The sequence below is a fragment of the Mustelus asterias genome, chromosome 12 (genome assembly GCF_964213995.1).
Source record: "Mustelus asterias chromosome 12, sMusAst1.hap1.1, whole genome shotgun sequence".
Classification (NCBI taxonomy): Eukaryota; Metazoa; Chordata; class Chondrichthyes; order Carcharhiniformes; family Triakidae; genus Mustelus; species Mustelus asterias.
Genome location: NC_135812.1, coordinates 28,877,014 through 28,949,102, shown reverse-complemented (window position 1 = coordinate 28,949,102; position 72,089 = coordinate 28,877,014). Strand labels below are relative to the sequence as shown.

General features: G+C 43.0%; 1 protein-coding gene across 1 annotated transcript; it reads left to right on the top strand.

Annotated features, from left to right (window-relative positions):
* The first annotated feature begins 19,902 nt into the window (after nucleotides 1-19,902).
* vkorc1l1 (vitamin K epoxide reductase complex, subunit 1L1) lies at nucleotides 19,903-70,416 on the top strand. Its single transcript, XM_078224969.1, has 3 exons — nucleotides 19,903-20,142; nucleotides 56,758-56,867; nucleotides 66,134-70,416. Exons 1-3 carry the CDS (start codon nucleotides 19,952-19,954, stop codon nucleotides 66,358-66,360), a joined length of 528 nt encoding a protein of 175 aa, XP_078081095.1. The 5' UTR covers nucleotides 19,903-19,951; the 3' UTR covers nucleotides 66,361-70,416.
* Nucleotides 70,417-72,089: the final 1,673 nt, after the last annotated feature.

Genomic DNA, 72,089 nt, shown 5'->3' with positions numbered 1-72,089 from the left:
AGGGCAACACAAACTTTATTCCCTGTCCAAAATAAAAAAAACCCACAGGCCTGGGGGAAGACAGCTGCTAGCCAACTGCTTCCCCTGGCCAGTGTGCGCTTTACAATTTATAGGGTTTTGAACTTCGCGCCAAACGTATGGTAATGGGCTCATTCAAGCAGTTGCTGATAGCATGAATGGGACCCATGTGGGTTATTGTCATTCACGACAAGTTATGTGATCAGCACCTACTAAAACAAATAACACAAAGCAGTGACACAATCGTGAAGTATTGAAAAGCCATTATAGATAGGTGGAATTGATCTGTGGCTAATGATGAAGTGATCCTATTTCCCCTGGGCTGATCTCTTTCTGGAGGGTTCCCTTTGTGATTTGAACTTCTTGCATAATCTAATCAGTTGAGCTATTGTCTATGTTTTCCCTGCCTGGAGTCTAAAGTGATTAAGACTGTCTGAAGTGATTAGGGGATGCAAGGAGCCTCTCCATGAGTCATTGCATTGCTGTGAGCTGCTGACAACATTTCCCATCATTCATTACCGGGCAACATAAATTTGATATAAACGTGTAAAAGGTCCGTGATATTAAGCATAAAAGTCGTCTTAAGCATAAAAGTCGTCCCCTTCATTGCCAATATTCATTGTAATTTTTCTAATCTTTGATAGTTATATTTTGATAATCATTAAGTTCTGATAAATTGAGAATGAAACAAATTATACATTAGAACTTCCTTTGTTTCTTGGGAACTACAAAGAAGAACTAACTTTGAGATATGTCTAACTTTGAGATATTTGCTTGAAGATAAGTGTATTGCAATGTTTGGATCATGATCCTCAATAAAGTTTATTTATTAGTCACAAGTAAGGCTTACATTAACACTGTAATGAAGTTACTGTGAAATTCCCCTCATCGCCACAGTCCGGAACATGTTCGGGTCAATGCACCAACACGTCTTTCAGAATATGGGAGGAAACCAAAGCACCTGGAGGAAATCCACACAGACACGGGGAGGATGTGCAGACTCCACACAGACAGTGACCCAAGCCGGGAATCGAACCCGGGTCCCTGGCGTTGTGAAGCAGCAATGCGAACCACTGTGCCACCGTGCCGTGCAAAGTGATTGGGGTCATATAATCTGAACTTCCTGCAGGAGGGTCACTGAAGCAAGAAGACATGTCAACAAAGCCAGAACATTATTTTTTGGCTCGAACGTCATTGGAAAGAGGACGTGGCCGAGTGGGCTTTCTACCTACATAAGCCAATTGACCACCCATGACCACTTTGGCAAATATTCCCAGGTCAGAAACATTATACATTTTTTTTCTCCAGATTCCTGAGAGGGTGAGATATGTTTAAGGAGCCAGACATTCTCCAAGAGTAAAATGAGTGTTGTGTGAAAACTGTGGGAACTCTAATTGATCATCCTACATTGGTATTAGGAGCAACTAGCAATGCTGGCGCCTGTTGTGCAAAGCCATAATGCAACACTCAGCGTTGGACAGGTGGTAATGGTGGAAAGCACAACATATTATGTCATTTAAACAGACCTGCTCCTTGTTGGGCCAATGCTTCCAGACACAAACCTTCCCAATTTTCTGCCCCCAAGTATCTCGTTACCTGCACTAAACCAATGGGAATCAAGTTGACAACTGCTTTGGTAGTCATCACCGAAAAAATTGGATGCAATTCTCTCCCGTTTTCACACTCCTTCGGCATTAGAATGTTTTTGGTTAGATTGTCCCCATAGAGTCATAGGCCGGAATTCTCCAGTCGTTTACGCCCCACTGCCGCTGCCAGACAGGATGGAGAATTTGGCGCTCAGTCAAATCTCCATTCACTGCAGCGGAGAATCCCGCTGACGTGAGCGGCTGGAGAATCCCACTTTTACAGCATGGAGGGAGGCTCTTTGGCCCATCATGTCCATGCTAGCCACTAAGCACCAATCTATTCTAATCCCATTTTCCAGCACTTGGCCATAGCCTTGTGTGCTATATCATTTCAAGTGCTCATCTAAACACTCCTTAAATGTTGTGAAGGTTCTCAGTAGATTTTTAAAAAACAATTCCAAACTGTCAGTTCATAGCCTCTAGAGGGAGCAGCTGTATAGGTTTATGGTCATGTCTGAATTATTAATACCAATTTCAAGAAAATGTGCAACCTTAACATATTTTGAGGTTAGGACTCAATTAAAAGTTGTTGTCAACTAATTTTGAGGAAGAAAGCTTGCTTTCCTTAAACAATCTGGCTTTTATTTGGCTCCCAATCTCACACAAAAATGGATCCCTTAGCGACCCACTCAAATCACATGGGCAGCAACTTAAGGAGCGGGTCCACCGGTACCTACCCACGGCAACTATTGTTGGATAATAAATGCCAACTTTGCCAGTGATGTACCACATCCTGAGAATGAAAGGGTTAAAGCCTGGTTAGAGGTGGCAGGGTCCTCGAAGAGTATTTCCAAATCGCTTTTCAGAATAATGCAGCATCCTCCATGAACCTTCAAACATGCAGATTAAAATATTACCGAGACAAAGCACACCCTGATCTCTCCTTAAATGATAATGTTCATCATTAAAATGGGAAAGACTAAGAGAGGCTATTTTGTCCATCCATCCTTTTCATAAAACAGAAAGTGGAGTTTCATTTCAAACTCACAAGGTGTTAAGATTATATACAATTCGAAAGCTTTTATGGTTTAATACAGGGCAGGAATTTGCCTCTGTCAAACTTGTGAGAACTACTTTTCCAACTTGTCTGAAATTTAAGCGGATAACCAGCACAACAGATTAGATATAAGACTATTAGTTTAATGATGTAATATCTGATTTCAGTCAAGGCATTCAGAGGCAGCAAAATTGGTGTCATTGCCATGGAGACACAGACTAGGTAGAGTTCCTACACTTTCTTCAACAACTTCTCCTGCCTAGGGCTCTGCAGTGTCATTGCCAAACAATTCCATGCCCATTCCTTCCCTTATTCAAATTCCTACACTCTAACATAGAATCCCTACAGTGCAGAAGGAGGCCATTAGGCCCGTCAAGCCTGCACAGACAACAATCCCACCCAGGCCCTATCCCCGTAACCCCATGGATTTACCCTGCAAATCCCCTTGTCACATTAAGGAGCAATTTACCATGGTCAATCAACCTAACCCGCACATCTTTGTAATGTGGGAGGAAACCGGAGCACCCGGAGGAAACCCACGCAGACATGAGGAGAATATGCAAACTTCACACAGTCACCTGAGGCCAGAATTGAACCTGGGCCCTTGGTGCTGTGAGGCAGCAGTGCTAATCACTATGTGGCCTCTAGTTTCTGTTTCACCCATACTGGTGAGATCAATCTATGGAGTCACCACTATTCTATGTGATGCTAACTACGTTGGGTTATCATTTTTTAAATTTGCTTTGATTATCCCGCAGGTTTTGATATGGTCGCTGTCTACCATTCCTCACCCGTACTTCAGTGCCACTGGTTCAATGTTCCTATCAGTTCCAATACAGCCAATTCATCTCGAGTAGTGACTTCACCTCTCTCTGACTGCGTGGTGATCTTCGGATTGCCACAAAGTTCTAACTTGCCCCTTTCTCTTTGCCATCTTTTTATCTCGCTTCTTGGTGACATTGGTTGGAGTTCTCCGATGCCACCGCTGCCAGAGAAAGGACAATTTGGCACTCAGCCAAATCTCCATTCACAGCAACGGGATCGGAGACTCCCAGTCGTGGACGAGGTCAGAGAATCCCGGCCACTTTCTGCAAGTTAACTTCCCTTTTTATCCTAATGATACTCAGCGATACTTCCCCACCACCAACAATTCCACATTGGAATTTCCACAGCACGACCAAAATTCTCACTCATCTATCACTCCCACCACTGCTGTCCCCTTTTGATTTCTGCCTGCCAGTGCATCACTTTCAGAATCATCGTCCATAGGTTTCTCTATGCCTTTGCTACACATTTCTTTACCAACATGACCAACAGTTGTTGTCTAAAGAAAAATCATCTGAAATATTTGAATTCAATGTTGAGTTCGGGAAATTGTCAAGTGCCCCACTGAAAGATTAGGTGTCGTTCCTCGAACTTAACTAAAACACTGTAAGAGGCCAAGGACAAAGAGGCCAGAGGGGGAGGGACTGCAGAATCAAAATAACAGATGATGGGAAGTTCAGGATCACCCTTGCCATCAGAACAGAGGTGTCCAGCAAAGTGATCTAAGCAGTATTTTAAAAGTTTATTTATTGTTACAAGTAGATTGACATTAACACTGCAATGAAGTTACTGTGAAAATCCCCTAGTTGCCACATTCCGGTGCCTGTTCGGGTACACCGAGGGAGAATTTAACATCGCCAATGCACCTAACCAGCACGTCTTTCGGACTGTGGGAGGAAACCAGAGCACCCGGAGGAAACCCACGCAGACACGGGGGGAACATGCAGACTCTGCACAGACAGTGACCCAAACTGGGAATCGAACCCGTGTCCCTGGCGCTGTGAGGCAGCAGTGCTAACCACAGTGGCATCATGCTGCTCATTGGTCTTCCCCTTGTGAGCATCGAAAGCAGTAGCTTAAATTGAAAGAGGTGCAAGTAAGTTGCTGTTTCACCTTAAAAGAGTGTTTGGGGCAGTTGGATGGTGGAACGGGGGGAGGTAAAAGGGCATGTTTTACACCTTTGCATTTGCATGGGAAGATGCCGTGGGGGAGAAATATTGGGAGGTGATGGAGGAGTGGGTCAGGCTCTCGTGGAGGGAAAGCACCCTTGGAATTCTGAAAGGAGAGGGGAAGACAGGTTGGGTGGTGGTAACATGCTGGAGTTGGTGGGAGGAGGATCCATTGAAAGCTAGAAGCCTGGGAGGTAATGACAAGGAGGAACCCATCGTAGTTCTGGGAGAAAAGGGAAGGAGCGAAAGCAGATATGTGATCACTAGTTTTGGGGAAGTCGGCTGTTGGGGGGCGGTGTGAAAAAAAGGATCCAGAGTCTTGTCTTTAATTCAAACTCATGCTACATTGTGGGCTTTTAATCAGAATGTACCAGAGCTGTTCATCTGATGACCTATTCCATTAGGACCCCTGTGTTACCTGGACAGAACTGACAACACACGGAATAAAAAGAAAAAGTTCTCTTTCTTTCTGAACTATCATAATTCACTGAAACATGTGAGAACAGCCAAGTTTCCAATCCCCCTCCTCCAGTGTAGGGGGCAACCATTTGTATCATGCCTTGAGATGCACAAGGTCTGCTTTATTTGCATTTCTGCATGTAATGTAACTGTTACATTAACCAGCAGGCAAGCACCAGAAATAGTTCCACTGGCATTGTGCCTAAGAAGAGTACAAAGGAATAAATTAGTCAAAAGAAACCAGGATAAATTGTCAAACATGTTGGTATATATGGGCAGAGCATATCATCTCAATTTTCATGAATGAAGCCATTTCTCTGAAACTGGAAATGGCTTGAATTAAGATACTTAGTGAGGTTTGGCAGGATAATCCAAAATTCAACAATAACTAATGAATTATTTTTAATTGCTATTATAGTCAAAGTAAATCAGTCACTTTTCCCCAATAATGTAAATTTGGCAATGCTACCTGGCAAATGCTTAAAATAGCAACTGCTGGGGCTGAGTAGATGTTGCTAAATGACTTGCAAACTGAGTGTTTCTGTTTTCATTGGGAGGCAGACAACTGGGACATCCCAAATTGTTTTAAAACTGATTGTTGTGTGGGTGTGGGATCCTTTGTATGGTTTGCTTTAGTTAAAATGCTGCATTTTAAGGTATTTCTGCCTATATAACTAATTATACTAAGATTTACAGCTAACTTGACCACATTTTAGACTCAGCAGGAATTCTGGGATTAGCTTTGAAATTGGCTGCATACTTTGAAAGTACAATGCAATCAAAGTTTTTTTTATTATTTACAAGCTTTCATGGTCACAGCTGCAAATTGTTTATGGAAGTTACAGACTATGTGTGCCAATAATTTCATAACACAGATAACCGAATAGTTATAATGTTTTATACAGCTATCTGTTATTCAGTTGTGTTGAATCTTGTACAAGTTTAAGTTCAAGTCTGTATCGGGATCAGCTTTTTGGGCTCCCCTCTCTCTCTCGCTTCTCTTTCTCTCTTCTTTCTCCAGCAAATCAGTCTCTTTTGTTTCTGTTATACTAATGATTCTACTTCGGACCAGTTGTGCCTGCGTCTATTCTAAGAAGGGAAAAGACCTTGCAGTAGGGTAAACATTTCAGCAAACTGTTAATGTCAGATGGGCCTACGGAGGTAATGTTCACTGGCCATGCCTGTTTCTTCTTCCTTAAATGATCATTGGGCAATGGCAAATTGGGGGGCGCAGTGGGGCAGCTCATTCCCAAGGACCACCTGATGTAATTTGGAGGTGGGACAATGAATGGGTGAAGAGCCTATCTTCCCTGAAGCAGGTAGAAGATTGCTAAAACAACCTGATGAAGGATCATACAGACTCCAAACGTTAGCTCTATTCTCTCCTCACAGATGCTGTCGGATCTGCTGAGATTTTCCAGCATTTTCTGTTTCAGATTTCAGCATCCGCAGTATTTTGCTTCTATCTTAGAGGATTGCTAAATATGCAAATCGGGTTCCTACACAATATCCAGGTTCAGATAGACAGAATGTGTGTCTTTGTCCATTTTATTTATTCATTTAATCCATTAAAACTCCTGCACTTAGTGTGTGCCAAAACATTTCAAAGGCATCACGCCTGACAGTATCACATCTTCAAAGATCCCAGTATTTACAGGGAGATGGGTTTGGATAGGGTGCTGCCAGGGGAACCCATCAGCAGCGAGAAGACCCAGAGAAAAGCAGACTGTCTGCGAATTTAATGGCAGGACCTCAGTTTGAAATGACTGTACAAAGGGGCCTAGCTAGCTGCCAGAAAGGACAGCCTGCTGTAGGAGGCAGCAGCCAGGACTGCTAAGGATGGTCCAGTTCAATCAGAAAGATGGGGCGTTGGTGGTAGGGGTAGGTAGTGCTTGTGCTGTGTCAGTGTGGAGGGAAGAGAGATCATAGCAGGGAAGAGATAGCAGTCATGGGAGGCTTTAGTCAATCATGGGCAGCGGTTTTGCAGGAGGGGCCCACAGCAAACACCCCAGCTCCTCCTAACCCACAAGCAGTGCTGGAAAAACATGTGCTGGACCTGCCAGCTGTCGCCTTCCTTCTTCTGGCACGTTTCCCAATTCTGAGGAACCGGTTTGCCCAGCCTTCTGCAATTACATTTTAATGGTTCCCAAAATTCACAGCTCTTATAGATAGAATAGAATCCCCACAGTGCAGAAGAAGGCCATTTGGCCCATCAAGTCTGCACCGACTCTCTGACAGAGTTTCTTACCCAGGCCCTATCCCCGTAACCCCACACATTTACTGCAGCTAATTCCCCCCCCAACCTATACATCTTAGAACACTAAGGGGTGGTTTAGCATGACCAATCCACCTAACCTGCATATCTTTGGACTGTGGGAGGAAATCGGAGCACCCGGAGGAAACCCACACAGACACGGGGGAGAATGTGCAAACTCCACACAGACAGTCACCCAAGGCTGGAATTGAACCCAGGACCCTGGCGCTGTGTGGCAGCAGTGTTAACTGCGCCCCCCCTCCACCCTGGCAATTGTGGCCATGGTGAAAGCAGAGTGGGCGTGTTTCACAACCAGGACATGTGTCACAACCGGATGGGGTTGCATTTCACCCTTTTAATAATTTAACCACATCCACCAGTTTTAACCCCACAAACCAAGTGAAGACATTCTGTGATCTGCGCGTCCTGTTTCGCTGCAAACTAGGTTATCCGCAAGCTTTGAACTAGTCCAAGAAATGTGATGCTTTCAGTTAAAACTGTCCCCACTCCCAAACTCACCCAGCCAAAAGTCACAGGCTCTAAAGTCATGATTGGTTTAAACAGTCACATTGGCAATGAGAATATTTTTTGTTAAACTTGAATCCGCAGAAAGCTGAACAATCTGATCAAGTTGTTATTTGCTGAGTCTTTATGAAACTGAAAAAAAGTGTGATTTATAACATAAGAACAGCACAAAAACTGATATAATTCACAAAACAGCTCGTTCAGCTGCTACTTACATTGTTTCAATTGTATCACAAAATCCCAGCAACTGCATGTATTCAGCCAGAGTTTGAAAACAAGTTTCAGTTTTCCTCTGACCTTCAATTGTTCTGTTGGACGTCACTGCCCATTTTTCCTTTGTCTCTTTTCATTATAAATTCAATATTTGCACTGATTTGGGATTATTTTTCCAGTTGGATTTGGTCCTTTAAGTATTGTTTTTGTGCGATTTGAAGTTCTTTTCTTCTGTAGACAAGCCCGTGGTGTCTGCCTTTTCTTTAGAAGTATAATAATGATTAGACTCAGATGTCAAAAGTGTAATGGTGCTTTTATTCCCAGTTCAGTCAGTGGTAAATCCTTCACTGCTTGGCTTTTGTTTGTGAAAGCATCACATTTCTTGGACTAGTTCAAAGCTTGCGGATAACCTAGTTTGCAGCGAAACAGGACGCGCAGATCACAGAATGTCTTCATCTTAAATCTGTGCCACTAGGCTGGTGTCATTAGAAGTTCTATCATAATGTGCACTGCTGTCTCACAGCACCAGGGACCTGGGTTCAATTCCGGCCGCGGGTGACTGTCTGTGTGAAGTCGCACGTCCTCCCCGTGTCCGCATGGGTTATTTATTTATTAATTAGTATTAAAAGTCAGTTTACATTAGCACTGCAATTAAGTTACTGTGAAAATCCCCTCGTCGCCACACCTGTTCGGGTACACTGAGGGAGAATTTAGCACGGCCAATGCACGTAACCAGCACGTCTTTTGGACAGTGGGAGGAAACCCGAGTAGCCGGAGGAAACCCACGCAGACACAGGGAGAACGTGCAAACTCCGCACAGACAGTGTGGGAATCGAACACAGATCCCTGGTGCTGTGAGGCAGCAGTGCTAACCACTGTGCTACTGTGCTGCCCAGTTTCCTCTGGGTGTCCTGGTTTCCTCCCACATTCCTAAGATGTGCGGGTTAGGTTGATTGGCAACGCTAAATTGCCCCTTGGTGTCGGGGGGGATTAGCAGGGTAAATATATGGGGTTACCGGGATAGGGCCTGGGTGGGATTGTTGTTGGTGCAGACTCAATGGGCCGAATGGCCTCCTTCTGCACTGTAGGGATTCTATGATTCTATGTAACTTCACTAAAATGAAAGACATTCGAAGTGAATTAGATTAACGCTACTGGCCTGGTGGGCGTACTCAGTAAATCAGTGACTAGCTGAGTCATACAGATGAGTAATATCCAAATTTCAATCTTCAGGTTATACTGACGGAAAATAGGTCACAGTTCCTATTCCTGACTGTTACCCTATAATCCTGGGTAGAAATGTGTGTGAATGAGAACAAAGAGACTGATAAAATTGACACACTTATTCTACTGTTGGCACCCGCACAATGTAAAACGGCATCTCATTGCACTGTAATCAAGGTGAAATGATCTGGCAGTTCTTTCAAAATATGTAGGAACCATAGCTTAACATATCGCCAAGGTTTAAAGGAATGAGCAAGTTAACAAGATGATATTAATAAGGAAATAAAAATCTTTCCCTTTGCAACAACAACTTGTACTCGTCTAACACCTTTAATGTATTACAACATCCCAAATTGCTTCACAGGGCGTTATAAAGCGCCATTTTGACACCAAACCACTTAAGGGGCTATTTAGGTCAGATGACTTGCTCAAAGAGGTAGGTATTAAAGAGCATCTTCAAGGGAAAACAAGGATAGAGAGATGGAGAGCTTCAGGGAAGGAATTCCAGAAGTGTTTTGGGATGATTTGAGGTGCAGGGAGGTTGAGTGGAGCAGGGAGTGAGTGGGATTGGGATGGGGGCATTGGTGACAGGACAGCCAAGGTGTCTTTGCTGGCATTCTTGATCCGCCCGGTCCACAAGTAAACTTGGCCTGGATCTCTGCTGTTGCCAGCTTTCTCTGACAGGTCCAAAACGGTATGGCCCTTTTGTCACGCCTCTGGTTGTAGTGACCACCATTCAAATTAAATCCTGGTTCTCTGAGGCTGGAGGCCCGAACTCAACAAATAAATATGGAGAGGGGGGGGGGGGTGGCAGGACTGCACAAGAAACAGAATGAAAACTGCATCCCCTCCCCCACACATCCCCACAGCCATTGTAACTTGCCACTGCCAGACAGGGAGACGGGTTAAAATTGTCCCTATAATTTGTTCTACATAAAAAAAGTATTTTGACTTGACAGCAGCATCTTGTTAGCATATAATAGCAGTGTGAAAATACTAGCTTCTCCTGCTGATCAGATTTTTGAGATACTCTATCCTTCCAGTGTAATCTGAGATAAACTGGGCATTTCTCAGGACTGGAGGTGGTGGCCTTTGGACCATTCATCAGTTTGTGTGATATACAGCAAGCAATGATCTGATCAGGGTAGCCAATATCTTGCAGAATGCCTTTGGTGCACCCAATGCCAGCATCAAGCTTGCACAGTAAGCAAGTGGCTCAGGCCATTACCAGATTGCCGATAAGTAAAGCCTTATAGCACACAGAACTGTAGGAATCCCAACACGTATATTAACCAGTGAAGGCAGGATTGTGGTAGACAGTAGCAGAGGACCCATTAGCAGATTTCTCAGCTCATACATTGAAGGAAGTACCCAGCCAGACCGACATTACAAAAATCAAACAATGGTGTCCAACATTAGGTATGATTCCATGATTGGACAACACTGGCTAAACAATCCTGATTGTACTAAAAATTACACTGACAGCCAATTTAAGATTATCAGTTGAGCGTGCTGTGTGGCGTGTTGTGTGTTGTGTTATACATGCTATAAGCTCCACATATTCACACACAGCGCCCTGTCCTTTACAGATACAAAGTGTATGTCCATGCATTGCACCTTTTTTAACTAAACAAAATGTTTGCAAATAGGACAAGGTCTAGGACATGGCTTGGCTCACTATCTGTGCTGGTTCTGCATGTTCTCTCTGTGTCTGCGTGGGTTTCCTCCGGCTGCTCTGGTTTCCTCCCACAGCCCGAAAGATGTGCTAGTTAGATGTATTGGCCGTGCTAAATTCTCCTTCAGTGTATCCAAACAGGCGCTGGAGTGTGGCAACTAGGGGATTTTCACAGTAACTTCATTGCAGTGTTAATGTAAGCCTACTTGTGACAGTAATAATTAAACTTTAAAAAACAAAGTTGTAAACTAAGCTCAGGACATTGAGGCAAATTGCAGCATTCTGTCCTGATTGAGATCAGCCAGTCCTGGGATCAACATAATCTCGTATATGAGTAAGCCACTGGTTAAACTCTCAAAGACATTGTGTGGAGTTTTCTAAGTAAAAGTATGGGGCAAAAATCTGGGCTCCTTACGTTCAAAAGTACTTGAGAAGATACAAAGGAGGATATCACTAATATGTAAAATTCTGGTTTAGAAATAAAATTGCACAAACTTTAATTGTTTTCATAGGAGGTAGCTTTCAGCCGGGTCATGGGGCAGATTTATTTTAAACATTGAAAGGAATGAATAACATCGATTGAAGCAGGTTATATCGTGGTAAGCAAACTACGAAACACGATACAAAATTAACAAACCTCAACTCCTGTCACTTGAGACCAGAAAGAATTACTTTCACCAAGTAATAGGGATATGCAAGAATTTCCTCAAAGACAATTAAAACTTTGTGGACTAATTCCTTTAAAAGCAATATGGATGATACCCCAAACAGAGCTGAGTGCCAGAAAGATAGATGGTTAGATTATGAAATAATGTAGTTGCAGTAAAGCTGGGATTTCTGGAATGCATCCAAATGAGATTGAGTAATGGTGATCTGCTGCGCAGGGACATGACTTTAGAGGGTCAGGACAGCTATTGCGCCCATCCGTTCTTCAGTTTAAGGTCATCTAACTCGGTTTTAGATTAACGATTAAACTGGACCTTCTACTATTGTTTCATACTTCCTCATTTTAGTGTTTTGAGGAAGAAACATCAGCTTGAGGTGTTTTTTCCATGGAGAAAAAAAGAAGAAACAAAATATGTGGTTGACTCATCTTGGGTCGCTGTCATGTGCTACATGGAGGAGGCTGGTCAGACAATGCAGTCAGCTTGATGGCAGGTTCTCTGCTCAGCAGTTTCAGCTGCAGATTTTACACTGTCTGGAAAAAACTGTGGGAAGAGAGAGAGAATGAATTTTAAAGTAATGTTTTGTTTCTCCTTTATTCACGCAGAAAGTGGTGGGTGCCTGGAACGCCTGGAGGTGGTGGAAGCAGGCATGTTAGCAACGTTTAAGAGGCATCTTCATGAGTGCATGAATAGGGAGGAAATAGAGGAACACAGACTGAGTAAGGGCAGAAGGTTTTCTTTTAGTTTAGTTAGGGCATCATGATCTGTACAGGCTTGCAGGGGCAGAAGGGACGGTTCCAGAACTGTACTTTTCTTTGTTCTTTATTTTCTTTGTTTTGGTAACTCAATCTTGGGCTGGACTTTGGCTACCAAAGGAGTAGCTTACCTTGGGAAATTTCTGGACTTGCCAGACCTGCCCCGGTACACACAACGTTTTGTTCAACGGGGTGGGGGGGGAGGGGGAGGGGGTGGTTGTGTACATGTGGCTGGATGCAGGAAGGGGTCAGGCCCGCCAATCTCATGAGCAGAATGACAGTGGCCACAGAGGCAGGCAGGAGCTGAGCTGGAGTGGAGAGAAGGCTCGCCCGGTTCGCTGGAACATTGCCCCAGTTGTAATGGAAGCCTTCTAGCCTTCACCCCTCATACCACTTAACTGCCTCACCCCCTCCACCAATCCATCATGGTCCCTTATACTTTCCATGCCAATTTAGTGCCAACTCAATGGTCCCAAAGCACACCCACCCCACATACTCTCTGTGCCAACTCAATGTCAACTCATGGCCCTTCTGTGCCCATTCAGACAGTATGCACTATATATATATATATATATATATATAAAACGAGTGGTCCAGATAATATAATTCACAAGTGTGGAACTGTGAGACAAAACAAAACCCATTCATGAACCTTAAATTATAAAAAACCTGTTATTCCCAAAATTCTGTAACAGTGTCAATCAGATAGACTATTAAAGTATTGATAGTAACGGCTTCAAATACTTTGAACCTCTTAAGCTTGTCTAAATGAATGTTGAGATGTTGACAAAAGAGATCACAGAAAGAACAACTTATTATAGAATCATAAAATCCTACAGTGCTGAAGGAGACCATTCGGCCCATTGAGTATGCACCGACTATAATCCCATCCAGGCCTTATCTCCATAACCCCATGCATTTACCCTAGCTAGTCCCCCTAACATTAAGGGGCAATTTAGCATGGCCAATCCACCTAACCCGCACATCTTTGGACTGTAGGAGGAAACCGGAGCACCCAGAGGAAACCCAGACAGACATGGGGAGAATGTGCAAACTCCACACAGACAGCGATCCAAGCCAGGAATCGAACCCAGATCCCTGGCGCTGCAAGGCAGCAGTGCTAACCACTGTGCCACCATGTTGCCCAGTAACCAGTTATATAACCACTTATTGGTCTTGAAGACGGGAACAGGTTAATGAACTTTGTAATACTTAGAGATTTGTAAAAGGCATTGTAGAACTTGTTTTCGGGTCTGTAGAACTTGTTTTCATGTATCCAAAAACAGATAAGAGAAGCAGCTGTCCCTGCTATTGTACACAAGCTTATGATTTTCCCAACTACTTGTGTTCAGGAATGTGGCTAACCCAGCTAGTATAAGCTAGTATCCATTTTATGTTCTTTTATATTATGTACTTCTGTTTAACACAGTGGAGCTTACATGTATGCCTTCTGTGATCATATAATAATAGATTCATTTATATTCATTATATATTATTGATCCCTACCGATATAAATTGTTAAATTGTTATATAGGCCCCTGTACTTCAGTTAACTTGTTTGTGCAAATTTATAATCTTGTATGCTGGATAAACAAACCACAGATGTCCACCACATAGAGGCGACAGAACAGACAGCCTTGAGATGGCTACGATTACTTGGACTACGGGAAGAATGGAACCACCGAGGCAGCAATAATCATGAGAAAATGCGGACGTGACCAGGGGCGAAAATATATGTATAAATATTTGTTCTTAACCTGTATTCGGCGAGAAGCCTGGAGACCGTATTAGGAATCGGACTTCTCCCACAAGCTTGTGAAAATAAACCACTGTACTTTGACTCACGACTAGTCTCAGAGGTATTATTTACCTACAACAGTCTGGGCTCACCACTTTCAATGGCAAGGTGGGTAGGGGGGGGTGTTAAAATTTGAGCTGTTATCCTGATGGCAGTATTACCTTTGATTTTTGTCTTCCCTTATTTAATTTAATAAAATCATTTCAGTTTAATTAGGATTGCTTATTTGATTGTCTATGTACTGAGCATGTTAAATTTTAATTTACCAATGAGGAATATTACCTTTAGATAAATTTATACTCCTTAATACTTTTGGTGGTTAGTTGAGGCACATGTTCATGATGTGTCTTGTGTGATAAGATTCTCTTTAACCTCACCACACAATTTCATATTCGGGTGAATATGCAAAAACTTCAAAACAGTTAACAAAGGAAATGAAAATACACCATGCAATCACATGTGCTATTTCTTGACTGGCATATCCATGGATTTATAAGTCTGGATACTGTTAGTCTAGAACTTCATTTGTCTTTTTCATTCCTGTCAATGGGTGAATTATCAATTAATATTTATTACCAAATGCCAGATTATACTGGTGTGGTGAACCATAGATGGTTACCACTATGGGTACTGAACCATAGATGGTTATCACTATGGGTACTTGTACATATGTTACTCTTGTTACTGTTGGGGTTAGATTGGGGTGTTCCACCTGTTAGCATTGTTCTGTGGTACACTCCGGTTGGCTCCGCCTTCCTATAGGAGTATAAAGGTCACTGCACTTCCTAGTGACCCTTTAGTCTGGGATTGTATTGTTAAGCAGTATGCTCTATTCTTGTTGCGAATAAAAGCCTTTATTCCCGGGTACGATCTAGCCTCTCGAGTGGATTAATCGTGCATCAACTGGGTACAAAGGCAAGAATGTGTACAGATATGTCAAGCCACCAGCTAATTACTAGTTAGTTTCACGCGCTTTATTGCACTTATCACTTTAATTGGAAGTAGCGTGAGTTAAAAGATGAGACTGGTATCTTTTGATAGATGATTAGATACAAAGTGTGCAAAATTTTGATATTTTCCAAAGAATAACACTGAATCTTAAAAGTTCCGATATTCAAACCTTCCCCATTTCTACCATCAGAACAGGAAGTTCAAATGGAAATATAAGCACCAACAATTTTTTTTTCGACAATGGGTTTTGAGTCTAATTCTAAAATGTGCGTCAGATAAGAAAAACTAATGGTTTCTAAAATAAAAGTTGATTTAGAATCGTAGAATCCAACAGTGCAGAAAGAGGCCATTCGGCCTATGAAGTCTGCACCAAGCACAATCCCAATCAGGCCCTATCCCCATAACCCCATGCATTTACCCTAGCTAGTCCCCCTGACACTAAGGGCAATTTAGCATGGCCAATCCACCTAACCTGCACATTTTTGGACTGTGGGAGGAAACCAGAGCACTTGGAGGAAACCCACGCAGACATGGGGAGAATGTGCAAATCCCACACAGACAGTGACCCAAACTGGGAATCAAACCCAGGTCCTGGCGCTGTGAAGCAGCAGTGCTAACCACTGTGCCACCATACCGCCACATATTTAGTGTGTAATTATATTTTGTGTGTAATTATGGAGGGATTAGCTATTAGGCTTATTAAGGTGTTCAATGAATTTTCACCATCAGCAAGTTATGATTCTGCCCATTGCCTTGATGCTATGTCCAATTTGGAAAGCAGCAAAAGGTGGCACCCAATATAGAAGGTCAGGGTCAAAGGTAAATGTACACTACTCAATTATGACATCATATTGCCTTTGACTCTCAGTGGTCGGATTCTGACAAGAATTTGGCAGTTCTGGTGAGAAAACCGGCGTGGATCTCCCCATCTCCATTGGCCTGTTTTCTCTCCAGATATTATTGCTTTAACTGCAAAAAAAAGAGTGGGCGTGGTTTGCCCCATCACTGTGGCGGGGCGGGGATTCTTAAAGCTAGGAACCGGCTCCACTGAGATCAGGGCATCCTTTAACTGACATAAATATAACTCTCCCCCCCACCCCCCTTCCACCACGCTGGTATCTTATCCTTACTTGCACCCCCCCCCCCATCCTGGACATCCCCCCCCTCCAATCATCCCTGGCATCCCCTCCTCCCCCCACCCCCAATCGTCCCCGGCATCCCAATCCCTCTCTGTGTCTGCCCCCCACCCCCACCAAAACTTGATGAGTCCCCACACATGAGGTTCCCCCTACGGCTTGCCCCTGGCACTACTCACTGGCACAGTTAGGTACTTCCATGTTGGCACCGTTAGCCTGTGCCAGGGATGGTGAAGCTGATTGCGTTGCCGGCGAGGGGCGACAAAAATCAGATATCGTGATCTTGGCAGCAAGGTTGCTGGATCTTGAGCTCCCGCCGGTAATCTTGTGGGCAGAGGGCAGAGGGCACGGGTTCAAGATCCTACCATATATTAAGCTGACCTTTCTCTACACCCTATCTGTGATTGCAACACTATATCCTGCACCCTCTCCTTTCCTTCTCCCCCATGTACTCTATAAATGATATGTTTTGTCTGTATAGCACGCAAGAAACAAAAAGTATTTCACTGTATCCCGATACATGTGACAATAATAAATCAAATTCATGTAAGATAGGAGTTAACAAAGAAGGAAAGTTGGGTGAGAGGCTGTTCTGTTGCAAAAAAGAAAGAGGAAAACACTATCAGGTGCTGGGTGAGTATGTCTTTCTGTGTGTGTGTGCGCATGTGTGTGTGCTAGGATTGAGTGAATCCATTGCAGGATGAAGCGTTCCCTCTGTGTGCATGTTGAATGTGAAAGGTTCTCTCTCTTTGTGTTGGGGTTGTGTGTGGAGGGTTCTGTGTGTGTGTGTGTGTGTGTGTTGGGGTTGTGTATGGAGGGCTGGCATTCAATGGAGCTATGAGCCCATTCCAGAGCAGCCCATTCCAGACCAACCTCTTCCATTGCAGGGTAAAGGATTCCCTCTCTGTGTATGAGTTGGGGTTGAGTTTGAAAGGTTCTCTTTCTCTCTCTTTGTGTTGGGGTTGTGTGTGGATGTTCTGCGTTTGTGTTGCGGTTGTGTATGGAGGGCTGGCACTCAGTGGGGCTAAGACCCCATTCCGGAGCAGCCCATTCCAGACCAAACACTTTCATTGCGCGGTGAACAGTTCTCTCTCTCTCTGTGGTGGGGTTAAGTGTGGAGGGTTCTCTCTCTGTGTTGGAGTTGGGTGTGCAGGGTTCTTTGTGTTCGGGTTGAGGGTAAATAGTTCTCTCTCTGTGTGTTGGGGTTGAGTGTGGAGGGTCGGCACTCAGTGCGTCTCAGAGTTCATTCCAGAGCAGCCCATTCCAGTCCAGCCTCTCTCATTGCAGGGTGAAGGGTTCCCTTCCTCTGTGTTAGGGTTGACTCTGTGTGTTGGGTATGAAGGGCTGGCACTCTCAGTGTTTGTTGGGATTGGGTGTGGTGGGCTGGCACTCAGTGTATTGGATTTGAAGGGCTGGCACTCTGTGTGTTGGGTATGAAGGGCTGGCACTCAGTGTATTGGGTATGCAGGGCTGGCACTCTGTGTGTTGGGTATGAAGGGCTGGCACTCTGTGTGTTGCGTATGAAGGGCTGGCACTCTGTGTATTGGGTATGAAGGGCTGGCTCTCTGTGTGTTGGGTATGAAGGGCTGGCACTCTGCGTGTTGGGTATGAAGGGCTGGCACTCTGTGTGTTGGGTATGCAGGGGCTGGCACTCAATGTATTGGGTATGCAGGGCTGGCACTCAATGTGGGTTGGGTTTGCAGGGCTGGCACTCAGTGTGGGTTGGGATTGGGTGTGGAGGGCTGGCACTCAGCCTATTGGGTGTGGAGGGCTGGCACACAGTGTATTGGATTTGAAGGGCTGGCACTCAGTGTGTGTTGGGTATGCAGGGCTGGCACTCAGTGTGTGTTGGGTATGAAGGGCTGGCACTCTGTGTATTGGGTATGAAGGGCTGGCATTCTGTGTGTTGGGTATGCAAGGCTGGCACTCTGTGTATTGGGTATGAAGGGCTGGCACTCAGTGTGTGTTGGGTATGAAGGGCTGGCACTCAGTGTGTGTTGGGTATGAAGGTCTGGCACTCTGTGTGTTGGGTATGAAGGGCTGGCACTCTGTGTATTGGGTATGAAGGGCTGGCACTCAGTGTGTGTTGGGTATGAAGGGCTGGCACTCAGTGTGTTGGGATGAAGGGCTGGCACTCTGTGTGTTGGGTATGCAGGGGCTGGCACTCAGTGTATTGGGTATGCAGGGGCTGGCACTCAGTGTGGGTTGGGTTTGCAGGGCTGGCACTCAGTGTATTGGGTTTGCAGGGCTGGCACTCAATGTGGGTTGGGATTGGGTGTGGAGAGCTGGCACTCAGTCTATTGGGTGTGGAGGGCTGGCACTCAGTGCTTGTTGGGATTGGGTGTGGAGTACTGGCACTTAGTGTATTGGGTTTGGAGGGCTGGCACTCAGTGTGCATCGGGTATGCAGGGCTGGAACTCAGTGTGTATTGGGTATGAAGGGCTGGCACAGTGTATTGGGTATGAAGGGCTGGCACTCTGTGTGTTGAGTATGCAGGGGCTGGCACTCAGTGTATTGGGTTTGCAGGGACTGGCACTCAGTGTATTGGGTTTGGAGCGCTGGCACTCAGTGTATTGGGTTTGGAGGGCTGGCACTCAGTGTATTGGGTTTGGAGGGCTGGCACTCAGTGTGGGTTGGGATTGTGTGTGGAGGGCTGGCACTCAGTGTGCATCGGGTATGCAGGGCTGGAACTCAGTGTGTATTGGGTATGAAGGGCTGGCACAGTGTATTGGGTATGAAGGGCTGGCACTCTGTGTGTTAAGTATGCAGGGGCTGGCACTCAGTGTATTGGGTTTGCAGGGACGGGCACTCAGTGTATTGGGTTTGGAGCGCTGGCACTCAGTGTATTGGGTTTGGAGGGCTGGCACTCAGTGTATTGGGTTTGGAGGGCTGGCACTCAGTGTGGGTTGGGATTGTGTGTGGAGGGCTGGCACTCAGTGTGCATCGGGTATGCAGGGCTGGAACTCAGTGTGTGTTGGGTATGAACGGCTGGCCCTCAGTGTATTGTTTTTGGAGCGCTGGCACTCAGTGTATTGGGTTTGGAGGGCTGACACTCAGTGTATTGGGCATGCAGGGCTGGCACTCAATGTGGGTTGGGATTGGGTGTGGAGGGCTGGCACTCAGTGTATTGGCTTTGGAGGGCTGGCACTCACTGTATTGGGTGTGGAGGGCTGACACTCAGTGTATTGGGTTTGCAGGGCTGGCACCCAGTGTATTGGGTTTGCAGGGCTGGCACCCAGTGTATTGGGTTTGCAGGGCTGGCACTCTGTTTGGTGGGATTGGGTGTGGAGGGCTGGTACTCAGTGTGGGTTGGGTTTGTAGGGCTGGCACTCAATGTGGCTTGGGAGTGCAGGGCTGGCACTCAGTGTTTGTTGTGATTGGGTGTGGAGGGCTGGCACTCAGTGTGGGTTGGGTTTGGAAGGCTGGCACTCAGTGTTTGTTGGGATTGGGTTTGGAGGGCTGGCACTCATTGTAACTTTGTGCCCATTCTATTCCAGTCTCTCCCATTGTCGTTCCCAGACATCGGCGCGCTTGTGATGACGCGGCCGGGGTGGGCGGGGCCGGGGAGCCCGACGTCACAATGGGCCGGGCGGCCAATCAGCGCGCGCTACGTGCGGGCCCGGGCGGCAGGCGGAGGGAAGATGTCGGCGCCCATCCTGAAAGTGGCGACCCCCGGCTGGGAGAAGGTGGCCCGGGGTAGCGTGTGCCTGCTCGGCGTGCTGCTGTCCGTCTACGCGTACCATGTGGAGAGCGCCCGGGCCAGCCAGCCCGGTTACGTGGCCATGTGCGACCTGAGCGAGCGGATGAGCTGCACCAAGGTGTTCGGTTCGAGGTGAGTTGGCAGCTGCTCTGGTGGAAGGGAAGGCGGCGGGCGGGCGGGCGGGGAGAGAGAGAGAGTGGGCGCTGCCCGGGCACAGCCTCCCTCCCAACCACCCACCTAGAGGAGCCTGCCCGGCCCCCTCTCTGCACCCTGACACCCACTGCTGGAGTGTGCCTGTGTCCCAGCCGGCACATTGCCTCCCCAGTCTCTCCTCCATTCATCCACATTGAATTGGAATAGTTGCTGCACAGGGAGGGCTTGTTGCCAATCTCAAACCAAGGGGATCTTTTTTTCTTCACAATTGGGAGGGAATAAAATTGGGCAGCGCCGGTTTTTGTCCCCCCCCCCCCAAAGTGCTTCATGTTTTGCTGGAGGAGCTGATGGAAATGCACAGTTGTCACTGAGGTTTCACAGAAGTATGATAGGCATGTGAGATATTCGCACCCCACCTGTTCTGAGATGATGAAATACTCGCTGTTGAGCAAAACTTAAATCTTTCCAAGAGTGACTGGAGAGAATAATTGAGCTTTGTTACCACCAAGGGGAAAACTGGGCTGGTCAGTCATCTGTCACAAGTGTTGCAAGCAATTTAAGATGTTGAATGAATCGAGCCTCGCAAGGTCTAGTGTTATTTTTGCCCAGCGTTTAAAAACTTTGACTTTTTGTGGTATATTGGTATCAGGGTCCTTTGTAGGCCCAGCGATGACACTAGATGTAACTGCTGAAGCAACACCTTCATTGAAATATAATTCCAGGTGTTACTGTCTGTCATCTTCCTTTCTTTGCAACATTCTCCTATTAGGGAATGTTGAGAATTTCATGGGTATCAACAGGGTCTGTTTTGGCAAATACTGTGTTGATGCATCCAAAGATTGTGATTTCTGACATCTAGTTTTATATGGAATCGTGTGTGCATACTGTGTAATTTAAGTTGGTAGATTCAACTGCATGTACTTTCACATTCCATCAAATTTTCTGTATGCTTAATTTTGCTGAGACTAGTGTATAACCATAAGTAGTGTAAATCAGTGAGTAAACTTGCAGGAATGTTCAGAGTTTTGAAGAATGACAGGTGATCTTATTGAAATATATATGATTCTGAGAGGGTTTGATTGGTTAAATGCTGAGATGATGTTCCCCATGTGGGGGAATCTAGAACTAGTGGGCACAGCAAACTAGCAGCCTCCCATTGGAGAGAGGTGAGGAGGAATCTCTTCTTTCAGAAGGTTGTTAGTACTTGGAATTCTCTTCCCCAGAGAGCATTGGCGACTGGCTCATTGAATATATTGAATATCATGGCTGTTATACAGTGTTTTGATTGACAAGGGAGTTGAGGGTTATGGGGCTGCAGGCAGCAAAGTGGAATTAAGGCCACAGTCAGGTCAGCCATGATTGTATTGAATGGCAGAGCATGCTTGATGGGCCGAATGACTCCCTGCTGCTCCTATTTCTTACGTATGCAATTGCGCCATATGTTGCAACAGAGCTACAAGAAAAAATAGTCTTGTGTGGAACTTGGACCTTGAATAAGGCAATTTTCAAACGGGCTGAACTTTGGCTTACTGGCCTTTTGTTGGGAGCCACAGATGAATTTCAGAACAACCATATTTTGCCAAACCAGAACTTATTGATGCAATTCAATGATTGATTGTTGAGGTCCTATTTGATAAATATAAGTGGGTAAGAGTACATGGAGTTATGGGGTTTATTTAAAGAAAATCTATTCTTATAATTTGCAGCTGAGAGGAAGCAAGAAATGAAGCCTGGTTCAGACATTGGCATTACAAAGGTTTACTTGACTGGATCATATGGCGCACACTCTACATACCAATGTGACATGGGTAAGATGGCATGAAGTCGTGGAATTTAAAAAGAATGTTACAATTATAGCAATGATGAAGAAAAGAACTATAATCGGTAATGATCCCAAATAGTAACGTAGGCTGTTTGTTGGGGAGAGGGTATCGAAACAGCCCCTCAGTCTTCACCCTTTAATCTTAGAGTAATTTGTCCAAACTGATTTTTGTTAGGGGAGAGATGCCATCATAAAGAACCCTATTTTGGAAAGTAATATTGGTGTATGGGATTTTAAACCTACGTCCCATCTCTCGACGTCACTATTACTTCCCTCTATGAGGATACTTCTTAGAACACACAGTTACAAAGAGATCGGGTTTTTTCTCTCGATTTCAGCTTTTAAACTATTTGAAACAGTGAGTTCTGTTGTCAGAAAATACAATGAGACTGGATGGAGGAGTTGGAGCCCCACGGGTAGCAAAACTTAAACAAAAAAGTGGAAATTTAATCAGTCCTGGGGTAATTGTTGAGTGACTGTATACAATTAGTCAAAATCCTAACCCCATTTGGCCCCCCCCCTGCCCCCCCCCCCAATGATTAGAGTTTAAATTTTAATGAAGACCGTTTACAAACACGAGTGTTCAAGATATTGTTAATTCTATTATACTCTTGAATAAAACTCAAGTTCATTTCTTGCTTCCTCATTGCTAGAATTACACAAAAATTCTCATGACTTTGCCATCTTGTCCATAACTGTCATGTTGGAATATGTCACAAAACCACACTCCTCCAGTCAATAGACTGTGGCCACATGATCTTCAGTTTGGCTTTTTTTTTGCATGTTACTTAGGCTGAATCCTGTTATAAAGTGCAACATCAGTTGCAGCCATCTTATTAAAGACCTGGCCATTAATAGCATCACTCAATCCTGTGTTAATTGCATATTGGGAATGTTACTTTGATGTGTAGTATTAATAGTATTTTTAGCACTATTATTTAGTCTGTTGTCATTCTGTATAATTATTTGTGTTTGGAGTGAATAGATATGCTATCTTAATTTGAACAGTCCATGTGTGTTTTGATATATTCACTTAATTCAGTCAACTGTCTTTTGCCCTTGAAGGGAGGTATTGAATGGTTTTGATCAGATGATAGTGTCATGATCCATGAAGGATCATGGGGCAAACAATGACTATCAAACCAGAACATTTACTTCCTGGATCACTCGCTGTTCTTAGAAAAATAATTCATTGAGCTTTTTCTGTATAGTTAGACCGCATATAGATGTAAACAGTGCAGTAATTGCTGCCTTGTGTTTGTGTAGCCTTCTGTTTTAATGTTGCACTTGTAATTTTTTCCTTTTACATATTAGAGGCTTAGTAAAGTAGGTGAAAGAGTCACGGTGGCGATGTAGTAGTGGAAGATATCTCAGAACCTCTAATATGTATTGACTGATGGATGGTACCTTGCTTTGTGTTGTTTACAACCTCTCATATTCATGATGCAGATGGCATTTTATGAATTGTTCTTTTTATGTCAGAATTTTTCCTCTGGCAGTGAACAGCAATATGCGCTTTCAACTTCAACATAATAGCTGTATACACGTTATGGCGTTCGTAGGGAATGGGCAAAAACTGTTCAATACTGTTGAAGCAAGTTTTCCGGGTTCTGCAATAATTTTTATTGGCAGAATTTTAGTTGCACCCAGTCGTGTGAATGTAGTTCTGAAATGAGGCTGGGGGCTCTGGGGATGGGATGGTGGGGCAGTGGGAATGGGAAGGACCATAATCTCAAACTCGCACCATAAATAATTGTGTTGAATCAAAATGTCCTAAACAAGGAGAAGTTACTTCTGTTTGTAGCCCCCGTCCCCCACACAAAACAAAATCCCATGCTTTTAGTCATTTGCTGATTGAAATATAGACTCATTGCACTGCCTCGAGCTCCAACTTATCATTTTCCACAAATTCCAAAGATGTATAGGCCTTTAAAATTTAAATTCGGCAACATTTAGCCACTTCATTTCTTTATAACCAATTCTTATATGGTGGAGTCCCCACGCTATGGCCTTGATCCATCACTCTGTATCTTTACAGTTTTGGGGGAGAGATGCCTTTATTGGAGATTTGATTGTAATTTTGTATCTTTGGCTTCATGACCTCCAGTTTTAAATCACGTCTTGAGTTTTTTTGTTCTGTATGTTGTGTGATTACTTCACTGATTATGGTAGAAGCTAACAATTTCTCCAATAAAGCACTCGGGAGAAACGTCTTTACCTAGGGAGTGGTTAGAAGGTGGAAGTTGCTAGCTGGTGAATTTGCTGAGCTGAACAGGCATTGATGCTTTTACGAGGAGGTCGGATAAGTACATGAGGGAGCAATGAGTAGATGGGCCTGCAGATAGGGTGGGAGAGGGTTAGTGTGGGGCACAAGCACCGATACAGAGCAGTTGGACTCAATGATGCCAATTCTATTTAACACTCAGGTTTAGCCTGATGCCATGCTGATCCAGTAATTTGGCTAGAGACACCCAATAAAAAACAAGTCTAGCTGGTTTGGAGCGCATGCATTGGTCTATAACTTCATTGGAGAGAGGTGGCTCACAGCATTTTCTTTATCTTTATGGAAGACACCATCAGAAACAATATTTCCCCCCTAGATGGGAAAAAGAAGAGATGAAAACACAAAGGGATCAAGTCTGTTCTAAATCTCAGTAAAAACAAATACATAGAATCTGAAATGGTTAAAATCTTTCTTCTAAACTTTGGAAACAGTACATTTTTTTCTTCATTCCATTGCTGGAAGCATGTAGAAGGCACAGTATACAAAAAAGCAATACTGAGGCAGTGATAAAGACAGTGTGTGCTGGAAAAGCTCAAAGTCTAGCAGCATCCACAGAGCAACAGTCAACTAGGGATGTTAACTCTTTCTCTCTGCTGGATCTGCTGAGTGTTTTGCTGTGATCTGAGTGAATTTAGCCCACAGGTGAGGGATGTCTGTGGTCTCTACTGAGTTAGCTTATCTCAGCTCGGGGTGACGTAGAATTGTTGCGGTTAGCCTCAGTGATCTGTTTGAAGTGAAAATCAGACTTGTGTTCCATTAGTGTCTGAGGTTTACAGCATTGAGCTAATCACCGACTGGAAATGTGCATGTCAGGCAAGAACACAAACTGGTTTGGGCTTCTCGTGGTCAACAACGCTGGTGCACATTGTCAAGGCTTACGGTTAAATAATGGCCGAGGTACCAGAGGGCATCTGCACTGTACTCCAGATGAGGGTTTTGGTTAATGGCACGCAGCAAAATTACTTTTTGAGACCAAAGGGCTATGGGATAGTCATTGAAAAGTGATGCTGAAACAATCAATAAAGTAGAATATCAAAGTAATGGAAATTAGAAGGTCACATTTGGGACGTTATCAATGTTTAAAATTTCAGTTGCTTCCAAATCCAGAAAATCTGACCAGTGCAGCTATTTCGCAGTTTGGATGCATTGTAAATAGTGCTCAATAACTTTATATCATGATGTTTTTATTTTCTCTTTCCCCAAGAAGTGAAAACTTTAAGCTATTTTCTGTGTGTCACCCACTACAGGAAAGGAGAGGCAAAACTTTTCTTTCAGCTATTGAGTTGTATTCACTGTGATGCACTTGAGTATTTATTCTACTGGTGAGAAATCTGTTCTTCAACATAGACCGAGGGTACCTTGCTGTTTCTGTTTGCTTTATAATCTTTAAAATTTGAGTTGCCACTGTTTGAGTCATTTATGGCATAGAAAGAGATCATTCAGCCCATCAAGTCTATACTAGCTCTTCACAGAACAACCCAGTCAGTCCTGTTCACCTGCTCTATCCCCATAGCCTTGCAAGTCTATTTCCTTCCAGTGACCACCCAATTATCTTTTGAAATCATTGATTATTTCTACTTTCACCTTCCTCACGGACTGCAAGTTCCAGGTCACGACAGCTTGCTGCATTTAGAAACGCTTTCCCTCACATTCAAATTTGATATATTATTGACACATGTATTAGCATACCGTGAAAAGTATTGTTTCTTGCATGCTATACAGGCAAAGCATACCGTTCAGAGAGAAGGAAATGAGAGAGCGCAGAATGTAGTGTTACAGTCATAGCTAGGGTGTAGAGATAGATCAACTTAATGCGAGGTAGGTCCATTCAAAAGTCTGATGGCAGCAGGAAGAAGCTGTTCTTGAGTCGGTTGGTACATGACTTCAGACTTTTGTACCTTTTTCTCAACGGAAGAAAGTGGAAGAGAGAACGTCCGGGGTGCGTGGGGTCCTTAATTATGCTGGCTGCTTTGCCGAGGCAGCGGGAAGTGTAATCATAGAAGAAATCATAGAAACCCTACAGTGCAGAAGGAGGCCATTCGGCCCATCGAGTCTGCACCGACCACAATCCCACCCAGGCCCTACCCCCACATATTTACCCGCTAATCCCTCTAACCTACACATTTTAGGATTCTAAGGGGCAATTTTTAACCTGGCCAATCAACCTAACCCGCACATCTTTGGACTGTGGGAGGAAACCGGAGCACCCGGAGGAAACCCACGCAGACATGAAGAGAATGTGCAAACTCCACACAGACAGTGACCCGAGCCGGGAATCAAACCTGGGACCCTGGAGCTGTGAAGCAGCAGTGCTAACCACTGCGCTACCGTGCCGCCCCTGTAGACAGAGTCAGTGGATGGGAGGCTGGTTTGCATGATGGATTGGGCTACATTTACAACCTTTTGTAGTTTCTTGCAGTCTTGGGCAGAGCAAGAGCCATATCAAGCTGTGATACAACTAGAAAGGATGCTTTCTATGGTGCATCTGTAAAAGTTGGTGAGAGTCGTAGCTGACATGCCAACTTTCCTTGGTCTTCTGAGAAAGTAGAGGTGTTGGTGGGCTTTTTTAACTATAGTATCGGCATGGGGGTGGGTGACCAGGACAGGTTGTTGATGATCTGGATATCTTAAAACTTGAAGGTCTTGACCCTTTCTACTTCGTCCCGAATTGATGTAGACCCAGGGGCATGTTCTCCTCTACGCTTCCTGAAGTCGGTGACAATCTCCTTCATTTTATTGACATTGAGGGAGAAATTATTGTCGCCGCACCAGTTCACCAGATTCTCTATCTCATTCCTGTACTCTGTCTCATCATTGTTTGAGATCCATCAGCAAACTTGAAAATCGAGTTGGAGGGGAATTTGGCCGCACAGTCATAGGTATATAAGGAGTATAGCAGGGGGCTGAGAACACAGCCTTGTGGGGCACCAGTGTTGAGGATGATCATGGAGGAAGTGTTGTTGCCCATCCTTACTGATTGTGGTCTGTGAGTTAGGAAGTTCAGAATCCAGTCACAGAGGGAGGAGCCGAGGCCCAGGCCATGGAGTTTGGAGATGAGTTTCGTGGGAATAATGGTGTTGAAGGCTGAGTTGTAGTCCATAAAAAGGAGTCTGACATAGGTGTCTTTGTTATCTAGGTGTGCCAGGGTTGAGTGCAGGGCCAGGGAGATGGCATCTGCTGTGGACCTGTTGCGGCGGTAGGCGATCTGTAGTGAATCCAGCCAGTCCGGGAGGCAGGAGTTGATTCGTGCAATGACTATCCTTTTGAAGCACTTCGTAATGATTCCCCCTGCATCTCATGCCCACAATCTTAAATCTGTGGCCCTCTAGTCCTTGTACCATCAGCAAGTAGGATTATGTTTTCCATGTCTACTTTATCCAAATGTCCACTCAATCTCCTTTGCTTCAAGAACAGCCTTAGTTTCTCAAGTCTAATCTTGTAGCTAAAATTTCCTATCCCTGGATCTATTCTGGTAAATCTCCTCCTAGCCTCTCAAAGACCCATGCATCCTTCCTAAAGTGTGATAACTCGAACTAGATGCAATGGAGGAGATTCTCTGGCCTCCCTATGATGTGTTTCTCATGGCAGCAACTTCCCACCGCTGTCGATAGGATTCCACACTGCCGGGAAACCTGCAGCAGGGATGTGTTGTTGGTGGGACCAGAAGATCCTTCTGGCCAATTTTCCAGTTGTACCCTAAGCAGAGCTTTGTAAAGGTTCAGCATGACCTCTCTGTTTTTGTACTCCAGTGTACTCTCACTCTCAGTATATCAAAGATCCAGGCACATGTATCCTCACTTCCCTCTGCCCCTGCACACTCTTTGGAACTGTCATTTAGTCTGCATTGTCTTTCCCTGTCCTTTGTGCCAAAATGCATCACCTCTCACATCTCTGCATTAAATTCATGCTACCACCTAAGTGCCCATTCTGCTAGTTCATCCCCATTGTCTGTCACATGTTCAAGTTTGGTATTGTTGGCAAATTTTGAAATTTTATTCTGAATTCCAATATTCAAGTCATTTATTTAAATCAAAAAAGCAGTTGTCTTAGCACTCACCCCTGGGAGACATCCAGCATCCTCCAGTCTGAAAAATAGCCATTTTTAAAATTCATTCATGGGACATGGACGTCACTGGCTGGCCAGCACTTATTGCCCATCTCTGGTTGCCCTTGAGAATCATAGAAACCCTACAGTGCAGAAGGAGGCCATTCGGCCCATCGAGTCCGCACCGACCACAATCCCACCCAGGCCCTACCCCCACATATTTACCCGCTAATCCCTCTAACCTACGCATTTTAGGATTCTAAGGGGCAATTTTTAACCTGGCCAATCAACCTAACCCGCACATCTTTGGACTAGAAGCTGGTGGCGAGCTGCCTTCTTGAAACACTGCAGTCCACGTGCTGTGGGTTGACCCACAATGCCGTTAGGGAGGGAATTCCAGGATGGTGACTCAGTGACTGCGAAGGAAAGGCAATAGATTTCCAAGTCAGGATGGTGAGTGGCTTGGAGGGGAGTTTGCAGGTGATGGTGTTTCCATGTATCTGCTGCCCTTGTTTTTCTAGATGGAAGTGGTCATGGATTTGGAAGGTGCTGTCTAAGGATCTTTTACCACAACTCGCTATTTTCTGTCCTGAAGCCAAATTTTTTATTCAGTTGACACTGATTTCCTCACCCCATCCATTCCATGAGCCCCAGTTTTATTATCCAGCCTTTTTTGTGTGGTACTTTTGTCAAATACTTCCTTAAAATCCACGTTGCAGTCTATTCATTAACCTTCTCCATTAATTCATCAAAAAATTCAATTAGATTAATAAAACATCATCTGCATTTTCCAAATCCGCCATTGATTTTAAACTAACTGGCCTGTAGTTCTTAGAACTGCCCTTAACACTCTTTATTGAATATGCGTGTCACTTTCACCACTCTCCAATCCTCTGGCATCTCCTCATGTATCAAAGAAATGTAGGAAGATTAAGGTTAAAACCTTCCTTCCACCAGCTCCGCCACCCTACCATACCACACCTAGTTTCCTTTAGTAATCTGAGATGCAAGCTATCTGGACCAGGTCACTTAACTCCCACTCCATAGCCGGTATTTCCAGTGTCTCCAGCTCAATTTTCACCTTATCTGTTACCTCTATCATCTCCGTTTTGACTGATGTTTCTCTGATTTCTCTTCCTTGGTGAGCACCGATACACAGTTCTCATTAAATATTCTAGTGCTACCCTGTACCTCTAAGTTTGTATCACCTTCTTTGTCTCATAGAGGATCCACTCCTCCATCTGATTACAATTTACATGCTGGTAGAAATGTTTTGGGTTCCCTTTTATGTTGACTGCCATTCTATTCTCATATTCTTTATTTGCCAATCTTATTCTCCTCTTCTGCTCTCTCTCTTTTTAACCTGGTTCTTGCTTGCAGAATTCTCTTGATGTGCATTGTAAACCTGTCTTTGTATTTCTCCTTGTTGTTCTTTGTCTCCTCTAGTGCTGTGCAACACTCTCACTTTACACATCTTGCTACTCTTTTCTTCCTCTATATGCCGGTGCCCATCTCTCTCTGGCAATTTAGTTTAAACTCTCCTAGCCCACATGAGTGAAAGTTCCCTGTGAGGATATTGGTTCCAGTCCTGCAGGTGCAACTCGTCTCTTTTGAAAATCTGACTGTCGGACCTCAATGTTTGCTCTCTCTTCTGTTGTTGGTTTGGATGTGTTCAGAATATTCTGCACCCTCTCCATGATGTCCTTTATCCAAGCAGCAGGGAGGCACAGATTCGATGGGCCGAAGGGCCTCTTCTGCAGTGTAGTACTCTGTGATTCTGAGCTGAAGATGTTCCCGACATACTTGGTTCCCTCAAGACATGTGAAATGTCCTGAAGTTCCCATGTGATGCAGAAATTGCAAGCAACAGATGCCCATCAATGATCAACTCCAGGGTACGGGTTATCAATGCATTAAAATAATGGCACTTTGCTTTTCCAGTGTGGTTTTATTCATATTTGATGCATTTTCCTTATTTTGTACAATAACACAACCTACATTTATATAGCACCTTTAACATAGTAAGCGTCCCAGCACACTTTACACACGCATTATCACTCATTACCGGTGAAATATTAGGACAAATGACCAAAAATGTGGTCAAAAAGCTAGCTTTTAAGGAAGCAAGGGATGTAGAGAGGAAGAGGCTTAAGGAGGGAATTCCAGAGTTCAGAGCCTAAGTGTCTGAAGGCACTGTTGCCAGTGGTGGAATGATTAAAATCGAGGTGTTTAAGGTGCCAGGATTGGAAAGAGTGCAGGTATTTTGGAGGGTTGCAGGGACGAAGAAGATTGACGATGGAGAATTGAGGCAGCAAAGTGATTTGAAAATGGTGAGAATTTTAAAATTGTGTCATTGCTTAACTGGAAGCCAGTGGACATGAGTAAGCCCACAGCTGGTGGATGGATGGGACTTGGGCAGCAGTGTTTTTGGTAACTTAGTTTACAGAAGGTCGAATGTGGGAAGCTGTCCAGATGTGTTTCAGGATAATCAAGTTTGGAGATAATGGGCATGGATTAGGGTGCCCACAGATGAGCTGAGGCAGGACAGAATTGAGCAACATAGAAGCTCTGGTGCGGCCACATTTGGAGTATTGCGTACAGTTCTGGTCACCGCATTATAGGAAAGATGTGGAAGTGTTGGAAAGGGTGCAGAGGAGATTTACCAGGATGTTGCCTGGTATGGTGGGAAAATCGTATGAGGAAAGGCTGAGGGGCTTGAGGTTGTTTTCGTTAGAGAGAAGAAGGTTAAGACGTGACTTAATAGAGGCATACAAGATGATCAGAGGATTAGATAGGGTGGATAGTGAGAGCCTTTTTCTTCGGATGGTGTTGGCTAGCACGAGGGGACATAGCTTTAAATTGAGGGGTGAGAGATATAGAACAGATGTTAGAGGTAGGTTCTTTACTCGGAGAGTAGTAAGGGCGTGGAATGCCCTGCCTGCAGCAGTGGTGGACTCGTCAACGTTGAGAGTGTTCAAGTGGTTATTGGATAAACATATGGATGATATTGGAATAGTGTAGATAAGAGGGGTTTTAGATTGGTACCACTGGTCGGCGCAACATCGAGGGCTGAACGGCCTGTACTGCGCTGTAATGTTCTATGTTCTAGAAGCAGAAATAGGTGGTCTTGGCAATGGTGCAGATATGTAGTAGAAAGCTTACCTTGCGGTCAAATAAGACACCAACGTGCAAACTGGCTTCTTTGATTGCCAGGGAGAGGGTTGGAGAGAATGGTGGCGATCTAAGACGATGGCTTTGTTAATTGGAGGAAATTTCTGCTGATGAAGTACTGGATGTTGAACAAGTAATATGACAATTTATGGGCAGATTAAAATCATACAACTGTTCCTTCTAATGGCAATTAGTATCATAGTTACACTGGTCAGATTAGATTAAGATAATACAATCTGCAGTTTGGATGCATTTCAGATAGTGCCCAGTCAATTTTGGGTGAGATTTTTTAATCCTGCTTGCCGTTCCCCAAGAATTAAAGGCTGTGGGCTGTTTCTTCTCCAGGAATGAAGACTACCAGCATTCTCATAAAAATGGATAGATGGCCTTCGCCTCAGCCTGTGGCAAGCATAGCTAGCTGAAAATCATAGAATCCCTCCAATGCAAAAGGAGGCCATTCAGTCTCCTACTGAGCATCTTACCAGGTCCTATTCCTGTCACCCCATGTATTTACCTTGCTAATCCCCCTGACCCACATCTTGGGACACTAAGAACATAAGAATTAGGAGCAGGAGTAGACCTCTTGAGCCTGCTCCGCCATTCAATAAGATCATGACTGATCTTTCCATGAACTCAGCTCCACTTACCTGCCCGCTCACCATAAGCCTTAATTCCTTCACTGTTCAAAAGGGAAAATTTAGCCTGGCCAATCAACCTAACCTGCACATCTTGGCATGTGGTTGGAAACTGGAGCACCCGGAGAAAACCCACGGAGACGCAGGGAGAACGTGCAAATTCCACGTAAACAGTCGCCCACTGTGTCACCGTGCTGCCCACAGTGATGTAGATATCAAAAGAATTCAATACCATTCAAATAATTGTTGCTTAATATAACAGCATGGAAATTAGGGCCTCAATTCTAATTAGAGGTTGAAGTTTGGAAAAGGATGAGGACTGTCTCCTGAAGGATGTTAATTACTTTAAATGGAGGCATGTTGTTCTGAATGAGCCTTATGTGGTTCTTTGACGTACTGTAACTGATATTTTAGGAAGATCAGTCTCCAAATTATGTTCAGCAACCTTTTCTTGTGTTTTTATATGATTTAAAAGATGGAAAACCAAATGCCCCCAGTGTCTTGCCTTTGTTGAAAATGCTTTTTCCCTTCCTATGTCTTGCTTCTCTAAGCGTAGCCACTTGTTGAAAGGCAACCTGCCCCTTGGCCTGCTTCAGTATTGTATACGATAGCAACCTGCAGCGCCTCCACTCTCATTAAAAATGTATTGGCCATTTTGCAAACTTCCTCAGAGATTCTGTTCCTGTGTGTTCACAATTCTCTCCTGATTCTGCTCTCTGGGAACAACTTGAAAATAGCCTTATATTTCCACACTTTGTTTCAGGAGTGGTGCCCAGATTTCCTGAAAGAAAAATATTAAATTTGCTTTAGCAGCTGTAAAAATCACCTTAGTTACCATTAATGCACCAGGATAGACTCAATATTTATGAAATCAAAGGATTTAACTAAATATAAAAAATGGCTTTTGGACAATTTCACTTTTCAGACAGATGAATTTTGGTCATCCGACCTATAGCATTTTGTGGAGGTTCCTGAATGACTAATTGGGGGACATCACTAGTCACTAGTCTAATTCATGTACGTATACATTATCCCTACTCTGTTGTTTACTATCTAATCAATCCCATAACCAAGTCAATCATTTGTCTTCTGTTCCATCAGTTTTAATTTTAGCTAACCGTCTCTTATGTGCAATGTTATCCAATGTCTGCGGAAGTTAATTTAAACAACACCCATAGACATTCCCCTATTATGCTGCAATTTTAGTTACTTCCTCAGAAAAATTTGATGACATACTACACGTGACCTATCCTTTGTAGGTTCCCTCTAATCAGCTCAATTTCTCTTGTCTGCTCAATCATGCTGCCTTTTAATGAGAGAGTTTTGATAAGGGAGTTGAGGATTATCCGGGGCCTGGCAAGAAAGTGGAGTTAAGGCCACAATTAAATTAGCCATGTTCTTTTTGAATGATGGAGAAGACTCGAAGGGCCGAATGGTCTACTCCTATTTCTTGTGTTTGCATTTGTTCTTGCCTAGATTCCAATAACTTTCCTACACCAGATTTTAGACAGACTGGTCTATGATTTCCTGACTTTTCTTTTTCTCTCACCATTCTTAAGTACAAGTAACATTTGCAAGTTATCAATCTATAGGGACAATTCCTGACTCGGGAGAGATACGGAAGATTGTGGCTAAAACAGTTTCATCACCAATTTCCTTTTACCATTTTCATGTTGAAACCTTCAGGACTTGGGGGCTTGTCAGTCTTTAGTGCCTTTTTCTTTTCTAATACAGTTTTTTGTTAACTTTAATGACTTCTAATACCTCATCACGAGTTGCCCTGGAGTGGCAGGTATATTATCCTCTTCAAAGAATGATGCGACCTGTATTTTCATTTTATATTACCTGCAATTTTGTTTTTTTAAAGGGCCCATGTTAGCTTTGACTATTCTTCTACTATAATTGTAAAAATGCTACTTTTCATATTTTTGCAGCTCTTAAATATTTTCAGCATTTTTGCTGTGCTCTTTTATCTCTCTCAGCCCTCTACTATTCTGTGCATTTTTGTGTGTTGTTCCTTTAATTTTATGTTGTCTTTCACCTCGTGTCGAAGATGGGTGTTTTGTTTGGGAAACAGAGTTCTTGTTTTCACCAAAAGCAGCACTTGTAGAGGAACGAATGTGGCAGTGTAGTCATTATGTTAATAGTCAAGTAATCCAGGGGCCTAAACCATTAATCCACTTTAGACATTTCTGCTAATTCTGGGACAATGGAAGCTATTCCATGTGGAAAGAGTTACATCTGAACAGGTAGGGGTGGCACAGTGGTTAGCACTGCTGCCTCACAGCACCAGGGATCAGAGTTTGATTCCCAGCTTGGGTCACTGTCTGTGCAGAGTCTGCACGTTCTCCCTGTGTCTGCGTGGGTTTCCTCCGGGTGCTCCGATTTCCTCCCACAGTCTGAAAGATGTGCTGGTTAGGTGCATTGGCCTTGCTAAATTCTCCCTCTGTGTATCTGAACAGGAGCTGGAGTGTGGCGACTAGAGGATTTTCACAGTAACTTCATTGCAGTGTTAATGTAAGCCTACTTGTGACACTAATAAATAAACTTAAGCTTAATATACTGGTAAACGATTAGATAGGGAAGTGACAAGTCTTTTAGACTAACAGGGAGGAGCTGGAACAATGGGTTAAGATGTGTGTATTGTAATGAAGGAGTGTGGGTGATTAAACGTGGTGAGCAGGAAGCAAATATTTTACAGGAATGCCTGGGCTTAGTATTAACCGAAACTTGGCCGCATGCAAGACCAAGAATGGAAAACAAATGGATTGGAATAGAAAATAAGAGAGGGAGTGGCAATATTGACAAAGTAGTAAATACCTGATGTAGCAAGAAGGGGTTACAGTCAGTCAATAGAGTTGGAGTTCAAAGATTTAAAAAAGAGTTTGTTACATTAGTACAGGTGTATTACAGACTTCCAACTTGTGGAAAGGAAATGGAGGAAATATTTGTTACAGTACATGCAGACTTAACTGATGGGCTGAAAGATCTCTTCTGGAATGTATGATTCTATAGTCAGAGGGGATGAGTAGAAAAATTGATTTATCTACTTATTGATTTGAAACAGAAGGGGAGAAAACAGAGAAAGGGGAATGGAATCACGTGTCCATGACTTCCTCGAGCACTATATTAGTCTAAAAGAGTGGAGGTAATTGCTCAATCTTGTTATGAATAATTAAATGGACGAGCTAAATGTGGGTGAGGCCTAACTCACCCTGGAACACTGCTCTCAAGAGCTTACATTGTGTCTGTCCAGCATCAGCTCGATTTTAAAATTTACCTCCTTGTTTTCAAATCCCTGTATGGCCTTATCCCTGTCTACCTCTGTAGCTTCCACCAGCCCTGCAACTCTTGTTCCTTATCCAACTCCAGCCACTTGCATATTGCTAATTTTAATTCCTCCATCGTTGGATACCATGCATTCAGCTGCCTAAGCTTTGTACTTCCCTCGATAATGCCCCTCTGCCTCTCTTTCTCCCCCTTTCCTATTTAAGGCACTCCTTAAGACATACCACTTTGACCATGCTTTTGGTCCCCTGTCCTACTGTTTTCATAGAAATCATAGAAACCCTACAGTGCAGAAAGCGGCCATTCGGCCCATCGAGTCTGCACTGACCACAATCCCACCCAGGCCCTATCCCCATATCCCCACATATTTATCCGCTGATCCCTCTAACCTACACATCCTGGGACACTAAGGGGCAATTTAGCATGGCCAATTAACCTAACCCGCACGTCTTTGGACTGTGGGCGGAAACTGGAACACCCGGAGGAAACCCACACAGGAAGAATGTGCAAACTCCACACAGTGACCCAAGCCGGGAATCGAACCCAGGTCCCTGGAGCTGTGAAGCAGCAGTGCTAACCACTGTGCTACCGTGCCGTCCCTGTTTTCTAATAAAATTCTCTCTCGTGAAGCACCTTAGGGTATTTTATTATGTTAAGGCTGGTTGCTGTTAGAAGAAATGCTAGTCACATAACCAACTAGAAAGTCAGTTTAAAAAGGAGAACCAGATTGGATTAAGGAAGGTTTTAGTAAAATGAGTGAGGTGGAAGGATAAATTGGCACAAAGCTCTGTGGAGAGACAGTGAGATTTTGTTTGAGTGTAAAAGTACAGAATAAGGGGGAGGCAATGGCGTAGTGGTATTGTCACTGGACTAGTATTCCAGAGACCCAGGCTAATGCCCTGGGGATCCAGGTTCTAATTCCAGATGGTGAAATTTGAATTTAATAAAAATCTGGAATTAAAAGTCTAAATGATTACCACAAAACCATTGTTGATTGTCGTAAAACTCATCTAATGTTGTTTAGGGAAGGAAACCTGTCGTCCTTACCTGGTCTGGCCCACGTGTGACTCCAGACCCACAGCAATGTGGTTGACTCTTAACTGCCCCCTCAAGGGCAATTGGGGATGGGCAATAAATTCTAGCCAGCCAGTGACACCCACATCCCATTGATTTAAAAAAAAGTTTATTATATCCAGGAAGCCAGTAGTAATTTTATGGATAATAGAAGTTAGAAACCAATTATATTTGTTACTTATGCACAAACTATGCAGTAACTTTGGGTGTGGGCCAGATGTATTGTTAAAAGCAAAATGCCTGAAGTTGTTTTAAGTTGCAGCAAATCTATTGTTAGCTATATGAAAAGAGCATCTCACTGTCTGGCAATCCATTGAATGGTGTGAAGATGCTGCATTTTTCAGTAGATCTGAACAAAACCCACTCCAGAAGACCGAGTCTTATCTATTCCATTATAAATATTCTTACATGATGTGATAAGAATCACCCTTTCTTGCACTGGAACTGAACTATTACAAGTATAAAAGTCTTATTCCCTTAGGTTTTAATTGTTGGAGATTTTAAGTTTAAATTTAAAAGCAGGTGCTATTAGATGCCCCACCACAGCAAAGTTCAGGTCAGCGAAGAATTAAAGGAGAATGAGAAAATAAGATGTTAAGACTGGGGTAAGGCAAGCTAAGAGAGTATAATGAATGAATTCAAAAATACCAAGAACAGTGAAGTTCCTCTCTCAGTACAAAAATGTGCGAGTTGGGTGGATTGGCATGTTAAAAATTACCCTTTTATGCCTAAAATGTGTAGGTTAGGAGGATTAGTGGGATAAATATGTGGGGTTACGGGGATAGGGTGGTCCTGGGTAAGAAGCTATGTCGGAGAGTTGGTGCAGACTTGATGGGCCAAATCAAAAACAGAAAATGCTGGAAAATCTCAGCAGGTGTGACAACATCTATAGGAAGAGAATGGAGCTAATGTTTTGAGTCTCGATGACCCTTCATCTGAGCTGAGAGCAAAGAGAGTCAGCGGAGATTTATATTATGATGGGCCAAATGGCGGCCTCCTGCACTGTAGGGATTCAATGATTTGATAGGTCAGCAAAAAGGATTATGAAATGTGAAGTGGGACTCTTGGGAGGAGAGGATTGTTAATTTTCAGATGGTTAAAAATTGTTGATATTAAGTAAGTCCTTTGTACTGATGTTTATTAAGAGGAAGCCTATCAAAAAGGAGGCAAAGCTTGAAGTGGTTGAGAGCAAGATGAATCATGATACGACAGAAGTAAAAAGTTTTCCAAAAGTTAATTTAAATGTAATTTTAAAATTTCTTAGGCAGGTGGTCTCCTCTTAATTCTCCTACTCCACTGATGCTTTGTGCAATTCTGAGGGAATTGGACAATCGAATACTTTGAGTAAAGTACATTTTTAAGTTTGTCACCTTTTTCTTCCAATGTTGACAGCAAATTGGTTGTGGAAATTAAAGGAAGGCTGGGCAGCAGGCCCTCAATGGAATTTAAATGGGAGTATAGTATTCCAAACAGTGACTTGCAAAATCCGTCATCGTTGTCGCTACTTTTAAGGAATCAATAAACATGAAATCAGTATTCGAGGACTGTAAAGTGGTCAACGCCAATCCAAAAAGGACATTGAGGTGATCCAATAAGCCTAGAATTTGTGGAAAAAATATCGGAAGACATCCTTAACGAGATGGGGTAAATTTAGTAAAATGAAGTCCGCGTGCGTTTATGAGATGCAGTGTTGCCCAACACTTACTGAGCATATTTGAGGAGCATGGCAATTTTGTAGATTGTACTTGAGGGACTTAGTGAAATTGGAATTTTGACATTTGAAAAGGGTACAATGTAGATCATGGGGGTATGAACTCACATTTAGAAGATGGAAGATACACAGTCTTGTCTGAGAAGGCACCTGACTGTTAACTGGCACTAACTGGGGTTGGACAGATGTGTGCTCACTGAGAGAATATCACCTCGTCTGAACCCATCTCCTTCCAAACCCCAGGTCCTGGCCACCCCTGCAGGATGAGCAACAGTCTGACAGCAAAAGTTTCAGGATGGAGTGCCTTCTAAGAGAGGTAAGGTGCCAATATATTTGTGTGATGTACATATGTTATTATAAAGAACATGGGAAAAGATCGTCAAGTCCATCAAATCTGCCCCATCCAAACCTGGTGCGGCCATCGACTGCATTGGTCACCTCCACCCCCACTCCTCGTCAATCATGTAATCTCCTGGGGGAGGTAGAAGCCTGTGGTATTTCAAAGATAGTTGAACCAGGTTCCACGAGTGCAATAATTATAGATCCCAGCAATGCCCTGCTCTCTGAGAAATTTGTGTAGCTTCCTTCGGAGTAACTTGAACAAATCCATACTGATGGCTTGCTTCAGTAATCTGTGTGCAGTGACTTTACACAGAGTTACATAGAATATGCAACACAGAAATGGGCCATTCAATCAACCAACCAGTTCATGCTGGTGTTCATATCCCATCTGAACTTCTTCATCTAACTCTCGTAGCATAATCCTCGATTCCCTTTCTCCCTCATCTAGCTTCACCATAAATGTATCGAGAATATTCACTACTACAACTCCCTGTGGTGATGAGTTCCACAATCTTGCTCTCTGTAAATATGACACTGAGAAGGCAGGCTTCATTCTCTTGCCCGAGGATTTTCTTTGTGTATCTACTAGTCCTGTCATCCTTTTGACTTGAGTCATATTCCTGGTTTTATGTTGTGTTTTAGCAAGACGGCATAAAATGCTATTCTCTTTCAGTGGGTTTGACATTCAGTTTGTGGACTTTTGTTTTGTGAACAATGATCTGATATAAAAACAGAAAAATGCTGGAAAAGCTCAGCAGGTCTGATAGCATCTGTGGAGAAAGAATAGTGTCAACGTTTCGAGTCTAGATGACCCTTCGTCAGAGCTTGGAGGAAAGAGAGCAAAAATGTATACCAATGAGGGTAGGGAGGGGTGATGGAATTGGATAAAGCAAATGTAACTGAGCATGATGCAGAATGCTTACAAGGATTATCTAGACTCAATGTTGGCTCTATTCTCTCTCGATGTGGAGATGTCGGTGTTGGACTGGGGTCAACACAGTAAGAAGTCTCGCAACACCAGGTTAAAGTCCAACAGATTTATTTGGTAACAAAAGTCACTAGCTTTCGGGAATTTTGTAAATTGAGTTTGTGTCTTTATATGCCCTGTTTGTGAACAGAACTCCCACTCACCTGACGAAGGGGCAGCGCTCTGAAAGCTAGTGGCTTTTGCTACCAAATAAACCTGTTAGACTTTAACCTGGTGTTGTGAGACATCTTACTCTATTCTCTCTCCACAGATGCTGTCAGACCTGCTGAGATTTTCCAGCACTTTTCTGCTTTTGATTCAGATTCCAGCATCCGTGGCATTTTGGGTTTATTTTTAATCTGATATCCCCTGTTTTCCACCCCCCCCCACGATCCTTTAGCTGGTACCCCTGTATGGTATATATCTGCCTACAGTTTCCAAATCTAAATACATAAGTGCATTCAACCTCACTGAGGAATATTTACCACTGAGCCCTGCCCTGAAATTTATCCAAATCTGCCGGCGACTTTTTGATTTGGTTTAAATTCCCATCATTTGGTTTCATTTTTGTCATCTGTGAACTTGGGAATGGTTCCATTGTGCCCCGTATCCAGATCAGTAATAAAGCAGATGAATAGCAATGCTCTGAATCCTTCAGGACATTCCCTTGTGACTTGGCTGCAAGCATCGTCCATCAGTGATGATTCTTTGCTTGTGAGATTGCAACTGGTTACCAATGCAGTATAATGACTTTTATGATATCATTTTTTAAGATAACAGTCTGTACAACTCTGCTGCTAATTGAAAAATGCAACTAATAAAATTAGATATTCATGGCGTTTCTCATTTACGGCATGTGGGCCTGACTGGCTAGGCCAGCATTTATTGCCCATCCCCAGTTGCTCTTGAAAAGGTGGTGGTGAAATGCCTTCTTGAACTGTTGCAGTCCCTGAGGTATAGATACACAGTAAGACGTCTCACAACACCAGGTTAAAGTCCAACAGGTTTATTTGGTAGCAAAAGCCACTAGCTTTTGAAGCGCTGCTCCTTCTCTAGGAGCAGCGCTTCAAAAGCTAGTGGCTTTTGCTACCAAATAAACCTGTTGGACTTTAACCTGGTGTTGTGAGACGTCTTACTGTGTTTACCCCAGTCCAACGCCAGCATCTCCACATGTATAGATACACCCACAGTGCTGTTAGTTAGGGAGTTCCAGGATTTTGATCCAGTGACAGTGAAGGAATGGGTAATATGTTTCCAAGTCAGGATGGTGAGTGATTTGAAGGAGAACCTCCAGGTGGTGGTGATGCCTGGTATTTGCTGATCTTGACTTTCTAGATGGTGGTGGTTGTGAGTTTGGAAGGTGCTGTCTGAGGAGTCTTGGTGAGTTTCTGCAGTACCTCTTGTAGATGGTACACACGGCTGCCACTGTTTAGCAATGGTGGAGGAATTATTGAATGTTTGCAGAAGGGATAGCAATCAAGCGGTTGCTTTGACCTGGAAGGTGTTGAGCTTCTTCAGTATTGCTGAAACTGCACTTGTCAAGGAGAGTATTCCATCACTCTACTAACTTGTGCCTTGGAAATGGCGGACATGGTTTGGGGAGTCAGGAGGTCAGTTACTTCTCATGGAATTCCTAGCCTCTGACCTGTTCTTGCAGTCAGTAGTTAAATGGCTAGTCCAGTTCAGTTTCTGGTAAATGATAACCCCCCAGGATATTGATAGTGGGAGATTCAGCGATGGTAATACCGCTGAATTTCAAGGGGCATTGGTTACATTCTCTCTTGTTGGAGATGGTCATTGCCTGGCACTTGTAACTTGCTACTTGTCAGCCCGAGCCTGGATATTGGCCAGTTCCTGCTGCATTTTAACCGTGACTACATAATGGGTGTACACCCCCAACCGTTCCCTCCCCTGCTTCATCCACAGACTTTGAGCAAAAGCTCCTCAGCGTCGCACTCTCAGCTTCACATTCCTGATGTTTCTGAACAGTCTGCAAGCAACACAAGACCTACAATAGTAGAAATTTGAATGTTTAGAAACCCATTCCCTTTGGCCAATCCACATTCCTCCTTCTGGGTGTTTAACTGCATCATGCATGTCGTTTCTGAGGACAACATTTCAGAATATGCTTATGAATGTTTGTGTCATAGTATAAGCTAATTGTGTGCCCTATATTTTTTTCTACAGTAGTAGTATCTGGAAAAATGTGATATTAGCTATTTTCTGAAGGCCTTGTAGGTTATGGTTCTAGTTTGTGCCATGTGTGCTTTGTCATAATCTATCAGAGGTGAGTACACTTGTCTTGGCACACCTCATACTAGTAACCTTGATCCTATTGTGCCACATCATATAGACTGGGCCAGTGTTATCCAACAGGAATTGCTGACTAGCCCTAGTTAGTTGTTTGCACTAATGTTACTAATTATCTTTTTCGATATTTTGTTGGGATGTGGCCATCACTGGCAAGGCCAGCATTTGTTGCCCATCCCTGATTGCCCTTGACCTGAGTGGCTTACTAGGCCACTTCAATGGGCAGTTGAGAGTCAACCACATTGCTGTAGATCTGGAGTCACATGTAGGCCAGCCTGGGGAAGTACAGTCTGCATATGTTTGCACAGTAGAAGTAAATGTACTTAACCTGTTAGTTTTATTTAAACAGTTACCCCCATTCGGTGACCAAAGGTCAAGCATTCACAATGATCAACAAGCCCTCGGACCCTTTCATCTTGCCACTTTCCTTTATTTTCTTTCTTTTTCTAATCCAAACTGCAATTGAACATATCTAGCCCTCTTGCTAACCACATGCGGCTAATTTTTCAAACAGCGTTCTCCTGAGAGACTCCATTCACTTTCTTGCCATCCCACAATCTCTTGCAGTTTTCACTCTACCTTCACAGGCAGGTGACCTTTTCTTTTGAGCTGGGCTGCCTTCCTTGAATGCACCTCCTTGCAGCAACACTCCCCCGATGTTAGAAAACAATTTCCTCAAGGTCTGCAGGCCACTGTTGTAATTCCACCGAAGAAAAGCACTCCCTTTTAACAGCTAGTGACTCACTAAATCTCGTTCTCTCCCCCTCGCCCCTCCGTGAACCACAAATATCCAGCCAGTTGTACTTCTGACCAGGCTCACTGTGCTCGCTTTCCACGCAGAGTGCAACTGTTCAAATTAGATGGGTATGACATTATGCGTGAGCATACAAACTAGGAGCCTGCTCTGCCATTCAGTATGATTATTGCTAACCTTCAGCCTCGACTCCAATTTCATGCCATAATGTTGGATTCTGTTAGTTCAGTCCCACCTACAATTGGGAGACCTATGGTTGGGGGAAGAGTCGCCAATTTGCTGTCCCTGCAAAGTTTGGGCCTGGGTCTGCAACAGGAACAGAGGCATTGGTTTGACTGTAGACAAGAGGATATTATTGGAATAAGTGATACAGTTTTCATCATTGTCTTGACACCCTAGTGACGATCTTCTGTGAGTAAACCCAAAGATTTCTAAGCACTTAACCCACTTGATCCCTGTCTCCCATTTAAGACAGAGGAGGAGGACTTTCTTTTCTCAGAGAGCTGTTAGTGTTTGTAATTCTCTAACCCAGCAGGCAGTGGAGGCTGGGTATTTGAATATGTTCGTGGCTGAGTTAGACAGATTTTAGATTGACAAGGGAGTTGAGGACTATATGGGAGCAGGCAGGCAGCAAAGTGGAGTTAAAGCCACAGTCAGATCAATCATGATCTTACTGAATGGCCAAGCAGGCTCGAAAGGCTAAATAGTCCACTCCTGCTCCTATTTCTTATATATGCAATTGCACTTGTGTAAAAAAAACTGGGAATGGAGTCTCTCTTTACCATTTATCAGGAACGAGGTGTAACCTGTTGAGATACTGAGAGTTGGTTGCTGCAAGGGGAATGAACAAACTGCACTAGAGAGTATATCATGCACTGATGTTTTATTTTAAAGTTGTGTCTGTTAATGCCTTTGGGACTTAATTTTCCAGATAATGCTCACAATTCGGTAATGACTACATTGAAACCTCTGTGCTTCTCCCAGATTACTTTTTGTTGCTCCAATTGTTTATTGGGCAAACGCTGTAATGCCATCAATGCTGCAGAAAGCCCAGTTCTAAAGACCAGTCACATGATTTGGCGGCAGAGTGATTAGCACTGCTGCCTCCCAGTGCCCCGGTTCAATTCCGGCCTTGGGTCACTGTCTGTGTGGAGTTTGCACAGTCTCCCGTGTCTGCGTGGGTTTCCTCCAGGTGCTCCGGTTTCCATCCACCGTCCAAAGATGTGTGGGTTAGGTTGATTGGCCATGATAAATTGCCCCTTAGTGTCAGGGGGATTGGCAGAGTAAATACGTGGGGTTACGGGGTTAAGGCCTGGGTGGGGGATTGTTGTTGATGCAGGCTTGATGGGCCAAATGGCCTCCCTACAACGCTGTAGGGATTCTATGATTTGGTATTACAGAGTATATCAAGCAGCATCTTTGAGTCTGCACTTGTACAGTTAAATGCTGAAATCCAGAAGTTTCTGTCTGATTTTGCCACTCTTCCATAAGCTGTGCATCACTTCAACAATAGAGTCTGCATTGAAATCTAAGTAGGATGTACGGTTGTTGTACTTGCTCACTAAGTATCCACTGAACATGTCAGATAACAATAGGGCCGGCGCATTCAGGCACAGATGTTTTTAAACATTGTGGTAAGGCTTAATTACTTTTCTGGTACTGAACTTTTATTTTTTTAGAAATGTAGAATCTCATTCCTTCAGAATTAAATCATTGGGAGATACAAATCTGAAATTAATTTTGCTCTTTTTTTTAACCTCCATCACTCAACCCCTTTCCCTTTCTGTACAAGGTTTTGTGATGAATTAGCTAACATTTACATAGTTTAAACTCTGCAGTGGAGATTCTTTAATGTGGTTGAAGATGCATGCAGTTGCTTGCCGCATTTCTTATGCTACAGATTCCCTATCGTGCTCGTTGATCTCCAGAAGCCGTAAGTTGCTCAAGTGCCTGTGTAGAGGTCTGTGGGCAACTGTAAGTACAGTGAAGAGGAGGCACCATTCCTTCACTGCTGCCTGCCAAAACCAGGCCGTTATTCACAGATCCTTCAAGTTCTCTGATACCTCACCCAATTGGATCTAGAAGGTTTAACAGGGTAGGGTATAAATGGCTGAACCCAGTTATCCTTCCTTGCATGTTGTAGCACCCTATTGAGCTGTATGATTTAGTCCCATACTGGATTGCACTTTTTACCCACTAGACCATGAGGGAAGCTGGCCCTTGGAGTCGAGCAGTGACAAATGAAGAAAAGCTATGAGAACTTTGAACGTGATGCAAGTGAAGAGTTGTTAATGGAGATAATCGCAGTGAAAAGAAATAGCAACCTGGAAAGAGCAGGAAAGACTCCAGGCTGACAGTGAAGCGGTTACATATTGATGAGGTGATTGAAGACCGGAGTCTGACAGAGAAAACATGCAAAAATGAATTTTTTCAATTATGTAAAACACCAGAGATGGGACTATAATGGAGTTGTCCTTGAAAGCACTGGAGAGGGATGGTGAATGAATCTGGGACTGGGAGAAATACTGAAGTCTATTTGAACTGGGGTGCTGACTAAAATGGGATTGATTTGTAGAGATGAGGTTGACCAATAATAATGTCATGGCTTCCATCAGTTAATCATATTGTCAGAAGAATTATCCACCGACCAGTCAATCACTAGAAAGCAAGCTAAACATGATCAGGAAAATGGGTGAAGATCAGAACTGGTCCTTTTTATGTTGATTTGATTTATTATTGTCACATGTATTAGCATACAGTGAAAAGAATTGTTTCTTGTGCACTATACAGACATAGCATACTGTTCATAGAGAAAAGGAGAGAGCGCAGAAGGTAGTGTTACAGTTATAGTTAGGGTGTAGAGAAAGATCAACTTAATATAAGGTAGGTCCATTTAAAAGTCTGATGGAAGAAGCTGTCCTTGAGGTGGTTGGTACGTGACATCAGGCTTTTGTATCTTTTTCCCGACGGAAGAAAGTGGAAGAGCGAATGTCCGGGGTGCGTGGGGTCCTTAATTATGCTGGAATATGAGAATAGAGAAGAAATATGGATGATGCTAGATTGTCTTTCAAAAGCTGTGAAGACTGATTGGTGTGCCTGTTGTAGTTTTTGTACTGAACACTCCATGGTTTTTTTACTGAGGCCTCAACAAAATGAGCTTATTTGGTGGTGGTAATGAATAATATGAAAAAGTGTTTCTGACTAAATATCTATAGGCTGCTAACTCTTCATACCTCACTAGCCATCTTGTTATTTTGCAGTCACCTTGACTGCTATGGAAAACCAATTTATTACCTGAAGTAATACAAATCTTGCTTTCAGATGTGTTCCGCAGGTATAAGATTCTGTTGAGTTTGGGGAGGGAAGGTGGGTTGTTACTAACTTTGAACTTCGTAAGATTGTTATGTTTTAAACTGTTTCCTTTAATTTAAGGTTTTAAAAAATGGATGTCCTGGAATGGGGAATGGTGATCATACTAAGCTCTGCCCGGAGACGGGCCCCATGTCATTTGTAAATGAAACCTATAGAAACTCGAGGGCCAGGTTTCACACCTTGACTGACAGAGGGCAACTGGTTTTCTGGACACACAAACATGGAGAGGATGACAAAAATAGCTGATGCTGAGAAAAGTGGAGGAAAAGATTGCTTTTTGTTGTGTTAGCCACCAAGCAGGATGCTGGTGAGAACTGGCTGTCTTCACAGAACTGGGACATGGAGATTTAAGGAGCAAGGACTTGACTGGAATGGCCCTCCCTGCTGGCAGTCAGTTTGGGGATACTCTGAATGTTGTTCTACTCTAAGAAGACTGGGAAACGTACCCTGGTGTGACAAGGAGAAGGGAGCCTGCTGAAAAACTGGGAGAAGTTTGAAACTTAATCTTCAAGGCTACATATAGAGTGTGGTGTAAAGTGGAAACATGTCGTGTGTTACAGGCAGCCCCCGGGTTACGAACACCCGACTTACAAACGCCCGTACTTGCGTACCGACCTCTGTAAAGCCTATTATTTAAAAAAATCGAATTAGATACAATGGTTCGTACTAACGAATGGGTGGACTACATTGCACAACGCTCAAAACACTGTGCGTTTTCAGCGGTTCGTCGGCCCGAGGGAGAACAACACCACGCCGTCGTCGCCATTTTAAGTCTGATCGCGTAAACACTGTGCGTTATGTTTTGACTTAAATTTTTTGTGTGTTTACCCTCATAATCTTGGCTCCAGAGCATAAATCTGATGCAAATGATGGTGATGCATCGAAGAAAAGGAAAACGATCACGATTGAAACGGAAGTGCCCCCAATTGGAACATGGTTTTAAGGGGTTTACAGCTGAGGACGTCGCCGAAGCCAGGCAAGCTGTGGTTGATATTGGTAATAATCAACTGCAGTTAGACATCAATGAAGACGATGTCTTAGACTTGCTTGAATCCCATGCCGAAGAACTGACCAACGAGGACCTTATGGAGCTGGAGCAGCAGATGATAGTATTTGAGGAAGAAGGCCGGGACCTAGAAACCCCAGAACCCAAGAAGTTTTTGACGAAGGAGTTAGCTAAAGCCTTTCGTCTCATTGAATCAGGGATGGCAAAGTTAGAGGAGCAAGATCCTAATGCAGAGAGGTTCACCAAAGTTTACCGGATAGTTACCGACGGCCTCAGCTGCTACAAGGCCATTTATAATGAGAAAAAGAAAAGCTCTGTTCAAGCCTCCCTTGATGTTTACTTTAAGAAATTAATGTTTTTTGTACCTACACACACACACATATATATATATATATATAAATCCAAGTTTTGTGTCCATTTATTATTATTACTCTTATTATATTTAAGATGTTTTAGGTAAAATGTATACTATATACTAAGACAAACATTTGACTAATTGGCGCTAGATGTGAACCGTACTTAACTGTTCCGACTTGCATACAAATTCGACTTACAGACGGACTTAAAAACGGAACTCGTTCGTAACCTGGGGACTGCCTGTACTTAGTTCATGGGGATGTACTTTTTCTGTGGGTTGGTGTGTTGTGTCGAATTTAGTTTGTTACAATAAAAGTCTTAAAATGTGAAATCTTAGCATGCGATTCTTTCTGTTGGTCACTGCGGAAATTGATCTTTTTAAGAGTCATTGATCTCTACGAGCATCGTAGCATGGGTATAAAAGGTTTGGCTGTGGTTATTCTGTAATTTGGTAGCCTGCAGATACTAAAGTCTGGATAAGTTTCTTAGTCAAGTAGACTGGACTAGCAGTTTATGGGCTTCAGAATATTCTGAGTTGGATGCAAACATGCTGCACTTGCTGGTGGAATATTTCTCTTGGGGGGGGGGGGGGGGTGCTCTCAAAATTTCCGTAAGTATGTCCTCAAAATGAAATCAACATACATGCTAAATGCTAGGAGAGGGCTTGTACTGATTACACCGTCATGGCTAATGCAAATAGAACGTTCCTTGCCATGAATGCAAGTTGAGACTTCAAGACTGCAGGCGCACAGTGTTCATTATGATGGACGTAGAGATGTCCTGACTTATCTGGATTTGTTTGTGGTCCCTTAATAAAGAACAAGTAGGTGACCTGGCATGTCTAGGTGTTGGTGCTTCTTTGATTTGGGGGTCACTAGGGACACAGCTGTGTGACATTGACATCAAATGAACTGAACTGACATTGACATCAAATGAAATGATGGTGATGCATCGAAGAAAAGGAAAACGATTACGATTGAAACGAAAGTGCCCCCAATTCGCACATGGTTTTAAGGCGGCACGGTAGCACAGTGGTTAGCACTGCTGCTTCATAGCTCCAGAGACCTGGGTTCGGTTCCCGGCTTGGGTCACTGTCTGTGTGGAGTTTGCACGTTCTCCTCGTGTCTGCATGGGTTTCCTCCGGGTGCTCCGGTTTCCTCCCATAGTCCAAAGATGTGCGGGTTAGATTGATTGGCCATGCTAAAATTGCCCCTTAGTGTCATGAGATGCGTAGGTTAGAGGGATTAGTGGGCAAAATATGTAGGGGTAGAGCCTGGGTGGGATTGTGGTCGGTGCAGACTCGATGGGCCGAATGGCCTCTTTCTGTACTGTAGGGCTTCTATGAAATACATGTTACATGATTTAGGTTGTCTATGGAAATTAAGGATACACATGACGGTGCTTTTGACACTAAACTCTTCAATTCTTGGTTCTTATTCTAAATGTAATTCCTTTCGTGATTGTGGTCGCTGGTGTTGGAGCCTTTATTTTATCATTTTTTGCAAGGCTTTAAAATCAGCAGGTAAATTTCCATCAAAGGTTGTATGGCAATACCAGGCAGATATGTGCCACATAATGTACATGTTTTCCTGAGATCAAGGGAGGTAAGATTTAAGCCAAATAATCTAAATACAGCAACTGATGTGGAAGGTGAATTTACCAGGGACGGGGGAATCCCCAGGGGCTTTGTACAACAGCTCTGCAGACTGAAGTTTACTCAGCCTGGCAGGTTCACGCCACCTTCCTTCCTTAATGTTACAAAGCCAGTGCACAGTGTGGACCTGCAAACTCCCTCTTCTACCCGGAGGGAGATGAGACAACAAGTTTATCCAGTTTGGGCGGCACAGTGGTTGGCATTGCTGCCTCAGCGCCAGGGACCGGGGTTCAATTCTGACCTCTGGTCGCTGTCTGTGTGGAGTTTGTACACTCTCCCCGTGTCTGCTTGGGTTTCCTTCCGCAGTCCAAAGACGTGCGGGTTGGGTTGATTGGCCATGATAAATTCTCCCTTGGTGTCAGGGGGGACTAACAGGGTAAATATGTGGAGTTATGGGGTTAGGGCCTGGGTGGGATTGTTGTCGGTGTAGGCTCGATCGGCTGAACTACCTCCTTCTGCACTGTAGGGATTCAGTGGAAAAAATGTCTGCTCATCAGGCTGCATAGGTTCTACAGCTAACTACAAGCTTATCGACTTAATCTATCCAATATACCAACTATCTAAAAATATTTCAGCAATCAAAGTAGTTTAATCCTGAATTAATCACACCAATTTGTATCAGCCTCGGACAAAATCTCAATTTATAATCCGAAACAGTTACTGCTGAATTATTGTGATAGAGCTTTTGCAGCAACTGTTACTTATTTTGTCAGTTGAGCCGTGTATGGATTGTTTCTATTGTCAATATTTAGGTGCTGCTAACGGTGACTGTAAGATCAATAAACAATTCGTTAGTTCGTGACTTTGTCTGGTTTCTTCTTGGATAAATGCGTTAATGCTTTTTTGTCAGTTAGGAACTTGTGCAGATTCCGATGGGAGGTTGATGGTGCAAATGCTAATAGAATCCAAGCCGGCTGAAATTCGATGAGTCAGATTTATGCACCATTACCTCCAAGGCATAAAATCTGGCTGCTAAAGCCAGGTGGATCCCCTGACAATTTTAAGGTGAAGAGTTAAGGATTCATCTGGTGCCCATGATGAATGGCTATGTTAGAGTATTGACCTGTGTTCTTACAACATTGTAGGTTGTTTTTTTAAATTTAAAAATAGATTTGGCTGTTGGGAAAAGTCAACCGTCAGATAACCTCAGTAGCCCCAGTTGGTATGTGGTATGCCAAAGTGGACGGATGTATAAGCCTGTTGTAAGGTAAAACAGGAGTGACACAAATTAATTTAAGTTGATTTCTAATTGTCACGTATTGGGTTAGTGAAAAGTATTGTTTCTTGCGCACTGTACAGACAATATACATTCATAACGTACATGGGGAGAAGGAAAGGAAAGGGAGGAGAATAGAGTGTTGCAGATACTGATAGGGTGAAGAGAAAGATCAACTTAACATAAGGTAGGTCCATTCAGAAGTCTGATGGCAGTCGGGAAAAAGCTGTTCATGAAGTGGTTGGTACGCCATCTCAGACCTTTGTATCTTTTTCCCAACAGAAGAAGGTGGAAGCGAACATCTCTGGGGTGCGTGGGGTCCTTAATTATGCTGGCTGCTTTTCCGAGGCAGCAGGAAGTGTTGACGGAATCAGTGGATGGGAGGCTGGTTTGTGTGATGGACTGGACTAAAACATCGATGCAAAGATTTGCAATTTCCAGCAGTAAAATCTCTTTTTTTTAAAAAAAGAAAATCATGAGGAGGGATGGTGTACCATAGGACGATGTGCATAGGAGCCAACTATTTCTCCATGCAATAAACAACAATGCTTGCAGGACCTGAATGGAGAACAGATGCTTTTAATGGGGAAATTACAAGCAAAGCTCTAGTCAGATTGAGGAACCTTCATATCACTCAACGTTCAGTGAAGGTATCTGAGAGCTGACCTTGTACAAGAGATAATTAAAAGATGGAAAAGTAAAAATGGAATATTAAATTACGAGTTGGGCGTGGGTTCAATCTCCCCCTTTTGAGACTGATAACAAGAGGTACTTTGTCATAGAGTGAGCAACACTTGGAATGTTGTAGAAGGTGCCAGAAAGTCTCTCCTGATTCATTTTCAAGAGTAAGACAGTTCAATTTGTTTGATGGGTATTGTCAGTAGTGCTGGTTACTCATGACATATACATGTGTTGACACTGTTTGCAAAGGTTTCATGTTTGGTGTTGCTGCTTTCTGATGCATTGAGGTCAGTATCTGTAACGTCCATCTTGTTGCAAACTGTGAAGAATGGTGGGGAAGGTGGAAAGGCACATTGAAAACATCCAACATCAAGACATCATGGATATGTTTCCAGCTACTGAGCACAATTCTGACTGTGAAAGCAGATTATGATTTATAATGTTGGTTGAACAAATATTGATAGTAGTAGTTAATAGAAATGCCCATGATTATATAATGCTGGCAGTTAGCCAGCCTTATTGCTGCTTTTAATAATTAATCCAGCTCCAAACTCCAAAACTGACACACTATTTTGCAGAATTATATTCATCTTCAGTTGAAAAGACTTGAAGATGCGGGAGTTTTCAATCAAAAAAGTGATGCTGCCTCTCTTCCTGGTCAAACACCAAATATACAATCCCTCATTTGGCTAAAGATCGTCTTCACACAGTGCCAGAAACATTCTGGTCTTTTCATCAAATGGCCACCTCTGTGATCTGAGATTGGGAATGTTGTCAGTCTACTTGTTGTCCTGGGGAGGGGGGGTTAGATCACAGACATGTTTAGTCCTGCCTACATCCGAGACTGTATTTTCCAGCCTTTGTCAATAGTTAGTTACCAGGAGCAGACATCCTTTCCCCCCCTCCCCATTTCTCTCCTGGTCTACCCTAAAGCTTATTTGAAAATTTAATATCTAGCATACAACTGTAATGTTCATTTATATAGCGCTGTTTGCGACACAAGGAAAAAAGATGTTGAGAGGTGGGGAAAGCAAAAGTAGGACAGAGTGGGTTATTGTTTGAATAATTTTGATTGGATGTTGCTAAAGTAAGGGAGGGGTGGGGAGAGACAAAGTAAGGTGTGATGGTTTTAGCGGGGGATTTGCCAAGTATACTGTCTGATGGATTAAAGCACAGCTGACATTGGTGGAACAAACACACTGGGTGATACCATAGCTTTAGGAGTGATGGCTCAAAGCAGGATTAAAAGTGGTCTGTGGGATAGTGTGGGTGTGGCGAGACAGTGGAGGAACAGTCAGATAAGATCTTGATTTGTGAGCACAGATGATGGATCGTTTGAACCGGCAAGGACTTTGAGTTGGCTTTAGAATAGTGGGATGCCATTTGGGAGACCACAAAAGCAGTTGAGTCACGAACTAACATTACAAATAGCCCTGGTGGCAGTGGGACAAAAGTGAGCTGAATCGTGAAGGTGGAAATTGCGTTGTTTTGGTAACTGGATGTGGGGGAAGTAAATTCCACTTGAGATCAAGCAGCTACCAGCACTCTGCATCACCAGACATGGCCTGAGGTGGCAGTTGGGGAGGCTAATAGATTTGAAGAGAGGCATGCAGTAGTTGAGGAGAGCCTTTGGTTTTGCTTAAAAAAAAGTGGAGACTTATCCCTCCAGGTTTTAATCCAGTTGATGCGATACAGATGCTACCATGAAATTTAGCTTGTGTGTCATTGGTGCAAAGATGAATGCTGATCCCGTGCTTTGGGGTGACGTTCGTACAGATGAGTATACAGATGAGGGGGAGAGCCAGCAGTGACTATGCAGTGGTGGGAGCAGGCAACATTATTGTGCTTGGAGTTGGCAGAGAACAGTCACCAAAGGTGGTCTGCACAGCATATCGGAGAATTATCATTGGTTTCAAAGGCAGCACCGAGATGAAGGTGGATGAGCAGGAACTGCAGATTGTAGTCAGGATATTAGATTTTCCTATAAAGGGAAAGTATACTGTCTTTGAACTCGAAGAAACGTCTTGTTGATTCTCCCGAGTGCATTGGGCTTAGTTAACTGGATTATTGGTTTGTCGAACAAACTTATTTAATAGAGGGAGATAAGAGGTCTAGGACAGACAATCTGCCATATTATTTGGTTTCCCTTGATTATTTTTCTGGAAATCTTACCTGGAAGGTGTCACTGAGGAGTTCAGTGCACTAGAAAAATGGGACGACATAGAATTTGTGCTGTGGTATAGGCCAGCATTTGGAGCAAAATATAAACGGCCTTTGGGCTAAGATCAAGTGTAGTATGGTCGGCTGCACTTGGTTGAGGTCATTAGGTTAGACTGAAGCTTCATATGTTTCATATGAAGCAATTTTTAAAAGCGGCATCTCGGCCTTTTGGCTAAGATGCAAATGAGCTCAAGTTTTGGAGGAGGAACCTCCCCCTTCTCCAATCAGCTTGGCTCATGTAAATCAGGCCCAGGACAGGGTGATTTGGTCGCTCGCCCTGTCTTGTCAGCCTGGATCGGAAATGTCTCAACTTGTTGAGACTTTGAATTGGATTTGATTTGATTGAATTGGAAAAGTATGTTAAAAAAATATATAAACAGTGCTGCTTCTCGGCCTTTTGGCTAGGATCGGGTGTAGTTATGCGGATGCTGCACTTGGTTGAGGCCGTTGGGTTACATTTAAGCTTCATTTTCATATGAAGCAATTTTTAAAAGCGGCATCTCGGCCTTTTGGCTAAGATGCAAATGAGATCAAGCCTTGGAGGAGGAAGACCTGCACCTCCTCCAATCAGCTTGGCTCATGTAGATCAGGCCCAAGACAGGGTAAAGGGTCGCATACCCTGTCTTGTCAGCCTGGATCGGAAATGTCTCAACTTGTTGAGACTCTGAATTGGACTTGATTTGATTGAATTGGAAAAGTATAAAAAAATATATAAACAGTGCTGTGCAAATATGCGAAGATTACTTGTAGTTCATTTATAGTTTATTTAAAGGGAGCAGATTTTAAACGAGAGGAACCAACCAACTTTATAAAAAGTTGAATAAATTCAAGTAAGATTTTGTACAGACTTCCATACTGCGCACACATCCAGCTAATGGGAAGGACTGATAATTGTTTGTGTTTCTTAAGGTACTCTATCAGTATTCTAACAAATATTAGTAAGAATTTAACTTTTGGCCTGTAATATTCCTTGCCCTTCTGAAGGCATTTGCTCCCTACTGATGTGCAGTCTTGTATTTGCTCTCTGGTTCTGGGGTGGCTGGCTATGGTTGTTACCCATAGGCAGTTATCTTTTTAATCCCAGTGTACTTGTTCTCTGTATTCTTGTTTCACAATTACAAAAATCTATCTATTTTTAAACTGTCCCTCCATTCATTTTAAATCTCTGACCTCCTTTGGCAGTATCTCTGATATTCGTTGTGTGAAGGTAGATTGAAGTCGAAGATTGTGTCCCATTTATCCCTGTCGATTCCTTCATCAGTTCAACTTTCTTATCCTCGGAATGTATCCCAGATTTTCCCATACTCTAAGCACAACTCAGTCCAATTGACCAGGTGTGACATTGTTGGATTTTTTAACATCTAAAGTGTACAACGTAATCGGCGCAGGCTTGGAGAGCTGAAGGGCCTGTCCCTGTGCTGTACTGTTCTTTGTTCTTTAATCTACAGCACAGAGGAGGCCATTCAGCCCTGATGAATGCAGGTGTTTATGGTTCAACATGAATTGGACACATACTGTGGTTCTGTCTTCACAAAGGAGGGATGGAATTTGAAGGAAGGCAAATCTGAAGCTGGGGTTTATGAGCAAGCAGGATTAAAGTAGTTGGCAAACGAGCCAGGGGGCGATGAGATTTTTTTTTTTACACTGCAATTTATCATTCTCTGTAATGTACTTCCTGAATGGGTATTGGTACTTGTTCAGTTGTAACTTTCAATGGGGAGTTGGATGTATACTTCAAGGAAGTGATTATGGGGGAAAAGAGCAGGGGAATGGAATTAATTGGATAGCTCTGTCAAAGAGCTGACACACCCATAGTCACCTGAATAGCCGCCTCCTGTGTTGTATCATTTGAAGTTCAAAACCTTATGTTGTGACCTTTTCTCTCTCAATCCAACTGAGCTGCTTTTTTTTCCAGGTTTTCTATCTCCATTCTGACATAGTTGCAATGCCAGGGTAGGAATAAAGGGATCTTTTTCTGAATGGCAGGCAGTGACTAGTGACATACTGTAGGGATTGTTACTAGGACCTCAGCTATTCACAATATATATTAATGATTTAGATGAAGGAACTAAGTGTAATGTTTCCAAATTTGCAGATGGCACAAAGCTGGGTGGGAGGATGAGTGTGAGAAGGATGCGGAGATGGTTCAGTGTGATTTGGACAAGCTGAGTGGGCAAATGCATGGCAGATGCAGTAAAATGCGCATCAATATGAGGTTATCCACTTTGGTAGCAAAAACAGGAAGTCAGATTATGTTATATATAAGGGAAGGGAATGTGCAATGAGACCTGGGTGTCCTTGTACACCAGTCGCTGAAGGTAAGCATGTAGGTGCAGCGGAATGTAAAGAAGGTAAATGGTATGTCGACCTTCAAAGCAGGGGGATTCGAATATAGGAGCAGGGATGTCTTGCTGCAATTATACAAGGCCTTGGTAAGACCACAGTGTGCAGTTTTGGCCGCCTCAAATTGAGGAAGGATACTCTTGCTATAGAGGAAGTGCAGCAAAGGTTTACCAGACTGATTCCTGGGATGGCGGGACTGCCACGTGAGGAGAATTGAGTTGGTTAGGATTATATTTGCTGGAGTTCAGAAGAATGAAGAGGGATCTCATAGAAACCTATAAAATCTTAACCGGACCAGACAGGGTAGATGCAGGAAGGGTGTTCCAGATGGTGGGGGTGCGCAGAGCTAGGGCTCATAGTCTAAGGATATGGGGTAAACCTTTTAGGACTGAGATGAGGAGAAATTTCTTCACCCAGAGAGTGGTAAACCTTTGGAATTTGCTTCCACAGAAAGCAGTTGAGCCCAAAACGTCGAATGTTTTTGAGAAGGAGTTAGATACAGCTCTTGGGATGAATGGGATCAAAGGATGTGGGGGGGGGGGGGGGGGAGCAATCAAAGTATTGAGTTGGATGATCAGCCATGATCATAGTGAATCGCAGAGTAGGCTTGAAGGGCTGAATGGCCTATCCCTGTTCCTATTTTCTTTATTTCTATGACCCACTGCAAAAATTTACCGGCTTGTTTCCCTTGGATAGGAACACATTTTTCCCCAATTTTGTCATCGTGTATTAGTATTTTAGCTCAATCAAATTTGGCCTTCTCGCAACCTTTGTCCTGGCCCAGTGTGCCTATCACAGGCTAACACAAATCTCTCTTTCCCCCCCCCCCCCCCCCTCCCTAATTCCTATTCCAGCTTTTCTAGTTGCTAATATTGAGAGACTGATTTTGTTTATCCCTTTTAGAACTTGAACCAGTGAAAGGAGGCTATTATATTTTTTTAAGACAAGAACATGCCGTTCTGTGGACAGGAATTGTGACGTGCATAAATTATATCCTGCACCATTAGGAACAGATGTTGAACAAACTAATGTTTCTGAAGATGGAAGCAAGCAGCTGTCCCTGGGGTCGAGACGACACAATAAGCACTTTTTCCAGCTCTACCTGTCTGTGAAACAGCTGAAATTTCATAACTGCCAAAGTGTTTTTGTTCTATCTTGATCTAATGCAGTATGATTATAAGCTTAATCAGCCTGATCTGGTGTGCTTGGGGGTGAAAAATAGTAGGTGTAATTTTTTTTCCCATGTTGCCAGATATGCAAACAGATGGTGTTTTCTGTCTTCAGTTAATAATTTCATGGATGTTGCTATCTTGTCACTTAATTATAATTATCATTTATTGCAGATGGGGAAGAGGATTTGGCCTTGTTGGGATCATTTTTGGAAAGGATAGTGCTTTGAATCAGCCAAACAGTATATATGGACTTATTTTCTATGTACTACAAATGTTGTTGGGTGAGTACTGTGTACATCCGAGTTAATGCGATTCACACCAGGATTTGTTAGGGCGTCTGAGCTGTCATTAGTCACAATTAGACCAGTGTTCATTCAGAATCACACTCTACTTGCAGGAGTTGCAATTTTCACACGCAATCGATTAGTCGCTGCGCCATTTTAAAGTGCCGTAACTCATTCAAACAAAAGGTTTTCGATGTGCAGAATTTCTATTGATTGCTTACTCATTCAGAAAGTTGTCAATTTATATATTGATTGGAGCCGGGTGGAGTAACCGAGAGATGTTTTATGCAATCGCATTAGGAACACAAATGGTCAAAAACCCTACAACTACATTTTAATTCTGAGGAGGGGGGGATTGGATAAATTTTGCTTGTGTTTGAGTGCTCATTTCTGAACCAAATCTTTCAACAAATTTGAACCTTCTACACGAATAAATGGTTTTTTATTGTCCTGGGTCCCAGAACATTTTTTATATTTTAAATAGCCAAAAAAAAAACTGGGTCTTTACTTTTTGCATCCCAATCTTTTAAAACCATTTTATGTGAAATTAATGCATTTTTAAAAAACTGTACATAGAAGTTCAATAAGAGGGTAACTTGCTGAATGATAAATCTGGGTACAACTGATCTTAATACTTAATTTCCCTCGCAATGTTACCATAGTGATCAAGTCTTAATCCATCCCAGTTTTATTGGCTACAAACTTTCCTGTTGCAAATTTGTTTTTGGAGTTACTAGTCTCCTCTTTATAATCGTTCAGATTATAGGAACGTAGGAATTGGGAGCAGAAGTAGGCACGTTCAGCCCATCGAGCCCGCTCCGCCATTCAATGATCTCTCCCTGGAGTCAAATCCACCTCCCCACCTGTTCCCCATATCCCTTTTTTAAAACTAGAAATATATCTATCTCCTCCTTGATTTCAGTCACTCCAAATACCAATTGCTTTATCCACGTTAATGTTATCTGCATTATTAGAACTGTGGCAAAACTACTTTTATCCCACCAAATAATTAAATTGAATTAGCCATTTGCCTATGCAATTTATGAATGACAGCATTTACTGATTCCAGTTCTTACAAAGTGAGTGTCTCTATTTTCAAATGCCATCAATAAAACTTAATCTGCCTTCTAGATGCACCATTCTTCTGAACAGTGACTACATTTCCACCATGAAGATTGGGTAGGAGGACCACTGTAGCTGTATGCACTCCTTATCTGCCAGTTCAGCCTATCTGATTGCTGACTCTCCAGATCCTGTGAAAACATTCAAAGCTCATGCTGCATGTCTGACCAGTGCTTGGTCTCCGTTCAAGTTTCTTTTGTTAGTATCTTAAAGAATGCTAAATATAATGTTTAATTGTATTGCTGCCAAATGGAATGGTCGCAAACAGGGCATTGTTTCCTCAGAGTGGCATGCCCTTTTTCAATCAGGTGATCTGGATGTCATTATCCTTGGATAAACTCTGTTTAGTGACAAATACCGTTTGCAATTTATATTGAGCATTAAAGTCCATTTGAACTGGTGTTTAACAAAGTATTACAGTTCTAGCTAGAAAGCTCAACTACTTAACTATGTGGGGAAAATTATTAGACCCTACGTCCTAAATTCATGCCCCAATATGGAAATATCTCATTCTAAGTTCAGGAATGCTGTAAGTCCAAGAACTGCTCCAAGCTCAGATTTTCAGTGACTGTGGCAAATAGTTAAATCTGTTCTCACCATCTGTATCAATCCCACTAACTCTTCAGTTACAAAGGATGTAGTTATGTGCCAGACATTAAGGATGAACCTGTTATAATGTTTGCTTGAAAAAAAAATCTGAAATCCTGGATCAAATACTAGAATTAAGTTGACAGAACAAGGTTTGACCACCTCCTTCTAACTGTGATGATGCCACAGAAATTAGCAGTCCCTGAGAGTACCGGCGCTCTCAACACTGTATCCCAGAAACTAGCTTCAGTGATCATTCATGGATCCTTGTTTATCAGTGTTGCCTCTTCCAAGTGGAGAGCAGCACTGTGGTGTAATATTGCGCCATTCTGTGTTAGTTTGCGAATGTACTGAATAAATATTTGTTATAACGTCTCAGTCACCACTTGCTATGTTCCAGGACAAACCAGTTGATTTACAGTGCATTCCATTTCTGTTTCCAACGACGGAATGACTCTCTCCAATTGTGAGGGTAGCAGTAGGCCTCATCGTTATGGGGTTTTGAGTATTACATAGTATTGTGCGCCACATCTGGCATTACGTACAACTTCAGATGTCTGTGTAAATGGTATTGCAACACCCAGAATGGTGTAATGAGGTTGCCCCACTCTTTCTTGGCCTAATATTAACATGGTGCATGGAGTCAAAAATTAATGAATAGTCTTTTGGAAAATAATGTGCTGTGTAAAAATACTGAAGAACCTGACTTTGTTGACAAAATGACTTGACATTGACAAAAAGAGTGTTTTAAAAAGGCAAACAAAGCAACTACTTTTGTATTCAGCCATAGCAAATTATGCCTGGGCAGTTCACAGTAAAAGCAGGCATCCAGCAGTGGAAGGAGAATCGTTGTTCTTTCTGCACAGTGTGTTTCTTTTGCTATCCAATTACAGTAATCTTTTGTCCCTGCAACTTTTTTCCTAGAATGTTTCCACCATTCTTTCAGACTGTGCAGTCTATTTCATAACAAAAAGATTCTTCATGTCCCTTCTGGGTTTTTGTTGCAAAGGTTCGTTTGGTGTCTTACTAAGAAGTTTAAAAGATCGTATGGTTGAACATAAACCGTTTATTGTTGACCCATAACTATATACATCTCCAAGATGCCGCCATGCAGGGGTGCTAGCTCTTTTCCATACTCTACCACACAATGTACTTGCATGTGACTCTCTACCCTGGCCCACATTAGCCCTTGCTCTGGCCAACACCCTTGTACTGCAATGGCATGCTGCTATCCTCTATAGGCATATTATAACAGTTTTATGCCAGTTGTCTCTGTTTACTGACTCTCCTGCCAGTGCAAGCTCTTTTTCCTTATTTACTCTTATCAAAATCCTTAACTTTGAATACTTCAATTAAATCTCTCCTTAACCTTCTGTTCTCGGAGGCAGGCAATCTTAGACCATAAGATGGAGGAGCAGAAGTAGGCCTTTTGGTGCTTCAAGTCTGTTCCGCCATTCAATGAGATCATGACTGACCTGATGTGATAATCCTCAACTCCACTTTCCCACCGTATCCCCATAACCTTAGATTCCCTTTCTGATTAAAAATTCATCTATCTCAGCCTTGAACGTAACGACCCAGCCTTCTGCAGTAAAGAATTCCACAAATTCACTACCCTCAGAGAGGGCGGCACGGTAGCACAGTGGTTAGCACTGCTGCTTCACTGCTCCAGGGACCTGGGTTCGATTCCCGGCTTGGGTCACTGTCTGTGTGGAGTTTGCACATTCTCCTCGTGTCTGCGTGGGTTTCCTCCGGGTGCTCCGGTTTCCTCCCACAGTCCAAAGATGTGCGGGTTAGGTTGATTGGCCATGTTAAAATTGCCCTTAGTGTCCTGGGATGCGTAGGTTAGAGGGATTAGTGGGTAAATATGTAGGGATATGGGGGTAGGGCCTGGGTGGGATTGTGGTCGGTGCAGACTCGATGGGCCGAATGGCCTCTTTCAGTACTGTAGGATTTCTAAGAAGAAATTTCTCCTCATTTCTGTCTTAAATGGGCAACCCCTTATCTGAGATTATCTGGTCCTAGACTCTCCCACGAGAGGAAACAACCCCTCTGCATCTAACCCGTTAAGCCCCTGAAAATCCTGTGCCTTAAGGTTGCCCCTCATTTTCCTAAACTCCAATGAGTACAGGCCCAACCTACTCGACCTCTCCTCATAAGAAAATCCCTCCATATCCAGGATCAACTTAGTGAACCTTCTGTGGACTACCTCCAATGCCAGTATATCTTTCTTTAGATAAGGGAGTCTAAATGGTTCTTAGTCTCTCCATGTAATTAATGTTCCTCATCCCTGGCATTATTCTCATTCTCTCCAAAGACCTTGACGCTCTAAGGTAGTGGTACCTAGAATTAAGCAGAATACTCCAGTTGAGTCCGAGCTAATGTTTTATAATTTTGTATTATTTCTATAGAAAGGTTGAGGAGACTAATGATGAAAAGAAAACTGGCAAAACAGAGGAGTTTAATACCGAACTTTTGAGAGTGGGGCCAAACTGTTGTAAAAGCTCTTACCAGCAGAACTGGAATGGGGGGGGGAAGGGCAAAGTTGGTGTGTGCTGGCATAGAGGACTGAGAAGAAGTTGTATGGTTGGGGATATGAGAGACTGGTGATTTCAGAAAAGATAAGGGAGTCGGGTAAATGGGATATGGCTAATGTGGAGAAGAGAGCAGGACTAGGAAGAGAGGTAATGAGTGAGTGAGACTATTGTATCTAAAGCTAGAGCCAGGATCATACAGAAAGGGCACTGAAGTTTCACACTGCCAAGTTCAGCTTGAACAAGCCACCAGGCTGGAGAATGAAATTTGAGGGCCAGTGCGGAGGAGCTGAATAGTATAGTTTCAGCCTTGCAGTTTTGAATTGGAGAAAGCGATTTTTAGACTGTTTGCATTGTTAGAAATAAATAGTCTGAAGGTGTTGGGACAGAGAGATAGAGTTGAGTTGATGTCAGCATACATCTGGAAGCTGACTACTCCTATGGGTGATGCAGCTGGAATACAGTGTATAATCAGAAATAAAATCTGGGAGCACTTGAGGTGAATATGTGGGAGGGGGTGGAGGAACCAGAAGGAAAGGGCGGCACGGTGATTAGCACAGCTGCCTCACAGCGCCAGGGCGGGTTAGGTTGATTGGCCATGATAAATTGTCCCTTAGTGTCAGGGGATTAGCAGGGTAAGTACAGGGATAGGGCCTGGGTGGGATTGTTACCAGTGCAGGCTCGATGGGCCGAAAAACCGCCTCCTGCTCTGTAGGGATTCTGTGATCCAGGTTCAATTCCAGCCTTGGGTCACTGTCTGTGTGGAGTCTGCACATTCTGCCTGTGTCTGCGTGGGTTTCCTCCCACAGTCTGAAAGACGTGCTGGTTAGCTGCATTGGCCATGCTAAATTCTCCCTCAGTGTACCCGAACAGGCACCGGAGTGTGGTGACTAGGGAATTTTCACTTCATTGCAGTTTAAAGTAAGCCCACTTGTCTCACTAATAAATAAACTTAAACTTTAAATTTTAAAGCCATTAAAACAGATGGGCTGGCTTTTTTGGAACTGGAACCAGTAATGGTGAATTACTTTAAAATAAAAACACAAATAACAAACTATTTAATGTTCAGGATTAGATAATGTGGAAGTGTATTTGAGGTTGACCCATTTAATCTAATAAATGTCAACTTGATGAACAACTTGCTTTTACCTAGCGCCTTTTAGTTCAAAATTTCCTATGCCACTTTAGAGTCATAGTAAAAGCAATGGAACCTGGATTCGGGAGCAAATTTGAAAGCTTGGGTGTAAAAGTTGAATTTTCAGAAGATTTCCAGAAGAATGAGTTGAAGACCCCAGTGTTTTTATGGAACAACATGCAAAATTTTATGTTCAAGCCAGCAAGGGAGAGCGGTGCCAGCTAGGAGTCCCAGAAAGGACAAGGATGGCTTAGAGTTTTGTCACTGATTGTTGGACACGGAAGGTGGATGAAGGAAGGACGGTTATGTAATGATTGTATCTTGAGGGTGATAAAAGCTAAACTTATTTATTCGTCACAAGTAATGCTTACATTAACACTTCAATGAAGTTACTGTGAAATTCCCCTAGGCGTTGCAGTCCGGTGCCTGTTCGGGTCAATGCACCTAACCAGCACGTCTTCCAGAATGTGGGAGGAAACCGGAGCACCCGGAAGAGACCCACGCAGACATGGGGAGAACATGCAAACTCCACACAGACAGTGACCCAAGCTGGGAATCGAATCTGGATCCCTTGCGTTGTGAAGCAGCAGTGCTAACCACTGTGCCACCCCAAGGATAGATAAGGGCTTTGACAATGGAGTCACTAATGGAGGGTTGAGATAGAAATGTGTTTCTGGTGATTGAGAGAACATGGGGATCCAAGGAAACAGGAGGCGGAGGTTTGGAGAAGGTTGTTAAATTTCATTTGTTAGTCACAAGTAGACTTGCATTAACACTGCAATGAAGTTACTATGAAAATACCCTAATCGCCACACTCCAGCGCCTGTTCGGGTACACAGAGGGAGAATTTAGCATGGCCAGTGCACCTAACCAGCACGTCTTTCGGACTGTGGAGGAAACTGGAGTAACTGGAGAAAACCCATGCAGACACTGGGAGAATGTACAAACTCCGCACACACACTGACTCAAGCCAGGAATTGAGCCCGGGTCCCTGGTACTGTGAGGCAGCAGTGCTAACCACTGTGCTACCGTGCCGCCCCCCTTGGTCTTGAAAAGGAGTAACCTAGGATTATCCTGGGCCTCCGTGATAATAGAATCAGAAGCGGTTTAGGCAGAGGGCAGTGAAGTACAGTAAGTATCATCGAGCTAGATTTGGTGATTGATACTAGTCTTTCTGGTACCCTGAGTTTTATGCTATTTTTATATAAGGGCACAAAGATGGCAATGTACCCCAGTGGAACAATAAGATGGTGGTTTTAGTGGGAAGCAGAGCAGTAAATATAGAGGTGAGGGAATGGCTTAGTGGGTTGACAGTAGCAGTTGTATCATAGTCAAAATGGGAGGAAATTGGGAGTTGGAGACCTGCCTAGCCACTTCATTAACTTTAAATCGGTGGCTTTCCTTGTTGATTCTGAAAAGCTGCCACGTGGGTTTGGGACATTTTATGTTAACCACCATGCAAATTCAATACAAATCTGCTGGTGTTACAAAATCCAAGAGGATTCAATCTGAGGATGCAGCTTGGAAACTATAAAATGAGCAAGACAGTTGGACCATTTGGGGGAATGATAGCATATTCATAGAATCAAAGAATCCTACAGTGCAGAAGAAGGCCATTCAGCCCATCAAGTCTGCCCTGACCACAATCCCACACTGGCCCTATCCCCATAATCCCATGCACCTACCCTAACTAGTCCCCCTGACACTAAGGGGCAATTTAGCATGGCCAATCAACCTAACCTGCACATCTTGTGGGAGGAAACTGGAGCACCCGGAGGAAACCCACACAGACATGAGGAGAATGTGCAAACTCCACACAAACATATTAAATGTAATGGAGTCAAATGTAAAATACTAATTGCGGGGGGAGGGGAGGAGTGTGGATAAGTAGGTATCATGCGGACTCCATGAATGATATGTAACTGCAACTTCTGGGTTTTTGTTATGACTTGCAGCCAGTATCATTACAGAAATCCTGAATTGTATAGCCGTAACGGAAGGGTACAAATAGAGTTGTCGATCTTGGAGTATATTCAGAGTTCACAAGATGATTGAAATCTGTGACCTTCCTGCTCATCCAGTGCTGAAAAGTTTGATTTTTTTCCCCCCTTTTTGTTAAGCCTGGGCCCATTGCAGTACCATCCTCCCTTCAGGTAGAACTATTGCCAATACTGGTGTTCAACTAAAGTTCGCCATCTAAAGGTAGATGGTAGGCTGCAGCAAAGCCTGGCAGGCTACAGAGAAAATCAGTCAGTGATTCTAGGTTTCCATATAGACCAAAGCCACCCGAAGGACTGGAGCCCACTCTAAACTACTTAGTTGTTGCCCCTCTTCCACAAGACTCAGATTGCCACAGGTTGCTGACACTTATGTTAAATTAATGTCAGGAATTGGACAGTTAGTGCATTACTAGCTCCAATCGAAAGCATTTACTTGGTCCTGAACTGGCCAAGTTTTGCCAAAATTTATACTTGTCTCCCTGTCAGCGTGTTATCGCTGATCAATGAGGTACATTTATAAAGAACCTTTTAATGTAGTTAAACCACTCGGGCGTTTCACAGGAGTGCCATCAGGCTAGAATTGATAGCAAGCCAAAGAAGGCGTTTATGGGACACGCGACCAAAAGTTTGGTGAAACGGATTAAGTTTTAATTTGCATCTTAACGGAGAGAGATGGCAATAGAGAAGTTTAGGGGGAAATCCACAGCTTAGGCACACCTGCTATTCATGGGATGATTGAAGTGGGGGGGCGGGGGGTGGGATGCACTAGAAACCACCATTGAAGGAACTGAACTCTTGGTGAGTTTTTAGGCCAAAGGGAGTTATACGGATGGGGGCAGTGAGGCTAGCACTGGGTGAGGGCTGAATGGGATTTGGCACGTTAGGATACAGGCAGCAGTTTTGGCTGGCACAGCATGCCTAAGAAAACACAATTGTCGGTGTTAATTTTATTCAGTAAAGGTGCATTCAAAGATATGGAACCTACAGTTTGAGGAAATAGTCGCCAAAAAACAGCAAGAGCAATTCTGCATCCCTTTGCACCTGAAATTTCTGATATAAATTTATAGTCTGTTCAGAATTGGAGGGGCGAGAGGAGGGCAGCAGAGCACTTTGCTGGAATTTTTGTGAAAAAGGTAGAAGAATTCTGTGCACAGTATAAAAATACATGCTCTATTTATACCCAATTTCCCTCCATTACATTGAAAATCCATCACTGTGCAAGTATGCCACTGTTTGGTACAAGTTTTCAGGAAGCCTTGTTCATCACTCCATTGCCCATGAACGCTTAAGTACAGCTAACCTTTACCGGAGCTCAGTGCTCCGGTAGTTTACCAGACTAGGGCCAGAATCCTACGGCTGTTCACACTGGCGGGATTTTCCCATCCTGCTGCAGTGAACGGAGATTTGCTGCAGTGGGAGCACGATGTAAACAGCTGGTAAGATCGCCACCTGGATCAGTTTCAGTAGCTTTCCTTCAAGGATACTTTGGTTGCATGATTATAGGTACGTCACACTGGGGTGAGGTCATACTCTATCGCACACATACATTTCTGAATGTCTAAACCATTCCTGGATGATATTCCAAAAAACTGATTGGTTTCTTTGGTATAAGCCTCACACTTCTATGGAAGTAATCTTGGCCACTTTTACTGTTAGTTTTTGTTAATCATTGTAATCTATGACAGATATTCTGCTCCTTGAGCAGTGGGACAGTGATCTTGTTCAGGAGAATCTATTTGAATTGTCGTCATCAATTCATAATGTATTACTGCGCAGGTTAGCTTTTCAAATGCAGTGACGTTTACGCAAATGTATATGAATGTTGAAGCCTTGTATTGTGAAGAAATACTTGTTAATGAATAACATTCCTCCCTTTTCTTGCAGGTATGACAGTGAGTGCAATGGCTGCATTAATACTAATGACAACGTCTATAGTGTCTGTGGTGGGTGCACTGTATCTAAGTTACATCCTCTACTTCGTACTGAAGGACTTCTGCATAATCTGCATCACCACATATGTCCTGAACGTCATTCTCTTTATCATCAACTATAAACGACTGGTTTACTTGAATGAGGCCTGGAAACAGCAACTCCAATCCAAACAGGAATAATCTAAGTGATCTACAAACCTAACACCTGGAGAGCCTGCTTCCATTATGTCTATTTGGCAGTAATTTTTTTTTTGAGAGAGAGCAAGAGAGATGTATATGATATAAATGAAATCAAAATCATTGAGAACCAATTTTTTAAAAAATTGAATACTTGTTGTGTGGGACCTTGGACTTAACTGTGGTTTATCTTCCCTCACATGAAGATTAACAGACAAGCCAACTGAAAGCAAGCTTTAACTGTATTACACATTCCTCAGGAGATCTGCATTCTGAGAAACCTATACACTAAGTGGCATTTATTTAAGCATTCCCCCCCCCCCCCCCCCCCGCCCCCCAAGATAAAGTAAACTGCGTGTTAAAATTGTGAATGAAAGTGCCTTCTGTTACAGAGGAATTGTTTTTTTTAAAATCATATACAGGTGTTTTATACTGCACAGGAAGTGGCTAATGGGTGTCCTGGGTCTTGGTGCTCTGATTAATGGGTCTGGAAATTGTCCATCTTGGTTGAATGACCTGATGTGAATGTTGCAAGTCCAATTTCTCTCCAGTGCAGTAGGAATTTGTCACGTGTCGAATGGCATCTTTACACTGAAAAAAGCTCAGGTCCTCTTGGCCTAAACCTTCCCTGAGCGCATGGACAATTTGAAAAGGCCAACAACTATGCAGTCATAGCACACCACAAAGGTATTTAAACTAGCACAACTTGTAGTGTGAGAAAGCTCTCATCGCAGCTTGCTAGGACTTTGAAAATATGCTTCAGATGATCTTAGCAGTTCAATACTAAAAGTTTAATCTTTTGACTAATATTGGACCAAGATTTTGATTAAAAAAGCATATCTCTTTAAAAATGTTATACCTTATAACAAAAGTTTAAAACTTATCATGTTGCACTTAGAGATATTCATTTTGACTGCTCGTTCACTGTTTATTTCAGTATTTTAATACTGCTACTACCACTAGAACAGCATCCTGACCAAGACAATATAAATGTGTGGTCAACCAGGCCCATAATGTTTGGAAAAATTGACCTTGTTTAAGGGACCCTTATTCAATCTGATTGTGCTGCATACCACTTTATTTTTTTATTGAAGTAGTAGTTTATTTCTATTGAGATTTTCACTAGGCTGAAGCCCTTTGTTCCTCTAATGTAACACCATTGTGCCATGTTAATTAGTAAGGAATAGTTGACATTTTCAAAAGCATTTCTAATTAAAATATCGCTTACTAATTAATTGGTTGTATTAGTTCGGTGGAGGCTTTTTATATCATAAAAAGAACCACTGATAACTGACATTAAAAGCATTAAAGTTCAATTTGGCCAACTTAAACTCTGCTTAGATATATGTGACTACTGCTTGAACAAAAAAATTCCTTTCTTTCGTTCTATGTAAATGTCTGGTGTTCAAAAAATGAAAAATGTAATTTCACTGAACATTGATATTCAAGCTATTTTTGGGGTGAGCTTGTTTAATTCCACTACCCTATTTTATTCAGATAGATAATTGGGCGGAATAGGCTTTTGCCTGGCTTTGAAATATCCTTGATAATGTGGCTCAGTGCCTCCTCCATTATTACTTGAAGGAGTTGTGGTTATGGGTATTCAGTGTGCGACGGTGTACTGACCACTTTTATTGAGCATGCTTTTAATTGAAACCTTTTCTACCCTTACAGCAATGGATATCAAAGGTCTCAACTAAATGTGGAGGGCCCCCCAAAGCTACTTGCGTTGAACAGCTTGGTAGCAAATTTCATGGCTTTTTCACACCCGATATAATTGTTTATATCAAGAAGCATTCTGCACCGTTGTGCTCGTTGATACCCTAACAGCCTTTTGAATTTCCCAAACAGCTTAAGGTTTCATTAACAGAGGTTATTTTAATTTTGTGGGACCAACCTATTGGATTGTATTGCAAAAAAAAGGATTAATAGAATAGTGTAATGCCAACTTGGAACTGGTAACTACTGGTTCATAGCAGCAGTGTTTTAACTAACATTTCCTCCTACTTAAGACCTTTAAAAACGTAACGTCTATGAACCAACCTACAATAAAATACATCAGTGTTAGTATACCTCAGACTGTGCTCATATGCACAGGAGCCATCTGACATGACTGATAAATCTATAGTCATCCAACAGGTCGTATCAATTTTCTTTAAGATTTTACTGTGCCTACTTGTCAATTTAAAGTTGTGTTTGATAGATGGGGCAGCGCTCTTGATCAATGGATTAGGCATCTACTGGTGGAAAAGTCCAGTTCTACCAGACAACTTTCTATTTGCAAATGGACATTTGTCACGTAAGTCTGGTGCACAATGATTTGTTTGTTTAAATTAGAACTTGTTAATGTGTAGGATGCTGTGCATGTGAACTTAGTAATTTATGCAATCAGTATTTTCTCAACATAAAATTGGTGGGATTCTTTGGTGCCCTTACTAAATTGGGTCTCCTTTTTGTTTTTAAAAGCCCTTGCACTGTAAATATTTAGTTGGCAAATTATAAAGCCATGACTACATTCTTCATAGAATACAAATAATTCAGAGGATGTTGGGTACAGTTAAAGCTTGTCTCAAAGGATTGAATCCTGGACATGGAGGAATTGCCTTTATCGTATCTGTGCTCATTGAAGCTGCTGGTACAGTAAGTTACCTGAAGTCCATCTCTTTCTGAGCTCCAGAAGACCACTGAATGCTATTGTACTATTATTGTGACATTCCTGTGACCCAATAAGCTGTAAAAATTCCAAAGGAGTTAACTGATACTGTAGTACCGATACTTTATATCTTGGCTGTGGACAACACTTATGCTCATCCTTGATCCTATTTTTTGAAGTAAAACTCTACTAGGTAACTGCAATTCTACATACATTTGGTGCAAAACAAGTTTAATATTGATTTTTCGCCAATTCTTTGGGCTTGGTTCCAATATTTTACTTTGTGCATCTCTTGGTGTTAGACCTTTTACGAGCAACAGGACGATGGACAAGTTTAAGATCTCAGAAGTCCAGTTGTATTTACTTTTTTTATTTCCCTCCCCGGACCATAATTTGTTTATATTGCACTGTCTAGCATGAAGCCCATGTTTACTGCTCATGATGTACTGTAACTGAATATAACTATAGATTCATTCCTATTGGTACTGACCTATCACTACTAATTCCTGGTATTGGCATCAATACAGGCATGAGCAGACCCCCCTAATTTACAAGTGGCAAACTGAAATGGTTTTCGTTACAGTAAATCATTGTCTATTCAATATGAAAGTGACAGGGTGACAAATGCTCTTTATTTTTGTAAACTATATTTAGCATGGCAGAAGTACTATGTTCTTGATCTGTATAATATGTTCCATCAGAGTTATTTATTAATGCTGCTTCAAGCTCATGAGCACATGTGTTTAAAAAAAACTTTTTAAAGGTGGACTCTGGGCACTGATCCCCTTCACAGCCACAGATGAGAACGGTTTTATATATAGGTTCAGGACTATGATTTTGCTAAATAGCAAAACAAAATTGTAAATATGTATGAATGTGTATTCATTGCACAGAATTTTTTGGTATGAAATAAATGTAGAATCTACATGAGGTCTTCTGCGATTTGTGAGTGCTGATTTTGTTCTTCATTTCCTGTGAGTATACTTTTGGATGAGTTTCAAGTAGGCTATCATAGCCACCGATACTTGATTTTCATGTCCTCTGCTTGCTTGCAGCAAACTTCAATGTGTTGAAATGTGGATTAATAACAAGTACAGTACTTCAAATCTGGCACTGTTGACAGTCAGAGTTCTGCTGGATTTTGGGTCAGGCAGTTTGGCTATGCCAGTTCAGCTGGGGTTAAAGATTACTTGGAGCATGGGGTGGGATAGAAGCCAGTTACTGGCCTGGAGTCATAAGAACATAAGAAATAGGAGCAGGAGTAGGCCATCTAGCCCCTCGATCCTGCCCTGCCATTCAATAAGATCATGGCTGATCTGAAGTGGATCAGTTCCACTTACCCACCTGATCCCCATAAACCCCTAATTCCCTTACCGATCAGGAATCCATCTATCCGTGATTTAAACATATTCAACGAGGTAGCCTCCACCACTTCAGTGGGCAGAGAATTCCAGAGATTCACCACCCTCAGAGAAGAAGTTCCTCCTCAACTCTGTCCTAAACTGACCCCCCTTTATTTTGAGGCTGTGCCCTCTAGTTCTAGTTCCCTTTCTAAGTGGAAAGAATCTCTCCACCTCTACCCTATCCAGCCCCTTCATTATCTTATCGGTCTCTATAAGATCCCCCCCCTCAGCCTTCTAAATTCCAACGAGTAAAAACCCAATCTGCTCAGTCTAGAACATAGAAAAGCTACAGCACAAACAGGCCCTTCGGCCCACAAGTTGCGCCGAACAATTTCCTTACCTTCTAGGCTCATCCATAACCCTCCATCTTAATAACCTCCATGAACCTATCTAAAAGTCTCTTAAAAGACTCAAGATAACTGAGTGACTGTGAGAAAAGTCTTCAGGTTCAGCTCTTTACAATCTGCACTGCCTCTTTCGCTTCCTTCCTGCCAATGCTTTCTCAGTCTTAGCTGCTTTCACTTTGGGCTCGGCCTTCGATTTAATCTTTTTTTTTAAGTCTTTCAACCTGTTATTGCCTTCACAGGAAATTATTTGCTAACTTCTTCACTGCCTTGTTTGATCTTGCTGCTTTCTGATCGTTTTTGCGGCTGTTGATTTATTGACTGGGGGTTTCTTGTCTGGTGGTTTCTAAATTGACATCTTCTTGATTTGCAAAACATGCATTTAATATCTCATCGACAGCCTTCTCCCACTGTGTAAATCCGGATTTTATCTAATCAGCCCCACTCCTTTCATCACTCCCTCACTGTTTATTTATCAGTAAATTTTAGCCTGCTTCTCAATTGTATTTTCTACTTGACACCTGTCTAAGGAAACATTTTCCTCCTATTCTTCATTCCAAACTCTTTTGTTCTCCAATGGAGTCTGGATTTGTTTGCCCCACTTTACTCTTTATAGGGAGTAAAATTCAGACAGATAAACCCAGAGTCTGGTTCCTGTATTAAAGGGGTTCAGACAGAGAAACCCAGAGTCTGGTTCCTGTATTAAAGGGGTTCAGGCAGATAAACCCAGAGTCTGCTTCCTGTATTAAAGGGGTTGAGTTTCCTCCCACAGTCCAGAGATGTGCGGGTTAGGTTGATTGGCTATGCTAAATTCTCCCTCAGTGTCCCGGGCTGTGTATGATAAAAGGGATTAGCAGGGTAAATGTGTGGGGTTACGGGGATAGGGCCTGGGTGGGCTTGTTGTCGGTGCAGACTTGAGGGGCCGAATGGCCCCCTTTCTGCACTGTAGGGATTCTATGGTCAGAAATCATCTCTCATGTAAGGTGGGAACTGTCCCACCTACCATGGGAATTGTAGGGGTGGAGGGGGGCGGGGTGAAGGAACCATGCAAAGGTCCATTGACCTTAGACAGGATTTTCCAGTTTTGGGGCAAGCATGGCCAAAAAGGAAATGGGGAGTTATTCCTGATGTGCTGGCCAGTATTCTCCCCAGAGCGCAGTGGATGACATAACATGAAACAAATGAGGAGATAGATGGGTTTTTATTTAGGAGAGGGATGAAGGGTTATGGGGAGCGGGCATGGAGGTGGAGGTGAGATTAGCCATGATCATATTGAATGGCTCGTTCAGCTGGAGAGGGTATGTTCTTCTGTAATATTTATCCTTCAATCAA

Coding starts and splice junctions, on each gene's coding strand:
- vkorc1l1 (XM_078224969.1), top strand. CDS start 19,952: ATGTCGGCGCCCATCCTGAAAGTGGCGACCCCCGGCTGGGAGAAGGTG. Junction 20,143..56,757: donor ACCAAGGTGTTCGGTTCGAG/GTGAGTTGGCAG, acceptor CATTTATTGCAG/ATGGGGAAGAGGATTTGGCC. Junction 56,868..66,133: donor TGTACTACAAATGTTGTTGG/GTGAGTACTGTG, acceptor CTTTTCTTGCAG/GTATGACAGTGAGTGCAATG.